The sequence below is a fragment of the Ambystoma mexicanum genome, chromosome 5q (assembly GCF_040938575.1).
Source record: "Ambystoma mexicanum isolate Mex_15411 chromosome 5q, UKY_AmexF1_1, whole genome shotgun sequence".
Taxonomy (NCBI): Eukaryota; Metazoa; Chordata; class Amphibia; order Caudata; family Ambystomatidae; genus Ambystoma; species Ambystoma mexicanum.
In genome coordinates, this window is record NC_090933.1 from 1,008,052,880 (window position 1) to 1,008,124,968 (window position 72,089).

Consider the following 72,089-nt stretch of genomic DNA (forward strand, 5'->3'; position numbering starts at 1 on the left):
ATGTCAAATGACCAAAATGCAAGATATAGTGAAGCAAGCCCCTACCATGCGCCCACATGAGTGGCAGGCATCAAGCGCAAAAAAGGGCTCACTTGACTGCCATCATGTGAAACCATATATTATGAAGAAGCCTGGTTAGAAATCCATGACTCATTTTGTGATTAGTTATCCATTATCCACATATTATGTAGCCATTTGCATTTGCTATAGAAAGAGGCCTGTTATATTAAGTGCCTTACTAGAGACATGTAAAGACATGTAGAGGCATGTAGAGATAGACTGACTGTTATATGTATTATGTATGCATTGTAGAGACATGCATGAGTGTGCACTTTAGGAGTATGCATTGAGCTTTGAGTATAGCTCGTGGGGTGAGTGAATGCGTTAGGCACTACATTTGAGAATAGAAAGCATGTAGCTGGCTCCTAAGGCATTTTGAAGCCATCCTGAATGAAGAGACAGGAGAGAAAAACCACGGACTGTAAAAGTTGTTTTGAATTACTGGAATGAGGAATGCGTAAACAGTTTCTTGTTCAGACAGCGATTAGACAGGACTCTTGCCTTAGAAGTGAAGGGCTGACTTTATTATCAGGACCTGGGTTGTGCTCGCAGACAAGAAAAGGTGGGGGCATGCAGCAGGAAGTAAGTGCTTTGCACAGAGAAACAGAAGAGAGGGATTTCAGTGGAGTGAATAGAGGAATATGAAGGGAGATGGGATTATGGTATGGTTTTGTAACACAGATAACATGTACAAGATAGACTGAAATGTCACAATGACAGAACATGCAGTGACTGGACAAGAACAAGACATGCATAACAGACTTTGAGGCACTGCTTGGATTTACAAATGCTGACAGAGAAAAAGAGAGTGCATTGTAGCTTAGAAAGACATGTAACCATAGAGATTTATGTACGTCATTGAATAGTATAACCAGAGGTGAGGCTTTGGGAGTTTTTAGATGGAGATCGAGAGACATTTGGTTGGCATGAGATTGAGAGGTGAATTAATCTGGAATTTGAATTGGAATTGATCCAGAACAGTGTTTCATGACTGGAAATTTTTGGGAATTAATGTACATCCATTTGGCCAAACTAAAGAAATGATGTTTTTTTCTTGACAACGCTTGTGGTATTTTGTTTGGAAATCCACGGAGACTGACATTTTTTGGGGACATCTGACCTTTGTTTGGATTTCTGTTGGTTGGAATTTGTGCAAATTTTTGGAAAGTTGACAACTGTATCTGCATGTTTAGAGAAGTCTTGAAGCTTGTTTTTTGAAACTCACATAAGTGTTGTGAGGTTTGGTTGAAAAAAATCCCAGGTGTGAATTAATACTGCAGAATAAGCTCATTTTTTAGTGACTGAAAGCAATAAAAAATCTGCTTAGACATAAGCTTGATGCCTGGGAAATTTCGTCGGCACCAACCATAATGATGGGAGGGTTGAGAGTGAATAGTGAAGAAGCAGGAACAGAAATGACACCATAAGTTGCTGACTTGCGAGCAATAATACATTGTCTCAGACATGTAATTTATAACTGGTAAAATGCCCCAGCAGCACCTGCAGATCCATTGAAAGACCCATTGAAACCATTGACAATATCACTGATGAGGGGGAACAGAGTTCCTAGAGAAAACCGGCAGGGGTGAAGCAAGAAGTAGTGCATGGAGAAGATTTGAATATTGTTCATGAGGAGAAAGAGTTACCTCAGAATAATGATAGAGATAGTGTGACCCAGACAGTTTGTACCACTGATAGTGCGGCAATAACTGAAGAGATTGCAGCAACAGCAGAGCAGCAAATTGAACAAGATGTTTGCTATGAAGAGAAAATGGAGAGTGCATTTTTGACACACATGTGCAGTTTGCCTTGAGAAATGCCTAGAGGAATGCATAGAGGGGTTGCCTTTGCTGATTTGCATTATGAAACTGTATCATTGGAGACACCTTTGCATGGAGGCAGTTATGTGAAATATTTGCAAACTAGGTTTGTGAGAAGAGATGAGATGGTACAAATCTTTGATTTGAATGGTAATCGAATTTGTAATGGCATTTCTGGCAGAATTTGTAACAGCAGTGCTTTGCCTATGTTAGAAAGGGAAAATCTTGTTTTGTCTTACAACTTTGAAACATGGATAGAAAGCGAGAATTGAATCGACTGAATCGTGCTAAAGTTGGATGTTCAGAGATATTGCATTCTTACAATATTTTGAGTTTTCTGAGTAGACGCATGGTGTTTATGTTATGCAGAAACATTGCACGGCATTAGCAGACTGTTGTTTTGAAGAAGGAGTAGGCCGAGAAGGGAAGGAATGTTTATTGAATATGAATTGTATCACACATGCGGGAAACAGTCTCCATTTGAATGAAATCGATTTGTTTTGTCAACATTTAGTGACTCAGCGTTGTGAATGCATCATGCTGAAAGGTGAATCTGTGGCTAGAACACATGAAAAAGACAGAGAGAGTGACACACAGAGGAATGCAATTTTGCATTTGAATTTGCATTTTCTGAACTATGTGAAATGGGCTGTCCTGTTTTGTTTTGAGAAAGACAGGGATGGAGTAATGCATTATTCAGCGTGGAGAGACAGGCATAGTTAGGCAGATGCACTGGCACACTGAATTAGACACTGACTGACATTGGGGAGACACTGAGAAGCTAGCATTGATGTCTTTTGAGAGACAATGGGGAGTTTAGAACTAGCTATGTGCACTGAAGCACAATGAAATCTTAGCTGTTTTGTTTTAGGCTTTGAATACTTCTGAATCTGATGAAAATTGATACTTGCACTTTTGTTTACCTTGCATGAGATCTGGAGAGACACCTTGACCAGACCGAGATTTTCAGACCGTGAGACCTTGATTGACCTGATCGCATTGATGACTGACAAGATATGCATTGCATGAATTGACCAGACCATGAATGAAATGGCAGCAGCATGACGACTGCAAAGATTGGCCAGACCTTGATGCAAGATCCATGATGATGTGACACCATTTGACTTTGCATCCTGGCTGTTTTGAAGCAGCACTGAAAGACATTGGCAATTTAAACCTATGCTTTGCAGCAGCACTTCTGGGGAATGCCGACCGACGATTTGAGGCGTTGGGATGTAGCTTTGTCAATGGCTGTGCTCTGAGAAGGGACTCAGAAGACTGTTTGCTATCTGATTTCCTGGCATGGCAACTGAAGCCATGGGAAGTGCAGATCCTGACTGACTGTTTTGAAAATTGACACCTTGCAGCATTCTGTGCAGAGAAAGAGAGTGAAAGATGTTCAGCAAAGGAGAGAAACTGTTTTGTGGGATGTTTTGCAATCAGCATGGTCGAGGCTGGATAGCATTGTGGAGGAGGAGGAGGAGCAGTTGACGGTATACATATTTCATCACACTTTGTAACAGTACAATCATCTTTGCAGTCCCTCCTCTTCCTCAAAGATCTTCCACAGTGTGGGCATGCTTAATATATTTTTTAGCTTCTTCCCTTTATATGTGGCAGTCAGGTATGTGGATCAACATGCCCTTAACAAACTTGACCAAGCCTACAACTCATTCCATATCGAAGGTAATACCATCCCAGTATCCAAATCTGTCAAGACCCTACGGGTTCATATTGACGACACCTTGTCCCTTACCAGAAAAGTGAACCCCATTGCCTCTTCTGCAGCACACACATCCAAGTTGATCAACAGCTGCAGACCATTCCTCTCCCTAGACAGCTGTATGATACTAGCCTGAACACTGATATGCTCTAGGCTTGACTACTGTAATGTTCTATTTGCTGGTTCCCCTTCACTAATCATCAAGAAATTACAGGTCATCCAAAATAATGCCCTCAGAGCAGTTTTAAATATCCCCAAGAGGGATCACGTCTCTGGTGCTAGAAAGAAAACACACTGGCTACCTAGCCGAGAATGAATTATCTTCAAACCCCTAGATACCCTTCTCAAAAAATAAAAAAGTTCAATCAGTGAAACCTACTCACTCTCTTTACACCCACCAGCTCACAATCCTCTGATTCAGGAGGCATAAATCTGGTGGTCAGAGCTTCCCTGTTAACACTGACAAAAATTACAATTCCTTACCACTTGTTCTATGATCAGATCAGTCATACTGGTCCTTCAGGTAGCAATTGAGTTCTCTGCTTTTCGCACAGAGTGCTGCTAGACCAACAACCACTTACACATGAAAACAGCCTGGACTCACCTCTAACTATGTTACTCATGGATGTTGAATCTCATGCATAAGTGTAAATGTGTTGAAGTGTAACTGTCTTTTGCTCTGTATACAGCACATTGATGTCCTTGGGTTTACTGTGATCAACAAATGAAAACATAAATGTAAATAAGTAAATAAATGTGTTGCAAAATGTCCTTCATGTGTGTTCCATCTGTGGGACATGGCCTAAGCATTGTACCTCTTTACCGATGTTCTCCTTGTGATTTGAACATGTGGGCCAGTGAACTATCCATCAAACAAAAGAATGTATTTTACTCACCAATGAATGCTGTTCCAGCAGCATTAATCACTTTATTCCCTTTTCCCCACTTAATCAAATCACCCACCCACCTTTTATTATATGCCCCAAAAGCACTTTAACCACAATTTCAATTCAACTCTTCTACACCCATCAATATATCACAACAAACCTCAACTCTCCTCAACATCTAAATCCTTTCCTGTCACAATACAACAAACAACTACACAACATTAAAACACCAATGCTATACAACCAGGTTTTCTCTATAGGAGCATCCTACATAACACAGCTATCTTCCCTCAATACAAACAGGGGTATGCTCTTCTCAAAATCTCTTCATCATTTCTATTTCTACAACCACGTGGTCTCACCTGATAACAATAGGTCATCATAAATATATATTTTTTTCCTTTTCTTCTTGGCCACACTTAAGCACAAAATAATTCATAGATTCATACACAGCTCTTGTTCTTCATGCATGGGCATACTCACATTCTAGGATTTCCACGGTCCTCCAACGCCAAATCTCCTTCAACTGCCTGCACTCCCGTGACTCCAGCGTGTTTGTCTGCAAGATCAGTTAGGAATCTTGCTGAATTCGCCGGTCTGCCAACCTCATTTGTGTGCCCAGATACCATTCTTGTTGGGCCAACACCATAGTCCAATCGGTGAGGTTAGGAGCCTTCAACCCTTACGAGGACTGTGAAAATCTTGCTCTGGCTTCCAAGCGTAAACTCACACTCAATAATTCATACTAAACAAAATAAGGGAGCAAACCATGGTGCACTATGAAACCAGCTTTTTTGATCCATTGGGCCAGAAGAAGGGCCACAGACGTTCTCTATTAATTTCCTGCCAACTCGGGGTTTATAAACTAAGACAAATTGCATTATCATAATCAAAATTCACCAGCTACCATTGGCTGCTACTCGAGATTACATATATTACCCTATACATTTCTACTCTTGATTGGGTAGTCGTTATCTTTTACAATGCTCAGGGATTGGTTGGCACCACAACCTGCTGCTATTATGACAACTCTAGTGTCTGTTACTGCTGTGTCTTGGATGTTGCACTTATCCACAATGGCCCAATTAACTTCTAGTGGGAAAAGAGGTATTAAAACACTGCTTCAACCAAATACTATTAAACTCACTCCCATCTCATATTTTCATGCCAAGCCCCAACTTCCAAGACAGTTTGCTTAGCTTTGGACAACTCGTCCTGTACTGCCTTTTGATACATCCTACTGACTGCAGGTGCTTGATCTAATTGGATCATGACATGCATACCCTGTTTATTATAGTGTGAGGCCAGTGTGTGAGACATTTTGCCTTCAATTTATGCAACCTATTTGTGTGTTCTTCATGTGTGCATTGAACTTCTTTTACCGTTGGGGGTACTACAAATACATCTTCCTAATGTGCCTTTGGCAATGTTACTGCGTGCACCAGGCAATTAAACCTATGCATGTTTCTGTCTGCTAACAACAACAATAACTTGCTGTTTATCTAAACTAAAACCAAGAGAAAGGCCTGTCCCTATTAAACTATATAAACTAACATGTTGTGCTTTCTTAACCGTGTACAGTACAGGGCCTTTCCATGGGGAAAAGTGTGTTTCTCTTGTTCATTTATAATGCTGTTATACATATACGCCTACCAAACTGTGCGTGCCACCATTTGCTACATTCCCTCTCAGCAACCTAACCCTCCCTTCAATATAACAAACTAGCTCCCTACAGTGTAACAAACTAACTCTATGATGCTTGTGTTATGGTCTATATGGTGGTACCATACACAAAATGTCACTTTATTTCAATGTCCTTATTCTATATATTTGATCTCATTTGGGGAAAGGTGGGGGAGGGCCCTTGCCCCTCAATGTCTTTATCTCCACAATCACATGGATGTGCTCACACTTTATGTATGGGTATTGTTTATTGGTATTTGGGACGAGGGGGAGGGTAGTGGAATCACTCTGATTCACTTAGCTACACACCTCATGTGTGGACTATGCCACCTGATAAGAGTAGCTGCTGTGATGTTTTGATTGGCTGTTGTTGTGCAGCTAAGTGTGATCTAAGGGGAAGCCATGGGCAGGCTGACTGTCCTGGATTTACCAGCACTGCTTGCTAGAGATCTTATTGGTGGAGGATGTCTCCAGGTGTTGTTCATGGAAGACACAGGCCAGAAGAGTTGAGGAAGGGAAGTGCTCCACAGTGAACTGGGCCGTGGGTGTTCATAATGCAGAGCTGCCAAGTGTTGATTGTGTTAAAATGATTATAAGGCTGGCACCACCATTGTACTGTACAGGGCCTGCAAACCTGTTTGTCAACTTGTAGCAACAGTGTTGCTGTTGGAGATGTGACTGTACCCTTTTCCCAACAGTTCAGCAGGCAACACGATTAGTGCATCTGTGGGAGTGTGATCGTTGTGTCCCAACTTGCAAAGGGTATGGGGGATATCCAGTGAGCTGCTGTCAAGCTAGTGTTGTGGACAAATTACATGGGTGTCTATGTAATGTTATTCAGGCGCTCTGGTGGATCTGAAAAGGAAAGGGGTTGGGAGGGGTTAGTTAATGGAATGTAGAGGGAAAAGCACAAGAGAGCTTTTTTGTACTCTTGATAGCTTCAGTTCAGAAGAAACAATCACAGTGTACTGGTTTGTTTTTAGTTGGTCGATGTTGTATGGTGTTTGATGCACGGTTGTATATGTGTGGTTTATGTACATTTGGTTTATTGTCCTCTTCGGTGTTGTGGAGTATCAGTGGAATATCTGTAGTCTATGGTATTTTTTTTTTTTTTTTTTGGCAGAGTTATGTGTCTGGTTTGGTCAGTGTTGGAGGATGGATATGCAGAGTATTAGAGAGTTTTTAGTAGGGTTAGTCTACTATAGCCAGATATTAAGCTAAATTCAAACTAAAGTTATACTTAAATGAACAGATATATTCAGTACTGTGGGGATACTCAGAGGTGCAGCTAAAAGGCAACACACTGGCTATACTTAGGTGTGCACTTGAATTTAATATGGTGGCTATATTCCAATAAATTGCTTGATTTATTCCAGTGGCTGTGCTCTTATATGCACCTGGATTCAGTACTCTCACCATACTCTAATATGCAGCTAAATAAAACAAACTCTGTCTATACTCTAATATGCACCTTGATTGAGTACACAACTGTGTACTCTAAAATGAAGCTCCATAAAATACAGTTGTTATACTCTGATACACTGGCTATACTCTAATATGCAGCTCATTATGGTACAGTTGCTATACTTTGATAAGCTGCTAAATATATACAGTGGCTATACTCTAGTGTGCACCTAAATTTAACACAGCAGCTATATACTAGTATGCACCTAGATTCAATGCAGTGGCTATACTCTAATATGTGGTCAATTTATATGGTTTGGGTATTCATCAGGGACCTTTGTAAGCAGAATGGTTCAGTGAATGTTCTGTCAGACAGGTCACATTTCATACAACTACTGGTGTCAGTACTGTGCACTGTATGAGTAAGTATGGTATGGGTGTTGGGGTGATGTGTGTGTGGCATGCTCGATTGCGATGAGGAACCTTGTTGGGGCAAGTGTTGTGTGGGTAAGGAGTGGGTGTAGAGTGATTTTGATTAGGATCTTGGTTTAGTGAGGGTACTGGGATGAGGTTGGACTTGTGGGTGCTGCTTAGGTTAGGGAGTTGGGGCACAAATCAGTTGGAGTACTGGGATGATGGCAGACCTGTGTGTGCTGCCTTAGGTCAGGGGGTTGGGGCTACATCAGTGGGGATGGCACAAGGGCAGAGACTTGTGACTGCTGCCTTAGGTTAGGGGGTTGGACCACAGATCAGTGGGGTACTGGGATGAGGGTGGGCAATAGCCTACAGAACAAACTGAATATGAAGCGATACAAAGATAAACTAAGCTAAACCTTAAGAAAATAAATATAACTTTTGTATTTTATAAGCTATCAAAAAAGGAAAGCGCTTGCTGTCTGGAGTGGTGTGGGATAGTGCAGATGGTGCAGTATTGGGGAGGGTTGGAAGGGTTCTGGGGTTTGTAGCCCCCACGCAGATCACTGATGTAAGGACACAACGCAAAGCAATGCGTGTCAGATTGCGCTGAACGGACGTTCAAATATAGAATTAAAATAATAAAAAAGTAAAATAATATAACAGGATGATTATTTACTACATTAACATGATTTAAATTATACTCATTCTAGTAGTTATTGTATTTCTTAATTGGTAGCACTTCATTTTTGGCATAGTTTTAACTGCTGGAACATTGTAACATAGAACTATTCTAAGGATGCCTGCAAGCATGCCAATATGGCAATTACACTTGATTTTTGCCGCATAGGCAATACTTTAGACACGCCTGTGCTTCCAAACATGCACTATTGTAACGATGAAAAACAAACATAATAAGCCAGACTAAAGAAGAGTAGATATGCCGTTTCCCCAAACTGCAAAATACTTCGAATATATAGCATTGCAATTAAAGCAAAATCAAGCCTTCTTCTTTAGTTCTCCTACTTTCATTCCTTGATTAATATTGTAAACGCCATGCTGTGCACACTGACTTTTTGATCTCAGAGCGTTGACAGGTTCTATAAGGAAACCTGATGATATAATGCTGTTTTTCAACCATATAACAGAGAATACAGAGATGAGAAATAACGGCCCACTGGAACATTTGGGATCATTATTTTCTACTTCTTATTTTTAGACTGGAAATTCGAGACACAAGCCAAAGTTCATCGCCCAAAAGAAAAACTAACACAGAGATCACCATTCATCTTTGACAGTGGCGCTCTTTCCTCTAGTTGTCTGAATTTCTAACTAACTAAGCTTGAGTTTAGAAAATCTGTTGCCCTAGCAATTTCAAATGTTCATTTAAATTATATAATATGGCCGAGTATATTCATTGAATTAAAAACACACCTTTCGCTGAAATATTATTTATTACAGATCTATGGACATAAAATCTATCCACAAAATTATTGGGCTCCCAACATATTGCATGGTGATTTTGTTAATAGAACTCGGTTGTGAGTAATGCCATCTTATTCACAGAGTGTTTTCCAGTGGGGTTGTGCGATTGTAAAACGCTTCTGTGAATTAGGCACCCTTGGGATTGCTTGCTATATGATCTAGCTATGTGTGGACAGCCTAAGGTTTATGTCTTCATTAAAGAAAATACTTTTGAATTCCATTCTGTCAGGGCAACTAAAAAATAGTGGCATGGATTAATAAGTACGTTGAGCAGAAAACAGGCTAATACAGATTCAATAAGCACATCTTCCTGTAGTTTAATATAGGAAAGATGCATCGAAACACACATTTTCCTTTAATTGAATACTTCAATTGCTTGCTTTAATCAAGAAAACGACGTGTGTCAACTGGGGAGTCGTCATCCATCTCTTATTTTTGTAATATGCGTGCATCAAGCTTGCAGGCGTGTCCTACTGATTTGAGGTTTGACTGCTTATCAGCATTTTTGCAGGTTCCAAGGTCAGTGCAATGTTAACAATTGTTTTATGTTATAGGTCATCAAACCGTGCACAGAGCATCAACAATACCATTATTTTGTAAGTTCATGTTGCATTATTCTTATTCGAGCTGTATTCATTTCCAGAGTATACAAATGACCACACACAATCTATACATGTTAATAATAAAATCCATTTATTTTATAAAAAAAAAATAATAAAAAAAACGATATATTGATCTAAATGCAGTTTCCCTATGGAGCACACAATGTGTAAAGATATGGACTACCTTCTCTTTTTTGCTAACTCACTGAGTGGCTTTAGCAAAATCTGCATTTAATCTACTAAGAAGCATATCCAATGGCGTTTTCTGTTGAAAAATCTACTAACACGTGTTAATTCACGAAAACAGCACACTCATTGCCATCACTCATCACATGTGTCCAGTCGTATTCGTATTTATGTAAACTGTGTGTAATGTAAACGAAGGTCGATTACATAAGTAGAGTATGAGAATAAGGGAAAAAGGTTCCCATGGCTCCTTCAAGGACTTCCTAATGATTGCCTCACCTTCATTAGAAGTGCATCTGAGCGTTGAAGGGAGGCAATGTCACACATTTAGCAGACACCGCCAGGGATTTTATTTCACAAAAATACCAGAGGTAACGGAAGTGGCATCACACAACCCTTGACCTCCGATGACATCACCGGAAGTGATACCATTTGGTCTCACCCCAAAGTGACATCACAGGAAGCGATGGAACACACGTGTGCACCCTTTAATAAGTCTAGAAATGATTGTATAAAATTCCAGCAAGCCAAGCTATTTGTTATCCCTTTTCTTTCTTATTTAGTTTCACTGCTGAACGTGTTACACTTGTGGAACCTTCTGTTTTCTATTTGAGATCTCATCAAAAAAGTCCGCCACTCCAGAAACAATAGACAAATGGCTTTGGCAACAGCCCAAGAGCTTCAATGTAAAACATTTTTTTTAGAGGTAGCAAGAGAGACCACAGGGGTAGAAAGGGAGAAATCAGGAGTCGCAGGTGCGACCCTTGGCAAACCTGAAATTACGTCCCTGGACACCGCTAATCCCACTGCTAACATCTATACCTTATTCGATAACCTCAGATACACCCTTACAGACAACAATGCTAATATGAACGCCTCACTGATGATGTTAACCACCAGAGCACAACACTCTGATCCAGAGAAAAAGGAGGTACTCGCCACCATTCTCTCTTCCCTTAAGGAAACAACCCATGAACAATACATCATCCCATCCTCCATCAAGAGTATTATCTCTGGCTATGCACTCTGCACACTGCTCCACATCATAAATTACACTCTCACTTTGGCATCCCTCCGATGCATTAAAGGCTGGCCACATTTCTGCCCTTAACAGCATACGCTCAACAGAGTGATCTAAATACCTAATTAGTGCCTCTATATGAGGTTGTCTCTCAAATTGCATCAGGTTCCTTTTGTGTAATATAAGAGCTGTCGTTATGTATCTAGCTTTCCTAATTAAATCACTATCAGAAATAAGGGATGCAATATGACGAAAGGCTCCCACGTGGGTTGACATATTTCCCTGGGGTGGCACCCATAGTCAAATGTTATACCCATGCTCGTCTCCATTTTGGAAAAACAGCCCCTTTCCTTGTTTTCAACATTCATTTTAAACACCGTTATTCCCGAAAGCAAGGAGTCTGTAAAACAATTACGAAACCATGATCCTTTTAAGTTTCCTTCATGAACAAGGCAACCAGACATCTGCGTATTGCCCTATTTATCTACGAAATTGTTTCATACAAGTATCTTCTGAATAAAATGTGCATGCATTATTACCACACTGTTTTCATGTCAACAAATTAGCCACATCACAGACCAGCTAAAAAATCAGTTTATGTGGTGCAGACATTTACTGTGCAGTATACATAGAAAGAGGGCTTTGGAATGCTAATGGCACCATCCCACTGAGATGTAACTTGTCAGAGAAAGGGGCCATTAGCACTCTCCATTTCACGCTTGTGTCTGCCACAGCGTAGTAATACAAGATAAGGCTTCAAAGAAATAGACTTGGAGATTGTCCTTGAGCCTCTAAAGTCCAGCTATGAATTCAGCATCAATGTGTAAAAGCCTTTCGTAGGTGCTAGCTTGCATATAGAAAAAAGCAACCCTTTCGGTTGTATTTCACTGTGGCTAATCTCCGTGTTTTACACTTCAAAAAAGCACCCTTTCCTTGTTTTCGGGGACGAGGATGCGTACCACACACAGCAATTTAAGTGCCACCATTGGGACATATTTCGACCCATAGATATTGCCAAGCTGCACTTAATAGCAATTCTGGCTCCACAGCTAGCCGAAACATTGTGGTAGACTGAATTGTAGCCCAGCTAGTAACAAATGTATGTGGCATTTGTGGATGTATGATAAAATAAGCGAATAACAAGCTTGTTTTGAAATGTGCTAACAATTACAGATAATATGAAACTGGAACAGAGATTTTGGGAAATTCTTGTTTTTTGATGTTGGAATTTTAGTTATGTGAACTGTATAGCAAGACGTTTGCCGAGGATAGGGTAGCACTCTGGGGTATTCCCCTTGGTCCTGGATTATTGTAACCACAATATACTACCAGATTAGGGTAGTTCAATGTTTCCCACGAGGTTCTTGATTCATTATTATCATCCCTCAATTGTTTTACTAATACTGCTGCAGATCATTGTTCTATACCTCCATTGACCACATACCCTAACATCAGCCTCTCAGAGTATCTTTAAGAGCTATGGTACCTACCCTACTTCTCAAGAAGACCTAATAATACCCATATATAGTCTTCAATGTTATACCTCACTCTTTTCTCCAAGCTCTTGTTAAACTACTGACATTCTCAGTAGCACCTCCTTTATTCATGATTATATTCTAGAATCTTTGTTTACACTGTATCCTTATCAGGCTGGTTTCCTCTCCGTAAGAGTTTCAGAGTTGGTGATAACTGCAACCCTCTGTACCCTACACCTTGCCTCTGATGTTGACATTGTTACTGCCCTCATTATGCCAGATCTTGCTGGTGTATTTTGCACAGTCAACCATACTATTTTGTTGGGAACTCTCACAAGAAGAGGCATGAGAAGTGCTGTGCTGCCTTTGTTCTCATCTTTTCACTTTGAACAATCTCAAATTGTCCTTCTCTCAATGTCTCTCACCACCAGTGCCCATTTGATGCAGGTTGCCCCAGTACGTGGCCCGCTCACTCCAACTGTTTATCATCAAACTCCATATACAAAGAAGGGCTATGCCCATCAATCATGGGAATTGGAAAAAACCTAGAACAAACACAGGTTTTTCTTTTTTTCCATGCAGAATTATTTTCAGCTAATGCAGCAAATGTATTTAAGTGGACCGAAGCCTCATAAATCCTAGTTAAGGCAAGGGCCCCTTGATGTGCCCCCCCTCTTAGAATAGTTAGAGAATAGGTGGTCACTGCCCTTTGATTTTCTTCAAGGGTCATAATTGTCGAGAAGGGGAATGATTGAAGCCTAATGTGGTTTCTAGACATCCCTAAGGTGTGAGTGGATGTCTGTCTATCTCTTGTTTAATAATTCTTTGTTTGGTATGGTGATTTGTAAGGTTATTTATCGTGTTACAACACAGGGTACAGCACAGAGTACAGCACCACTGCACAGGATCATGGTATAGCATGCTTTTTGAAGTGCAGCGCCACTGCATGGGTTTGATGCATTGATATAATGTAGTACAGCAAGACATGTGTTATTGAGCATTTTTTTATGCAGCGCCACTACATGGGTTTAATGCAATTGCTTCAAGCTATGTGTTGCCAGTGCAACATATGGAGATGTAAATGAAGACGGGCTACACAGGTTAAAAACAAACCATTTTCTCATTTAAAAGCACATTTTATTTTTCATATTCAAAATGCACACAATTTTTTCTTTTTACCTGTAATTCCTCTGTTGCAGGAGACACATTTGAGGATTAATGAACTAACCTCATTAACAAAAAGCTAACACGCTAACTCATTAATAACATAATGTGTTCTCCAGTGCAAAATGAATGGAAAATGACAGGCTCTGAAAGTCATTTTAAATGCACATTCAGTTTTGTTTTCTTTTTGCTCTGCTTCTCTGTCCACAGTAACTACAGGAAGCAAAGACCTCGAATAAGCAGGAAATCAGTTTGGTTACAGTTGCAACTGTATAAGCCAAGCCATTGTGTGCAGAGGGTGGTTAGGGCATGATAGAATTTTATTGGTTAGGATCCTTTGGTAGGAGGTAACCAGAGTTTTCTTGTATAATCTCGAAGAAGAAGCTAGGGAGAGACATCTTCTTGTCACAGCTCGAAGAAGGACTGGGTTGATAGCTGGGGATGCCTGATTCCTAAAGCAGATTCAACTTGGTTGCAGAGACTGGGATTTCCAGTCAACAAGTCCCAGTTTGAGTGACAGCAAATGCTTGTCCTTGCTGGGTGAACCCCTCCAGAAGGCGACCAGCCAAAGAAGTTACATGCTGAATAAGCCTGGTAATTATCTCGCTGAAGTATGGGGGCTGAGTGTGTGCGAAAATATTCAGTCAGTGTAAGAAAGGAGATTCCTGTGCTTTACCCACGTGTTTAATGTTGCAAATTGAATTCTTGTTCCCCGCCACTCTCTTCTCAGTGTATCACAAATAATGCTGTTACTGTGCTATTTCATTTATTTCTGTAAAAGGGTGAGATCGTGTTCAAATGCAACTTTTATAATACACAAAAATATCTGAAAGCAGACGGGTGGTGTGTTTTATTTTCTCTTTCCTGTGTGCATTTACCAATACAGTGCCGATGATGTGGGGAGATGTTTAGACAGTGCAATTGTCATTTTTAAGGTAGCTAAAAATAAGATTTGGCTGCAGCTGTGCGCACAATGTCATTCAGTATGAGCAATTATAACTAACTGTGTGTGTTGTAGTCTGCCGGAGGTCTATGAGTCGGCAGAAAGGGAGGCCCGGGACATTGTTCACTACCGTATATAAGTTAGTGAAAAATACCACATGTAGCTCATTGTTGTTGATAATTCAGTGAGAATTGCCCATGGTGGCACACTAAACATGAAAATGTAGTGTTCCTGAAATGCAAGCCTGAGGTCTCTCTAGTGATTACATGAAAAATCTAAACAAAAATAAGGGGTTCTGGATATTGGGGCCACAAATAAAACAAAGGAATTATGCTCACCGAAAACACCACCAACCACGCATACCAACCACGTATGTCTGTGTACTGAAATAATGCATATCCACTGTATTATTATTATACACAACCTAATCTGAATACAAGGAGTGATTGTTGCTAAATGTTTTTTCAGCGGTAAGAAAATACTGCTAGGCCCCAAATCTACACAAAATACCCAACAGATTGTAAATATGTACATTCATTATGTTTTCCTTAACCTTGTTTGTTCAATTCTTTCTTATGAACATGTGTTGATTTATATCTGTTTGTGGGCATCATAGTTTTAGGACATTTGTATATTTGTATAAATATACTTCAAATCAAGCACTAGGGTGCTTCATCTCTATATGCATGGGGATGTATTCATTATTTATTTCAAGCAGAGTTGGCTTAACTAGGATGTATGAGGCTTTGGCCCAATTAATTTCATTTCCTGTGTCCTCAGCCTATGCTTTTCTCATCAACGATCATTACTTTTATTTCTACTAACATGGCAATGACAGTCGGTTCCTGTGATATCTTGATCAGGAAATGTGGTCTAGAAAATCTTTATTTTAAAACTGCAGGGCGGGGCATTGATCTGTGTGTTGCACTTCATTGGTTGAAATTGAATTCTGATGTATGGATAGTGGTGGACGGACCTGACATGTGTTTCCTCCCATAGGGGGCCCACTGAAATGGATCCAGCAGAGTGCCCTGATCATTGTGCATGCAGTTTTAGCTTTATATTTAATTCTGATCTCACTATTGAACCTCACATCAATGTGGTGGCATGTAGAGGCCTTTTCTAAATTAAATCGTTGCCTAAACCATTCGCTTTTGCCCATCACACTGTACCCCATCAGGGTTTCTACACTGTCGTCCTCAGGCATCAAGTATGGTACCTCTGTGTACCTTAGACAACATGCCTGCTTGACATTCTTCAGGTGTCCTGCAATGGGGCTGCTAGGATGTCAGCAGTACCACCGGTTTAATCTCTCTACAATATTTCCATCTTGCCTACACTGTCTGACTATTTGAAACCCAATGTTCCCTCTAAACTTTGCGCACGTGCGCTTACCCAGCTTCCTTGTGGGTGCTGCTCAAAGAAATGTGGCTGTGCACACACACAATTCCCACCTATTCAAAAAGATTTAAAAAGGCACAAGCCACTCCAGGTACCTAACATTTGCTTTCTCTCAAAATAAAGCTACATTATACTAATGAGTCTTGATATTCTGGTCTAGCCTGTTTACATTGCCCTACTACGCAAGCTTGACCTTAAAAATACAAAACCCTTAAAAGTACAATTCACCCACATATAAGGTATGTGTTAGGCATGATAGTTTAGACAACTATTGTTAAGTAAATGCATGGGATACATAAAATATTACATCATCCGCAACGGGGATCATTTTAATTGTCAGCTTTTTTAGTAGAAGTCCATATCACTTTATATGTTGTGTCTTTTTCATTGACATGCACAGATATATTGTGCTGTTATCTGTGGTCATTTTGGTGTTTCTCTGGGGATGATGCAGACCTGCTCTTCTCCTGTTTTACCTGAAACAACCTCCTTGTTCTTGCAAACTGTTGGGAAATAAGTATCCAGAATGTCTTTGAATGCCAGACAGTGCGAGAGAATGTGATTATCCCATCCGACGTTGAGAAATAATCAGATTGTACTTTGAGATTTAATTAAATCACTAACTTTTTTTTTCATTTCTCCAAAATTACCAGGAGATTCTGGTGATTGCATCGTTTGTCTGTAGCGGATTACATCTAACCAATTCAATGTTGCAAAATCCTTTCCAAAACATGCTTTCAGTTGATCATTGTGAAAGAGAGGTGCGTGAAAGTACCTTGAGAATGTGTGTTGCATTAGAGTCAACTGGACTTTCGGATGTGTTGGCAGAGTGAAGGAGGATTGGTAGAAATTCCTTGGGTTGGGTGGGCAGATGTGAGGCAGATGCGAAAGTGCTGGGACTATGAGAAAAGTGAAGCATAAGGGTGGCCATCGGAGAGATAGAAGCGAGGATAATGTGTCCATATTTTGGTGATTTCTGCTGAGAAGTATGAGTAACAGTGCGGTGAAGAGACAAAGGAGGAAATGGACCTGCTCTTGGGAGAACAAGTATGGACTGGATGTTTATGGATAGTGTGTAAACCAAGAGAGGAAACAGGACAATCTTAACATGACGATTTGTTTGATTCAAGAACTGATGTCAATTTCAGTAGGGAGTCAGCAAGAAGAGTGGGGAACTAGTCAGTGCTCTAACAGTGTAATCAGTGAGGCATTGTTTTGCTATACAGTGGTTGGCTGGGAAGATTCATGGTTGAGGATGTGGGCAGGAAGGTTAGTGATATTGACGGGGTAGACATTGCAGTAGTAAATCAGGTAAAGGCGAGTTAAATGAAGAGAGAATGTGATGCAGAGAGATAGATTGGAGCTAGATGTTGACATTGACGAAGTAGGAGACAATGGAGTTTGGATTGAATTTACATTTGGTAATCGATGAGGGAGGGAATGGACAGTAATGGAGTGAGACATGAAAGGACAGTCAGAGGGGCAGGAGGTTCTTATGGGAGCATAGGAGATCTGGGAGGAAGATAGGAATATGAAAGTGAGAGAGCCGCCTTGTGGGTTGGCTTGAAGGTTATGAAGGTTGATTAATGTGTTGGCAGAGATAATGGAGTCAAGATTACCCAATATAACAGCAGGACATCATCTTGGAGCATTTCCAGTAATAGGTCTCAATAGAGAAGTTTTTGTTGAGAATGCCACGTTGGTGGAAGATGAGGAGACTAGTAAGAGGGTGTGAGTGAGGAGTTTGAATTAACTATGTTGAAAGGAGATGTGAGTGAAATCAGAGAGGGGTGGAATTCTATTGGTAATGCCTTGCCGATCATGAGAGCACCACCTCTGATCTTTAAGGAAACATGAGGGGATTCCCGAAAGATCAAAGTTGGTGCGTGCGAATGGCTACCATGGTGTTGATGTCATTGATGTTAATGTAGTTTTTGTTGATACTTATTACGGAGAGCTTGTGGTTACGGAATCTAAATCATGTGTGAAAAATTACTTTTTTGCAAACTGTGAGGTCAAAAGGGCAGAGTTAGAGGATATAGATACTGGAGTAGATGAATAGAAGGGGGTAGGATAGGTGGGCTTGCAGTGGGGGGGAGAACAGAGAGAGAGGAGTGGCCTAAGCGGTATTCGGGAGGAGAGCAGGGAATAGGGATGTGGATACAGAGGCAGATGAGATGGGGTGTGACCAAGTTCACAAGAGCAAAAGTGCATCAAGTTGTATTCCACCTTTCCTTTAGAGAATTTGCAATCAGAAATTGAGGAGCAAACACTCTGGAAAAAGGAAGGGACATGGGGCAGATTTACAATAATACAAAAGTGTGCATATCTGAGATACACATCAAATGTCCAAGACATTGATGCAGCAGATTCTTAGACGTGTCCATTTCAAAGATGCACTATTGCACACAATGAGCTCAAAAGATGCACAACGTAGCTGCAAAGCATGTAACCAAATTAGGGAACAAGTAGGAAATATGTCATATAAAAGTGTGCAGAAATGCACTAAAAATGCAAATTCTCCAACATTGGCCAACTGACATGCGACTAAAATGCACATTACCTTTTACTCCTAAAACAAACATGACCAGATGTACGCAAAATGTGAGTACATGCTGTGTCCATCGACATAAAAGGCACTAGCCCTGGAAACAAAGCATGCCACGCACTACATATGGCAAGCACATTGATTGTACCACAATGTGTGCACATGACTGATCCTGGATGTATCCTGCAGCAGCATACACTCATGGATTGGAGGAAGAGTGCAAGTGGTAATCTTAGGAGGTTCACATTATTTTTAACTGATTCACCTTGATCAACCGTTCTCACCATGTACTATTGGTGCTCAGCCAGTGGGAGGGTGACCCTTCATCAATGTGAGGGCTTACCCTACCACCTGAGGGAACAGATGTTTAAGAGATTTATTAAATATCCCAGAATGTCTTGCACCAACTTGCCATGCCAATTGGGCCAGCACAGACATGATGAGAAGTAGTGTTACTTTAAGTTTGAGAATATTCCAGAGATATACATTTCCGTAGTGATGAGCTGTAAAATCCTACTGCCAGTATGGAGCCCTTACCATGTTTTTGGCATGAGCAACAGTGACATAGAACCATGCCAAAATAGGTGGAGAAAACACAAGCAAGAACATTTTCGGGTGACATGTTTAGTCATTAGTGAAGACATACATCACACAATGCAGTCTCCCCACTTTGGCAACCCACTTGAACCCTTTTGCTCCTTTCAAATACGGTAACACATTGTGCGATGGATGTGGTGGAGAATAACTCTCTCACCAAACAAGAAGACCGACTCAGGAAGTTGGCACAATGTCTGTCTTATACTGAATTGTCTGAATCAGAGAGTACAATGGACACCAACAGATGTCGCACAGCACAATCCTCATATATTTCATGAAACAATATACTTTTATAGCAAAAAGTCATCATATGTGACGTTATACTACGTGGCAAACTAACAAAAACCTATGTGGGATTGTGATAGGACTGAGGGTAGTAGCTAAGTATACTTTCTATTTGGGAGAGGATTGTGATTGGGTCTATAAAATCAGGTGGGCAACTCATGCCCTCCGTTAGTGCAAGTCATCTTCAACAGTTACTAGCTACACAGCACATCATTGGCTATCAAATTATAACGCCTTTCGTAATATGGCCTTCTACAATTGGTCAGCATGCCTGTACCCTTCAGGAACATTCGATTCTCTAGCAGCACGTAAACTGGTACCACAGGTGCTGGTGGGTGGACTTGACCGTTCCTCCCCACCCAATTAGCCCATCAACTCTCATCACTTATGCCATATGCCATTCAGATTGTCTTTGAATGTGTCCTTGTAGTTGCTTCTCATCTCTGGCAATATAATGGAGTGTGAGCACGTTCTTATCAAGGTTCAGGCTTGCATGCCCACATCTATTTCCATTTTGGACTAACGTGATCAGAGACCGTGAATCGGCCCATTTTATAGCATTTAATTGTCTTAAATGAAGAAACTTGGCTCTCATGATGTTCTCTCTTTGACACTTAACAAGGGATGCCTCAGCGTCTCACATTCACTGTTCCTCAAGGACTGATAACCAGGTTTGGCTGCTCTCAGACTTTGACACCTTTGGTCCATCGTCGAGCCTCGGCGTATTGTTTGCTGCAACACACACAGAGCTATCAATCCTCCTTTCTGCACAGGTTGAGCTTACTAAAATTATAGTATTGAATGTCCAGATTCTCTCTCTCTCTCTCTATATAGTTATGGTTAAGTTGCTGTTTCCATAGGAAGAGCACTTTTTGGGTGGCTTATAACTTCGCTCTCCCTGGACGGATCCTCACCAAACTTTGCAAAAAAAGTAGTTGGGTCACTCTGAATTGCAAAGTTTGGTGAGGATTCGTCCAGGGGGGGCAAAGTTATAGGGGGGGGTCCCAAAACTTTTTTTTTTCCCATAGACATAATGGGAAAAACCTTTGCTCACGCCTACAGCCCAAACCGCTGGACGGATTGACACCAAATTAGCGGCAGGAGCGGCGGCTTGGTCCCGAAAGCGTGCTTTGCTTTATTTGGTGTAAATCCGTTTTTAAAAAAATGACAAAAATGTAAGTGAAAAAAATTAGTGATATCTGTGTTCGCTTCCCTGTTCGCTCCGCATACAGGACGGTGATTGGGCCAGCAGCTTGCGTGATGTCCGCGGACATCTGACGTGCTCTCTCATTGGATGCGTGCAAATGGCTACCATGGTGTTGATGTCAATGATGTTAATGTAGTTTTTGTTGATACTTATTACGGAGAGCTTGTGGTTACGGAATCTAAATCATGTGTGAAAAATTACTTTTTTGCAAACTGTGAGGTCAAAAGGGCAGAGTTAGAGGATATAGATACTGGAGTAGATGAATAGAAGGGGGTAGGATAGGTGGGCTTGCAGTGGGGGGGAGAACAGAGAGAGAGGAGTGGCCTAAGCGGTATTCGGGAGGAGAGCAGGGAATAGGGATGTGGATACAGAGGCAGATGAGATGGGGTGTGACCAAGTTCACAAGAGCAAAAGTGCATCAAGTTGTATTCCACCTTTCCTTTAGAGAAGAACTTAGAGATCTGACGTGCTCTCTCATTGGATGCGTGGAAGCGTGCAGTGCGTCTGGCTTCAGAGACGCCCGCCATCTTTGTTCCTCGCAGAGAGGCTTTGTATCCCGCCTGCACAGTAAGTCCCCCACCCCTGCTCATGCCCGTGTCTGTCTCCTGTTCCTCCCACCTCTTGCCCCGTGTGTCTTTCTCCCTTAGGCCCACCCCCCGCTCATGTCCGTGTTGTCTCTCCCCACCCGCCGCCCGCTCATGTCTGTGTTGTCTCTCCCCACCCGCCGCCCGCTCATGTCCGTGTTGTCTCTCCCCACCCGCCGCCCACCCCCGCTCATGTCCGTGTTGTCTCTCCCCACCCGCCGCCCGCTCATGTCCGTGTTGTCTCTCCCCACCCGCCGCCCGGTCATGTCCGTGTTGTCTCTCCCCACCTGCTGCCCGCTCATGTCCGTGTTGTCTCTCCCCACCTGCCGCCCGCTCATGTCCGTGTTGTCTCTCCCCACCCGCCGCCCACCCCCGCTCATGTCCGTGTTGTCTCTCCCCACCCGCCGCCCGCTCATGTCCGTGTTGTCTCTCCCCACCCGCCGCCCGCTCATGTCCGTATGTCTCTCCCCACCCGCCGCCCACCCCCGCTCATGTCCGTATGTCTCTCACCACCCGCCGCCCACCCCCGCTCATGTCCGTGTGTCTCTCCCCCTCCCGCCCACACCTCCCGCTCATGCCCCTTGTGTCTCTCCCCCTCCCGCCCACCCCCTGCTCATGCCTCGTGTGTCTCTCACCCTCCCGCCCACCCCCGCTCATGCCTCGTGTGTCTGTCTCCCTCCCCCCAACCCCCGCTCTTGCCCCGTGTGTCTGTCTCCCTCCCCCCACCCCCGCTCTTGCCCCGTGTGTCTTTCCCTCTCCCGCCCACCCCCGCTCTTGCCCCGTGTGTCTTTCCCCCTCCCGCCCACCCCCGCTCTTGCCCCGTGTGTCTTTCCCCCTCCCGCCCACCCCCGCTCTTGCCCCGTGTGTCTTTCCCCCTCCCGCCCACCCCTGCTCTTGCCCCGTGTGTCTTTCCCCCTCCCACCCACCCCCGCTCTTGCCCCGTGTGTCTTTCCCCCTCCCGCCCACCCCCGCTCTTGCCCCGTGTGTCTTTCCCGCTCTTGCCCCGTGTGTCTTTCCCGCTCTTGCCCCATGTGTCTTTCCCGCTCTTGCCCCGTGTGTCTTTCCCGCTCTTGCCCCGTGTCTTTCCCGCTCTTGCCCCGTGTGTCTTTCCCGCTCTTGCCCCGTGTGTCTTTCCCCCTCCCGCCCACCCCCGCTCTTGCCCCGTGTGTCTTTCCCCCTCCCGCCCAACCCCGCTCTTGCCTCATGTGTCTTTCCCCCTCCCGCCCACCCCCGCTCTTGCCCCGTGTGTCTTTCCCCCTCCCGCCCACCCCCGCTCTTGCCCCGTGTGTCTTTCCCCCTCCCGCCCACCCCCGCTCTTGCCCCGTGTGTCTTTCCCCCTCCCGCCCACCCCCGCTCTTGCCTTGTGTGTCTTTCCCCCTCCCGCCCACCCCCGCTCTTGCCCCGTGTGTCTTTCCCCCTCCCGCCCACCTCCGCTCTTCCCCCGTGTGTCTTTCCCCCTCCCGCCCACCCCCGCTCTTGCCCCGTGTGTCTTTCCCCATCCCGCCCACCCCTGCTCTTGCCCCGTGTGTCTTTCCCCCTACCGCCCACCCACCCCTGCTCTTGCCCCGTGTGTCTTTCCCCCTCCCGCCCACCCCCGCTCTTGCCCCGTGTGTCTTTCCCCCTCCCGCCCACCCCCGCTCTTGCCCCGTGTGTCTTTCCCCCTCCCGCCCACCCCCGCTCTTGCCCCATGTGTCTTTCCCCCTACCGCCCACCCCCGCTCTTGCCCCGTGTGTCTTTCCCCCTCCCGCCCACCCCTGCTCCTGTCCCGTGTCTGTCTCCTGTTGCCCCCCACCCCCCGCTCCTGCCCCGTGTCTCTCTGTTGTTCCCCCCACCACCCGCTCATGCCCTGTGTCTGTCTCCTGTTCCCCACACCCCCTGCTCATGCCCCGTGTCTGTCTCCTGTACCCCCCACCGCCCGCTCATGCCCCGTGTCTGTCTCCTGTTGCCCTCCACCCCCCGCTCCTGCTCCGTGTCTCTCTGTTGTTCCCCCCACCCCCCGCTCCTGCCCCGTGTCTCTCTCCTGTTGCCCCCCACCCCCCGCTCATGCCCCGTGTCTGTCTCCTGTACCCCCCACCGCGCACTCATGCCCCATGTCTGTCTCCTGTTGCCCCCCACCCCCCTCTCATGCCCCGTGTCTGTCTCCTGTTCTCCCCACCCCCCGCTCATGCCCCGTGTCTGTCTCCTGTTGCCCTCACCCCCCGCTCATGCCCCGTGTCTGTCTCCTGTTGCCCCCACCCCCCGCTCCTGCCCCGTGTCTCTCTCCTGTTGCCCCCCACACCCCGCTCATGCCCCGTGTCTGTCTCTTTTGTTCCCCCCCACCCCCTGCTCATGCCCCGTGTCTCTCTCCTGTTGCCCCCCTGCTCATGCTTGTGTCTGTCTCCTGTACCCCCCACCCCCCTGCTCATGCCCCGTGTCTGTCTCCTGTTGCCCCCCCTGCTCATGCCCCGTGTCTGTCTCCTGTACCCCCCACCCCCCGCTCATGCCCCGTGTCTGTCTCCTGTACCCCCCCACCCCTTCGCTCATGCCCCATGTCTGTCTCCTGTTGCCCCCCTGCTCATGCCCCGTGTCTGTCTCCTGTTCCCCCCACCCCCTCATGTCCCGTGTCTCTCTCCTGTTGCCCCCACCCCCCGCTCATGCCCCGTGTCTGTCTCCTGTACCCCCCCACCCCCCCGCTCATGCCCCGTGTCTCTCTTCTGTTGCCCCCACCCCCTGCTCATGCCCCGTGTCTGTCTCCTGTACCCCCTCCCACCCCCCGCTCATGCCCCATGTCTCTCACCTGTTGCCCCCCACTACCCCGCTCATGCCCCGTGTCTGTCTTCTGTACCCCCCGCTCATGCCCCATGTCTGTCTCCTGTTCCCACCACCCCCTGCTCATGCCCCATGTCTGTCTCCTCTTGCTCCCACCCATGCCCCGTGTCTGTCTCCTGTACCCCCCCACTCCGCGCTCATGCCCGTGTCTGTCTCCTGTTGCCCCCCACACCCCCGCTCATGCCCCGTGTCTGTCTCCTGTTGCCCCCCACCCCCTCGCTCATGCCCCGTGTCTGTCTCCTGTTCTCCCCACCCCCTGCTCATGTCCCGTGTCTGTCTCCTGTTCCTCCCACCCCCGCTCATGCCCTGTGTCTGTCTCTTGTTGCCCCCCACCCCCCGCTCATGCCCCGTGTCTGTCTCCTGTTCTCCCCACCCCTCGCTCATGCCCCGTGTCTGTCTCCTGTTGCCCCCCACCCCCCGCTCATGCCCCATGTCTGTCTCCTGTTGCCCGACACCCCCCGCTCATGCCCCGTGTCTGTCTCCTGTTGCCCCCCGCTCATGCCCTGTGTCTGTCTCCTGTTGCCCCCCACCCCCTGCTCATGCCCCGTGTCTGTCTCTGTTGTTCCTCCCACCCCCGCTCATGCCCCGTGTCTGTCTCCTGTTGCCCCCACCCCCCGCTCATGCCCCGTGTCTCTCTCCTGTTGCCCCCCACCCCCCGCTCATGCCCCGTGTCTGTCTCCTGTACCCCCCCACACCTCGCTTATGCCCCGTGTCTGTGTCCTGTTCCCCCCACCCCCCGCTCATGCCCCGTGTGTCTCGCCCCTTCCCCCACCCCCGCTCATGCCCCGTGTCTGTCTCCTGTTCCCCTCCACACCTCGCTTATGCCCCGTGTCTGTGTCCTGTTCCCCCCACCCCCCGCTCATGCCCCGTGTCTATCTCCAGTTGCCCCCAACCCTCCCGCTCATGCCCCGTGTCTGTCTCCTGTTCCCCCCACCCGCTTATGCCCCGTGTCTGTCTCCTGTTCCCCCCACATGCTCATGTCCCGTGTCTCTCTCTTGTTGCCCCCCACCCCCCTGCTCATGCCCCATGTCTGTCTCCTGTTCCCCCACCCCTCGCTCATGCCCCGTGTCTGTCTCCTGTTCCCCCCACCCCCCGCTCATGCCCTGTGTCTGTCTCTGTTGCCCCTCACCCCCTGCTCATGCCCCGTGTCTCTCCTGTTGCCCCACCCCCTGCTCATGCCCCGTGTGTGTCTCCTGCTGCCCCCCACCCCCTGCTCATGCCCCGTGTCTGTCTCCTGTTGCCCCCCACCCCCCGCTCATGCCCCGTGTCTGTCTCCTGTTGCCCCCACCCCCCGCTCATGCCCCGTGTCTGTCTCCTGCTGCCCCCCACCCCCCGCTCATGCCCCATGTCTGTCTCCTGTTGCCCCCCACCCCCCGCTCATGCCCGGTGTCTGTCTCCTGTTGCCCCTCACCCCCCGCTCATGCCCCGTGTCTGTCTCCTGTTGCCCTCCACCCCCCGCTCCTGCCCTGTGTCTGTCTCTGTTGTTCCCCCCACCCCCCGCTCATGCCCCGTGTCTGTCTCCTGTTCCCCCCACCCCCCGCTCATGCCCCGTGTCTGTCTCCTGTTCCCCCAACCCCCCGCTCATGCCCTGTGTCTCTCTCCTGTTGCCCCCACCCCCCGCTCATGCCCCATGTCTGTCTCCTGTACCCCCTACCGCCCGCTCATGCCCCGTGTCTCTCTCCTGTTGCCCCCCACTCCCCGCTCATGCCCCGTGTCTGTCTCCTGTTGCCCCCCACCCCCCTCTCATGCCCCGTGTCTGTCTCCTGTTCTCCCCACCCCCCGCTCATGCTCCGTGTCTGTCTCCTGTTCCCCCCCACCCCCTGCTCATGCCCCGTGTCTGTCTCCTGTTGCCCTCACCCCCCGCTCATGCCCCGTGTCTGTCTCCTGTTGCCCCCACCCCCCGCTCCTGCCCTGTGTCTGTCTCTTGTTGCCCCCCCACCCCCCACTCATGCCCCGTGTCTGTCTCTTTTGTTCCCCCCACCCCCCGCTCATGCCCTGTGTCTGTCTCCTGTTCCCCCCACCCCCCGCTCATGCCCCGTGTCTCTCTCCTGTTGCCCCCCACCCCCTGCTCATGCTCGTGTCTGTCTCCTGTACCCCCCCACCCCCCCACTCATGGCCCATGTCTGTCTCCTGTTGCCCCCCCTGCTCATGCCCCGTGTCTGTCTCCTGTTCCCCCCACCTGCTCATGTCCCGTGTCTCTCTCCTGTTGCCCCCAACCCCCGCTCATGCCCCGTGTCTGTCCCCTGTACCCCCCCACCCCCCCGCTCATGTCCCGTGTCTCTCTCCTGTTGCCCCCCTCCCCCCGCTCATGCCCCGTGTCTGTCTCCTGTACCCCCTCACCCCCGCACATGCCCCATGTCTCTCTCCTGTTGCCCCCCACTACCCCGCTCATGCCCCGTGTCTATCTTCTGTACCCCCCACCCCCCGCTCATGCCCCGTGTCTGTCTCCTGTTCCCCCCACCCCCCGCTCATGCCCTGTGTCTGTCTCCTGTTGCCCCCCACCCCCTGCTCATGCCCCGTGTCTGTCTCCTGTTGCCCCCCACCCCCCGCTCATGCCCCGTGTCTCCCTCGTGTTCCCCCCACCCCCGCTCATGCCCCGTGTTTCCCTCGTGTTACCCCCCGCCCCCTGCTCATGCTCCGTGTCTCCCTCGTGTTCCCCCACCCCCTGCTCATGCCCCTTGTCTCTCTCCTTTCCTCCCCACCCCCGCTCATGTCCCGTATGTGCCCTGTACCCCCCGCTCATGCCCTGTGTCTCCCTCGTGTTCCTCCCCACCCCCTGCTCATACCCTGTGTCTCCCTTATGTTCCTCCCCACCCGCTGCTCATGCCCCGTGTCTCTCTCGTGTTCCCCCCACCACCGCTCATGCCCTGTGTTTCCTTCCTTTTCCCCCCCACCCCCTGCTCATGCCCCGTTTGTACCCTGTTCCCTCTCACCCCCCGCTCATGCCCATGTGTCTCCCCTGTGCCCCCCCAACCCCGCTCATGCGCCGTTGTGTTCTTTATACACCCCGCCTTCCCTTTCCATGGTGGCCATCTTGGTAAAAGATTTTCCTTCCTACACCGAGACGCCGCAGGCGTCCCGGCGTAGGAAGGAAAATCTTTTTGTTTTTTTTACCACCCGGCATTCCCACTTTGAGGACATAAGATGTTAGTGGTCTTCATCTATTGAAAAGGATGTTATGGTCACGTTGTACTAATAAAAACCTTTTAAATTTAGTAAAAAAAAAATGTTACAGGGACGTTATGGTTAAGTTGCACTAATAAAAACCCATGAAATTCAATGAAAAAACTTTGTTAAAGGGACGTTATGGTTAAGTTGCGCTACTAAAAACCTATGTAATTCAGGGAAAAAACGTTGTTAAAGGACGTTATGGTAAAGTTGCGCTACTAAAAACCTATGAAATTCAGTGAAAAAACTTTGTCAAAGGAACGTTATGGTTCCAAGTAAAACCAAAAAACCCTTGAAATTCGTCAGTTATGGTAAGCTAAGCAACCATAACTCGCGCCACCACCGTGCACTGCTAAGACTAACACCCAGGACATCAAAGATGACATCACAAATGTCATTGATGACATCACTGATGACATCACATGTCTGGCTCACTCTTTTTTCTTTTGCTGACATATCTAGGCCACATGGTTTTCTTCAGTAACAGTCAGAAACTAAACATTTTATTTTATTTGTAGATGTATCCTTCAAGTAGGTTCTTACAGTTTCTGTTTTCACATATTTCATGAAAAGTACATACACATGTGATGTCATCAGTGATGTCATCAATGACATTTGTGATGTCCTGGGTGTTAGTCTTAGCAGTGCACGGTGGTGGCGCGAGTTATGGTTGCTTAGCTTACCATAACTGGCGAATTTCAAGGGTTTTTCGGTTTTACTTGGAACCATAACGTTCCTTTGACAAAGTTTTTTCACTGAATTTCATAGGTTTTTAGTAGCGCAACTTTACCATAACGTCCCTTTAACAACGTTTTTTCCCTGAATTTCATAGGTTTTTAGTAGCGCAACTTAACCATAACGTCCCTTTAACAAAGTTTTTTTATTGAATATATATATTTATATATATATGTGTGTGTGTGTGTGTGTGTATAGAGGCACCGCCTGCAATCTATTCACTACATATAGCGAGACTTATGATTACTTAGTCTACTTGCATTACGGCATCTGTACAGTTATAAAATGACTTGCATTTACTGCAGTCCTTCTTTGGACACGCAATCTTTATTCCGCACATGAAAGTCTTCATCGATTCTTTACTTCACCATCCAATTCTATATTGTCTGTGCATTTTCTTCCTTTGTCATCCTTCTCAATGCGCAACTCTCATCTCTTGTGATGTCACAAACCTTTCCTTTTCACATCTTCACAATTCTTTAGGGCTCTCCCTCAGGAGACCGTCATCCCTTCTGGTAGACATCATGTAGGGTTTTCTCAGTGGATACTTATTCTCAAAGGTTCTTCGGGTATAGGTACCTTTAGTTGCATTGCACATGTCACATTTTCCGGTTTCCAACATATAGGCAGAATAGGGTCGAGACTTCCTGTAGAGGCATCCAGCTGCTCCTCTACATTCCCCCCTCTGGTTGATTTATCAACCACTCCTTCACCAGACTCCACATCGTAGTATTCTTTCTTGAAAAAGTGCTTCTTTGGAGTCCAGATTTTCACTACTCTCTTCAGGGATCCTGCAGATTTTACATGCTCGTCAAACGCTCCAGGTTATACGACTGCATTGTCCCTTTGGATTACAGTAAATCCATTGTCCCGCATACTTCTTGTGGTATCTTGGATGCAGGAATTTCCATTCCCTTTGGTGCTAAGATGCCGGCCTCTATATATGTTCTGGTTTCTTCATCTGTCAACTCTTTGGGTCCAAACCCTGATTCGACATTGATCGTGATCTTCATTCCTACTGCCTTCTTTGCTGTCTTCTTGCACTGTGTGATTATTATCCTGATCACACAGAATCCAAACATCACCATCACCAATATTGCTCCCAGAATTTGAACATATTTGCCTTCCATTGTGGAACCCATGAGAAGATTGATGTGAACTAGCTGTCATCTGCAATATCTTGTGTCCCAACTTCCTTCTTATTGTGTAGCTTTTTTAGTAACGTTCTTGCCTCTGTCAAGGTCCCATTCTCATCATCGTGAGTAGGTATGAACATGCTGCATGATTCTCCGATTTTGGCGCAAACACCTCCATCCATTGCTGTAATCATATCAAGGAGATATCTGTTCTGGAGGGTTACGAGTCTTATGTCCCTCATTTCCCCCTTGATAGCATTGAATACCGTTATAGTAGTATTGATTGTCTGCACGAGCTCCCATCTGGTAATCTGTAACCATTGTGTATTGGCCATCGTCTGAATCCTTGGCATGAAGATCGTCTTGAATATTGAGGCAGTTTTGCTGAATAGCCTATGCCCATACAGAAAATCATTGAAGGCTTATTTTGATTTAGCAGAGAAATAATTATCCCTCCTTGTTCGATTGAGGAAATCAAGCAATCTCCTCCTCCTCAAATGGGCATCTGCTTTTTGAAACTCTCCAATGTCCAGGTCATTCTGGGGAATCACTAATGCTAGAACATAAATAAGCACAATGGAACACACCTTTCCCCAATCCTTGGGCAGCTTTATGTAGGCTCTGGACCCACGGGCCCAGAAGTGATCCATTATAACTACTGTCCCATCCTTCATGCCTGGTACATCAAAAATGTGTATACCCTGATGATTTACTCCAACTTTCCTCGTGCCATTGTTTCTGAAACACAGAGCCACATTGGCCAGAGGTACTATCTGCAATGGTCCTCCTTTATCATCGACCCATTTCAGCAACTTCATATTGTTGGCCAATGGTGCTTGCATTCATTCTCTGCAGTATCTATAACTGGCTCATAATATCCTGTTAGTCCTGATGCTTTGCACACAATCAGGCCGTCCGCCCATCCTTCCGGAGTAAGCACTGTTCCCTTGATTTGCAATTGACTTCTTTCCTTGCATCTCCATATTTCTTGCCTTGGCAATCTAACATCTTATTTTCTTCTCTTCAGATTCCTGCTACATTTAGCTGTTCATATCTTATCACTAGATTCTGTGTTTCTGACTTCTCTTGACTTTAAATCTTGCACATAATGATCTTCTCTTGCAAATTGTGATATGCTTTAGGCAATGAGCTTTCTGTATTGCTACTTCTGCTACTTTTCGCCCCCAGACCTTTGCATCTGACCATGCCAAGGTGGGGTTTATGATTACCCACATGACCGGGAATGCCCTGGCTTGGGCCACTCCCCTGGTAAACCAGCCCGACCCGGTATTGCAGGACTACAACGCCTTTAAAACCCTGATCCAGCAAACCTTTCTGCGAACCGAAAGTACCTTTCTGGCCTCGGAGGACCTCCTTGATATCCGTCAAGGAAGTCCAGATCTCTTAACCTATATCACCACCTTTAAACAGGTGGCAGCTGAAGCTGGTTGGCAGGAGCAGGCTCAGTATGTCATATTTCGGCGGGGTTTAAGGGAGGACCTAAAGGACGAACTAGCTCGGATTGAAAGACCTGTGTCCTTTGCTGAGCTCCTGACAGCTACCCTCCGAATTGACTTCAGAATGACAGAAAGACGTCAAGAAAGGAAGAGAACTAAGGCAAGTGTACCCCCTCTCTTGGACACTCACCCATCCACGTCAATGCCCTTCCAACGGACCGTTAAGGAAGAACCTATGCAGATCGGCACTACTCAAGCCCCACTCACACCTGAAGAGCGGGACCGGCGCAGGGAGAGCTTCCTGTGTATGTACTGTGGGTCTTCCTCACACTTGCTAAGAGATTGCCCAGATGTACCGCCCAGAAGGTCGGGAAACGCACACCCTCGGTAAATGTTGGGACACACTACAGAGGGGCTGGTCCTAGTCCCTACGCTCATCTTTCTGTGTCCTCGACGGAGATGTCCGAGGACTCCCGGTTGATGGTTCTCACGGTTACTCTCAGAGTAGATACCAAAGAAGTAACCACATTAGCCCTACTCGATTGTGGGGCAGCGGGTAATTTCATGGATACGCATTGGGCAGAAAAGCAGGGAGTGAAGAGAATCGCTAAGCAAGAAGATCAGAAGGTTGAAGGGGTTGATAGCGAACCTTTGAGCTCGGGCATGATCACTCACACCACAGAAGCGCTTATCTTGTCCATACAACAACATACCGAAAGTATCACATTCGATATTATCAGAGCTGCTCACTTCCCCATAATCTTGGGGATATGCTGGCTACGCAGACATAACCCCAGTATTGACTGGTCTAGGAACTTTCTGGGGTTCCAATCCTCTTTTTGCAAGTCAGAATGCTTACCAGAGCCCAAGTTCAAAACTGTCAAAACAACAAACAGCTGTGAAATCAGAACGGTCCACTGTCTGCTACCTTAAGGAGTTCAACGAGGTAGTAACGGAAAAGACAACCATTGAGCTCCCACCGCACCAGCCCGAGGATTGTTGCATTGATCTTACCCCAGGAGCACTGGTTCCTTTCTGTAGAATGTTTTCACTGTCTTTGGAGGAGAAACATTAACTCCGAGAGTATTTGGACAGCAATATGGAAAACGGACTGATAAAACCATCGAAGTCCCCCGCAGGGGCGTCCATGTTCTTCATCTCTAAGAAGGAATCTAAGGAGTTGAGGCTGTGTATTGACTATCGCGGCCTAAATAAAGTCACCATAAAAGATTGGTACCCTATGCCTTTGATCACCGAAATCCTACAAGCAGTTAATGGAGCCACGATCTTCACTAAACTCGATTTAAGAAATGCCTATCACCTTCTCCGGGTGCAGGAAGGAGACGATTGGAAGACGGCATTTTGGACTCCATTCAGACTTTTTGAGTACCAAGTAATGCCTTTTGGGTTGGTTAGCGCCCCGTCGGTGTTCCAACGGTTCATGGATAGATTATTTTCTGACCTACTGTGTCAAACCACGTTGGTGTACCTAGATGACATCCTGATCTTCTCCAGCACTCCTGAAGATCATGAAAAACACATCAAGGAAGTCTTCCGAAGGCTCAGAGACAATCATTTGTCCATCAAGCTTGCCAAATGCGTGTTTGCAGCCTCCTCCATACCCTATCTGGGTTACATCCTGTCGGACCACGGAATATCTATGGATCCACACAAGGTGTCTTCCATCATTGAGTGGCCTTCACCCACTTCGGTTAAAGAGATCCAATAATTATTGGGGTTGGCAAACTTCTATCGGAGGTTTATTCTCAATTTCTCTCAAAAGATATTACCCATCACTTCTCTCTTAAAGAAGTCAGCAACCCCATTCAAATGGTCGGTAGAGGCCGAAGACAGCTTTGGGGACCTCAAGGACGCTTTCTGTTCCGCGCCCATCCTGCAACAACCAAACCAAAACTTGCCCTTCATCTTGGAGACTGACGCTTCATCAGCCGCCATAGGGGCGGTGCTTCTTCAAGAAGTCCAGGGCGTAGAACATCCGGTGGCTTACTTCTCGAAGACTTTAAACATCAGCCAGAGGAACTATTCGGTCATAGAACGAGAACTATTAGCCATGAAGGCTGCTTGTGTGGAATGGCGCCACCTCCTTCAGGGAGACAGGTTCCCGTTCACCATTCGGACAGACCATAAGAACTTACAGGTTCTAAGACAGTTCGAGTGCTACAACACTCGACAGGCCCGATGGGCCCACTTCTTCGCATAATTTGATTTTCATATCACGTACATCCCAGGCAAACTGAACGTCACGGCCGATTCTCTTTCCCGCCGATGTGATTACATGCAAGAGGCTGATACGCCTCCTGAACGGATGTTGCCCCTGGCCAAGACTGTCAGAGTTGTATCAACGTTTCTCAGGCAGGTTCAGGAGGATTCTGGAGGTCGCTTCGAGGTGGAAAGACATCCTAAATACCTGACCTATGAAATTCGGGACGGCCTTTACCTTGTCAAGGGAAGGCTTTATTTACCCACTCCAGCCTTCCGCAAAATGACGTTGACCTGGTGTCATGACTCCAAACTTGCAGGACATCGGGGCGGAACCGGCACTCTCGAATATCTCCAACGGCATTTCTACTGGCCAAAGATGAGAGAGGATGTGGATCGATACGTTCGGTCCTGTGTCGTCTGTCTTCAGAGCAAGTCTTCTCATCAACGACCGATCGGATTACTCGAACCATGTGCGGTACCCAAGGGCCCCTGGAGCACCATTTCAACGGACTTCATTGTGGATTTACCCCCGTCTCAAGGATGCACATGTGTAATGGTGGTTGTGGATTTGTTTACTAAGTTGGTTCACTTCTCCCCGTTGCCCGGGGTTCCCACGGCGGCCAGAATGGCAGAAGTATTTCTCCAGGACATTTTCCGGTTGCAAGGTATGCCTAATAAGATAATCTCGGACAGGGGGAGCCAGTACACCTCCCGGTTCTGGAAGGCGCTCTGTGCCAGACTGGGAATCGAAAGAGCTCTAACTTCTGGATTCCACCCACAATCCAACGGGCAGACCGAATGCCTTAACGGAACCCTGGAGCAGTACCTAAGGTGCTTTATCAACTCCCAGCAGGACAACTGGTGCCTGTTGCTCCCTCTAGCAGAATTCTCCTATAATAATTCTACACATTCCGCTCTTGGGTTTAGTCCTTTTTTCGGTACCTATGGTTACCATCGTCGCTCCATCCTTCCTGTCTCTGACCTTTCTACTAGTTTACCATCTGTCGATTCCTCACTCTCCCTCCTTAGAGAGACACACAGAAGGCAGAGAAAGGCCTTAGGTCGGCTCAAGCGCTGTATCGTATTCAAGCCAACAAACACCGCCAACCTGTCCCGGGGTGGGATGTGGGAACCAGCGTTATGCTCTCCACCAGATACTTACCTCGTTGGGTCCATCCCTCCAAGCTGTCTCCCAAGTTCCTAGGGCCATACGAGATAGTACAGAAGATGAACCCAGTGGCCTTTCACCTAAAACTACCTAACAACCTCAAAAGGATCCACCCTGTTTTTCATGCCTCACAACTTAAGTCCTTTTATGCCGACACCTGGGCACGTCAGGCTAGACAGGCCCCGGTTCCTCTGGGTTCTACGCAGGCGGAATATGATGTTGCCCAACTCTGCGACTCAAGGTATCGTAGAGGCAGATTGGAGTATTTAGTCAAATGGAAAGGCTACCCCTCCTCGGAGAACTCCTGGGAACCCATCACTCATATAAAGGCCCCTTCCTTGCTTCGCAAGTACCATTTCTTTCACCCAGGTAAACCGGGGGGAGGAAACTATCGAAGGGTGCATACTGTCATGCCGCCGAGTTCCTGGCGTTTGTGGAGCCACTGGCGACGCAGACTCTAGTCCTGTCTCGCTCAGCCGCTATCAAGCCACGCCCCTTCCTTGTTTTTCCTTTCTGTTCAGTTTCCATTGGTTGTGACGCTCCGTGACCCGGAGTTATAACCAGCTCTTTCCGGGTCGCAGGTGCGTCGCAACGCTTCCGGTTTCCTTTCTGCTAGCCCTGCATTGCTGTGTTTCTCTGGTTGCTCCCCCTCAGTTTTTTCCAGTGCTCTTTCCTCCAGTTGGGTCCTCGCGCCCAGTCCGGTATCCTTTCTCCTGCCTTCCTTTTTTTTCCACTGCTTCGTTCAGCTCTTTCCTTGCTGCCTGTGCCTTTGCCCTGTTCCCCGCCTTCTTCACCCTCCTTCCAGCCTGTGCTTACCCTCCCTCCTTCCCATCTTCGTTCTGCCCGTTCATCCTTCCTCTCGGCTGCGCTCCGGTTCTCCCAATTCTACCTTCCTGTTTCCTACTTTCTTCTCTCGTCCTGCAGTACCATACTCCTGTGTGCCAGTCCCAAGCCTGTCTACTGGATAGTCTATTTCTTACCGTTTTGGATACCTCCGCTGTGCTGAATTCCGGTGTGCCAGTCCCAAGCCTGTCTACTGGATTGCCTGTTACTCTACGTTTGGATCCCTCTGCTGAGCTTACTTCCCATGTACCAGTCCCCGGCCCGCTCACTGGACTGCCTGTTCTTGCTGTGTACGCTTTCTCGGTGTACCTCCGGACCCACTTGACCAGCCAACAACTCCTCAAGGGTATCTCGGCTCCGCTCCTCCCGAAGAGCATTGTGATAGCTCAGGGGTTTTTTGTGCCTACGCTCTTTTTACCCTTCTGGACAGTCCCGGGGGAGGGGCCCCCCTGTTCTCCCTTTTGGGAGGCACAGTGGCTTCCTTCCGGGGTCGTCCCTATCTACATAAATAAAAGGTGTGATCACGAAGAAAGGAAAAGCAGGGTTCTTGGAAAGAAGAAGAAGGTGAGGAGTCAGGGGAGGGGGACATTTCAGAGTCTATGTTGTCTGACAAAGATATCACCGATCCTGGTGACATCTTGACAGTGACATTTAATGCACAGTATGTCATCATAAAACTCCTCATAGATTTGAACTGTCATGCATATGTTTGCCCTCTGCCACTGGCTGAGCCACGACGGTGGATGGATTCACTATTTTATACCTGACAATTTTAATCACTGGATTTAATCACTTCATATACAGAAACTTTCTGAGATGTTAATGTACCCTTAGGTTTCTCCAAAATGGCAAACAAAGCATGCTCCACAAAAAGCGCCATAGAACAACCCATCACAATACTTGTAGCCAATGACAGTTTGCAAAGAAAATGCGGATCCCAGATCCCACTATAATATGCCAGATGCGTGTACCCTAATGTAGGCTTTTGTGTAAGGACTGCTGTCATGACTGTCGCATTGGTGTGTGAAAATAAGAAAAACAGGAGCTGTACAAATTGCCTTCTTTAATTCTTCAAATCCTCACTCCATTTCTTCAGTCCATTCTATTTCTTCCTTATTCAACTGTGCTTTCTTTAAAACCTGCAAAAGGGACCTTGTATATGAACTATAATCAAACTGTTGCATCTGCTTCACTGTGTGTGGTTTTGCAGTTTTCATGATTGCTTCAGCTATTCCAGGTGTTACCTTCTTACCCTCATGCAAGATTAACTGGTCTATGTACAGCACCTCTTCTTGACAGTACTGTAACTTTTCTTTGTCTACATTGTATCCCTTGTCTGCTTGAATAGTCATTAATTGTACCGAGTCTTGTCTACACTCATCTTCCGTTGTGCTACAAATCAAAATGTCATCTACGTACTGTATCACAGTGCTTTTTAAATCAATATTGCATAAGTCCATCTGAAGAACTCTATTACACATCGATGTAGACTCACAGTACCCTTGGGGCAGCCTCGTTTGCTTCAGGTGAATACGACAAAATGAAAACGAAGTCAAGTCTTGTGAATCTTTGTGCAACCGGATTGAGAAAAACAAATTTATCAAGTCAATCACCGTGAAATATCACGCTTCTACTGGGATACTGCATAATATCGTTGCTGGATTAGGAATTAAAGGAAACCCTGCCTCTACAATCTGGTTAATCAGTCTGATGTCTTGTATGAATCTCCACAGCCCTTCTTTTCATTTTATTCACAGGGTACAGCGTGGTATTGCACAATGACTCTGACGGTACCAGAGCATCCTGCTCCATCTGCCTCTCAAGACATTGGGTATTGTCTCACTCGAGGTAGAATCGCTCCTGGTTTCAACTTTATTTGAATCTCCCCTACTCCTTTTAGTAAGCCTACATCATAAGGGCCTTTAGTCCATAAAACCCTTGGCACTTTCGCCAAGTCTTCATCAAAACTGCTGGGCATGTCACATTATCACCATGTGCAGTGGGATTTCTTTTTCTCTATTCTGATCCAATACGTAATGCTCATAAAGAACACCACTTCATCATCTGATGAATCATCTTTAAAAATGTTGTCAGTGACGTCAGTCAATCTGCATACTTTGCCAGTGGAGATTACTGTTCTCCATGCCTACCTTCATTATCTGTTCCTTCGAGCATTGCCATTTTCCCCCCTCATATTATGGCTGCATCTAATTCTAGGGGGATTGCCTGTCCCTCCTTTTCGTCCATAGGTATCTATGGTCTAAACAAAAATTCATCAGGTATCCTCATAGACCTTCCCACTAAACCAGGTAGCGATGTTAACAGAATGCTCACCCCATAAAGGAAAACATCGGTCTCTATCGGCACACCTTGCAGAGCCATTTTCTCTGTAAATGCCAATATAAATTCACACACATCACAGGAGTGGAGCACACTATATTTTTGTCAGTAAAAGAAATTGTCATGTTAAGTTTTGTCATTAAGTCTCTTCCCAAAATATTAAATAGTGACTACCGTGAATACAACAATTGAACAGACATATTACACTCTCCTAGAGAGAAACTGGTAATTCATCAGTAAAAGGAACTCGACTTGTAGCTCCAGAGAATCCTTGAGCATTCATGGCTTTGGATATTTTCCCTCTTGTAGGCATGAACGAGTTGCACCAGTGTCTACGAGAAACTAAAATGATTTGCCTTCGATCATCACATCAACCCTTGGTTCATCTTGGGCGTCTGGTGATATGGATAGTACTGAACACATCAAATCGCCCAGTGAGCTGTCCTATTATTGATACATACATACCCCTGTACCTGTGAAAGGATTCCCTCCCACCACAGTGACACCCCAATTCTAGGTGTCATTAATTGTTCTGTCTTTGCATTCTGCTGTATCTGCATGGGGGCGTGCTGCGACTGCCCGTGCAATGTATTCAAAGGTGCTAGTTATGATTGCTGTGGTTGCTGTGCCTGTTGCACTAGCAGCACTTGTGCCTGATACACTGTTTGATCTTGGGTGAATCCTTCCCTAGCTTGTGAGCTATATGCTGGAGGATAAACTGTACTCCCGTCATGTGTTTTCACGCACCTGCCGTTAAACTGGACAGTTTGCACCTTAAATTATCCTTATCCGTCTGTGGCCATGGAATATACTGTGGCCTTGCAACCCCTTTTTCCAATAAGGGAAAGTGCCTAAACCTCGATTTGCAATTGGCTCCTATCGTCTACCTACCCATAGTAGGGCCAATGGTTCTTGATCGCCTCCTTCCTGGCAATGACCTTAACCTGTTCACATATGGCAGTGGATTGCAATTGAATCTGGCGTCCTTTCTTTAGGCTGTTCTAGATCAGACCATATCACTTCCTTGTCTGCCTGCAGGCCTCCCTCGGGGGCACATGCACCTCCTCCCTCTTCCCCACGGAAGAAATCTCTCTCCTCATCTGACATACCTAGTCGCCAACTAGTATGGCTCTCATCTCCTTCACGCTTGTCTAAGGTCACTTTACTTAAAGGCATGGCTCTATGCTCAAGACTGAATGGATTATTCTCTTTGCTTTGTGATTGGAAGACTATGGTTTGCTCTCCCTTCCCATAGCTTTCCGATTTGCCACCTTCTCTTAAGTCCTCGTAGGCTTTATCAATCTTATCTCCGATGCTCCCTATATCAATGTTCTCTTCTAAGGTTACTCTGGATGGCCCTGGCATTGCTCCCTTTTGATAGGAGAGACTCCTCTATATTGCTCCATTGTATTACTGGACTTTAATTCCTTTCGAATACGTTCAATATCGCTTTCCCGCTGTCTCCTCTTTTATTCTAATTCTTCATCTACTTCTCTTCACTTACTTGCTTCCCATCTAACTCTTTCTTCTTCCTTTCTCATATCATCTCTCCTTACCCACTCTCTTTTCTTCTTCTTCTCCTCATCTCAGTATTCTTCTATCTCTTAATTTCTGTGCTTCCTCCTGTTCTCTCTTCATTTCTTGCTTATCCCGTTCTTATATAGAGCTCTGTCTGTTGTCATATTTCCCTTGCTCCTCTGCCCTTTCTTCTTTATTTTGCTTCTCTTCCTGATGCATCTGTTCTCGCTGCTGTCTGCTCTTCCTTTTATGTACATCTTCTTTCAATCTCCTCTCTCGCTCCCTGTCTTTTTTATCCTGTTCGTCATGATCTTATATTTGCCTTACTTTCTCAATGCTTTTCCCATCTAGCTTGAGTAAAATGTCTTCCCATCCATTTGTTCTGTACGAGCGTTAGAGCGTTACTTTGTCAGCTTTATCCTTCTCTCCTTTCCATCTCTTTATCTCTCATTCTATCTCTTCGATACATTGGATCACTCGCTTTTCTCTTCCCTGTTTTATAAGACCTTAAAGATCTTCTCTTTTCTCTTAGTCTCCTCTGGACTATCGTCACTACTATATGCAGGCGGTGTGTGTATCAGATTACTATACCCCGTCGCTGCTTTCAGTTCCTTTAACGGATACAATCTTACGTCTTCCTTGCTATCACTTTTTACCTCAGGCGAGGCAAGGGGAGCAGAAGGCTCAACACCCTCCTCTTTACATTCATTAAGCATCCAGTTCTTAGGTATCAGATAATCTCTCTCTTCCTGGTACATTTTCTAATATAGCTAACCTTTCTCCAATTTCTTTCAAGTGTACACAGCGTGCAAGTATATGGTCATGTGTGGCAATACTGATTTCAACAATGATCCCCCTTGCAGCCATGGCATGAGCATTTTATCTGACATGCCTTTCACCCATTTGCACTGTACCATTTGAGCTTGGGCATATGTTTTGGTAATGTCTTACATAAATGCATCAACGGAGTACAGTCTCCTATCACAACAAGGCTAAAATTGACTGTCAATACTTACCAGTGTTTACGCAAAATACCTTTCTTAAAACAACAAATATGAGCGTGCTCCAACAATTGCTGCTCAAACCTCTATTTTTCAATACTCTCAGTCTTCCTTGCCTACCCCTGCTGCCTCCTCCTTGACTACTTTGCTCTCTACTCCTTCCTCTTCTGCCTGCCCCCTCGGGCTTCTTCTACACCTCTGCAAGGCATACCTCTGATTTGTAGCCCTCCCCGGAAGTCTTTCAAGGACAGCAACCTTCTCCATATTGATTGATTGATAAAAAATGGATAGGTTATTTGTAACGCGCTTATTACACAGAGGTTTCTAAGCGTGGACCCGGGGATCGAACCTGTGTTGCTGTGTTGTCTTGCTTCCAAGGCGAGCATGTTGCCGCTCTGCTATACTCCTGAGAGGATGCCACTCTAAACGCTCGCTCAGCTGTGAAACATTCCTCTGACACCTCTTTGAAGAACTTGACCTTGTTGTCCTCAGTCTCACCGAGACATGGTTCACGGCCAGCTCTGTCACGAGCTTTGACACTCTCCTCCCTGACAACTACAAGATCCTCTCCATGCCCAGGTCCAATCGTTCTGGAGGGGGTGTAGCCCTGATCTTCCTGAGTGGATGCCTGCCTTTGTCATTGCCACACAGGCCTACTCTTGTTTTGAATGCCTCCTCTGCAGGCTCTCACTCTCTCCTCGCCATTCCCTTACTGTGGCTACCATCTATCGGCCACCTGGTCAGATCTCATCCTTCCTCTCTGAGTTGGCAGACCTCTCCTCTTCCCTCCTGGTCCCGACCATTCAACTCCTTCTTCTTGGAGACTTTAACATCCACCTGGATGCGTCCTGTCCTTCCTCCAGACTCTTTTGCAACCTCTGTGACTCTCTCTCACTCTGTATCCACCCCTCTGGCTGGACTCACTCTGCAGGGCACAATATGGATGTTCTGATCTCTACAGACCTTCCCATTTCTATCCCTCTCACCACTCATCTCTCCTGGAGTGATCACTCTCTCCTTTCCTCCTAGCTCACTCTCTCCACCCTTCAGGCCAAGCCAACTCTTGCACTGCCACCTACCTTCTCAGTTATCTGACCCATGAAGCTTGTGTCAGTTGTGGCTTTCCCCACCACTTCCTCACTCCATCCCTCCCCCTTTGGCTGACTCCCAACCTGACACAGCTCTCTCCATGCTCCACTCTGCTATCTTTCATACTCTTGATGTTCTTGCCCTGTCATGAGGATCCATTTGAAGCACAAAGCCAAGTGCAACTCCTGGTATGACTCAGACTTAGCCACCCTTAAACGCAAGTGCAGGGTGGCTGAGAGAAAATGGCGTGCTTCCGGTACATCCTCTAAAACTGCCCTGCCGCCTGCTCCAAAGGCAATACTGACTCTCTGTCCGCATCAAGAAGAAAGCCCACATCCAAGTCTGCGTCTCTGCAGCATCTAACAATTCGGCCGAATCTTTAAAATTTGCAAGGAGCTGGCCAATCTTGCTGTAGTCTCTACCTCTCCTGTCCTCTCCCAGGCCCTCTTCACGGCCCTGGCCTCTCATTTCATCTCTAAAACTGAGGACATTCTGTCCTCTCTCTCTTCCTCTCCCTTTGCCCCCTCTTCTCCCTTTGCCACCTCTCATCCCTCCTTCTCTTCCTTTGCCCTGTTCTCCCCTGACAAGGTTTCTAGACATGTCCAATCTATGAAAGTCTGGTCAAAACAGGTGCACCTTGTTCTTCCAAAACAATCAAGAACCACATTGACACCTTGGCCCCAGCCCTGGCTGACTTCTGCAAACACTCCTTTGCCACTGGCATCTTCGCTTACCCTCCGAAGCACTCCCTTGTGCACTCTCTTCTTATGAAACCCTCTGCTGACCTGTCCTGCCCGGCTAACTATCGCCCACACTTTATGACTCCTTTCCTGGGCAAACTCTGGGAAAAAATGGCCATCTCCCAGCTTAATCTTCACACTGAATCTGTTGGTTGTCTCCATGACCACCAGTCTGGCTTCAGAGCTGCCAGAAGCACAGAAACCGTTCTCCTGAACATCGGTGAAGACCTGCTCTCCAACCTTAATTTCAACACCCTCTGTGTCCTCATATTACTTGATCTTTCTTCTGCCATTGACACAGTCAACCATGCCATCCTGCTCATTCATCTCCCAATAACCTGGGTATCACCGATCAGGCCATGGCTTGGCTGACCTTTTTCTTCTCCTATCGACCCTCCCAGGTCGATAGGTCCAACTTGGGTCCTTCCTCTCCTCTATCGCTATCTCTACCTGTGGTGTTCCCTAGGGGTCTAACCTCTCTCCCTGGCTTTTCAACCAATACCTGGCACTTCTTGCCCACCGCATTGCCGCTCTCTGCCCTAACTTTCAGTGCTATGCGGCTGACACTCAACTTCTTTTCAGGCTCCCTTCCACACTTCTTCTCCTTCTCTCATCTCTGACTGCTGTGTGCTATCCAGGAGTGGCGTGCCACCAATGATCTGTGCCTTAATGCCAGTAAGACAGAGATTCTCATCATTGGCACACTTGCCAATGGAGGGATCCTTTCCTGTCACTCTCTGGCCGGCCTCTCTTGGCCCTCTTCCTGTGCACACCTGTGAGGCTAAAAACCTTGAGATCATCTTTGACTCAACACTCTCCTTCTCTCCTCATATTGCTGACATCTCTATGAAGTCACACTACAAGCTACACCTCCTCATATGTATTCTTCCCCCAGAAGCTCACTGTCTCCAGAGCTCTGGTTCTCTCTAGGCTGGACTACTGCAACAGTCTCTTTCTAAATCTGCCTGCTTCTACTCTCCGCCCTCCGCTTTCTCTCTTTCTCTCCCCAGCTGAATTCCTGGCAGACACTAAAACGACACTGGTCATCTGGCCACCCTCTGATCTCGGTCCCAGGTCCCCTCCCCCGCCAGTTGTACATCTATACTGCATCCCTGGAAACCCCTGCACTTGGGGACTGTTTTCTGTATCCCTACAGTCCCCTACCAGCACATTATGTCAGCTCTTACCCATGCACTTGTCACCAGCTGGCTGCACTTTTTACTTATTGCTTTTATTCATTTTTTTACTGCTAATCCCATGTACTGCATTGCCCCTCCCCCCTGCACTTTTATTGTTCCCCCTTCCCCTGCGCTTACACGTTCTCCATATCAAGTGGCCTAGTAAGATTGTTGTCCCTGTCTTCTCTCTGTTCCCCCTCCTTTGCCTCGTCGCGCCTTGAAACACTTGTGTATAGGCGCAATATAAATGCCATATCATATACCCTTGAGTGGGTAACACCTGTAGTCCTAAATCTTTTGCAGTGGTTCCAGAGGGAACTGCACAGGTTTCCGCCTAACACTGGTGTACAGCAGTGGGATTTGTATTGAGTATACAGTTTAGAGTGCTTTTCAACACTTTAGGATACCTAACCACAAAGCTTAGCACTAAAAGCAACTTTCAAAAACATGTCTACTATGGAGGTTTACAGTCAAGAATCCTTGTCAGGTGAAAATACTGAGAGTTTACGAGCCCTCTGTAGACAAGAGAATCTTTATGTAAGAGGCAAGAAAGTAGAACTGATAGCGAGATTGCTGAAAAAACCAAAGTCTGGGTATTGGTTCCAAGGAACCAACTTCTCCAGCAAATGTAGATAACAGTAATGGTGTTGATCTAAATCAAAATTCTGATGATAGTGATGAAGAGGCTGAAGAGGAAGAAGAGGTTAATTAAACTGTCTCCCCTGCCCCTCTGTCTGCCTTACAAGCTGTACATACAGGGCCTATAACAGTTCCCACACTAAGTCCTCAAATCCTTGAACTAGAAAAAATGAAAATCGACTTGGAATTCAGAAGGATTACTGCTCAGACTGAACAGAAACACCAAGAAATGCAACAAATTCTTAGGCTCCGAGAAATGGAGCTCAAGCATGAGTTAGAAATGAAAAAGTTGTCTGTCGAAACTGCTTCTGTCTCTGGCTCCTCTAGAAGTTCCAGTCCCAAAAGACCCCGGATGCCGAAGGAATTAATTGGTATGTATGAACCAAAGTTGGATGTGTTGGATTGGCTGAGTTTGTTTGAGTACAATCATGGGCTCCAGAACATCACAGGGAACGAGTTGCTTACCTGGTTGTTCTCTAGGCTCCCCCCTGTTGCAACTGATGTGGTAATGGAGTTGGGAGAGGAGGATAAGAAAGAGTACGAAAGTGTGAAACTAGCTTTGATAGCTAGATTTGGGAAGACCCCTTCCCAGTATCTTAAGAGGTTTAGAACCCTCAAAAAGCATGATGGTACCCCTTGGGCTACCTGGGTGAGTGAAGGGTTGAAAAACTTAGAGGGATGGATTAAGGGTTACAAAGTGAACATTTATGAGGGTATGAAGAATCTTTTTATGTTGGATTCTATTTATGATGCCTGTTCTCCTGAGCTCAGACAGCACTTGGCTGATTCGAAGGAATTGGATTCCAGGAAGCTAGCTAAGGCTGCTGACTTGTGGCTTGCCAACAGGGCTACTCATAAGGATTCTGGGGCAACTCAGAAAAAGGATGAGGGAAAACAGCCTAAGAAAGACTCAAAAGAGAATTTGAATAACTCAAATTCCAAAGAGGGCCCCAAACAAAACCAGAAGGGTAAGCCACAAGGAAAACCGCAGCAGAATAGTGTGTCTTCTAGTGCCAAACCGGAAGGAGGCCAGAACAAGCCACCATTCCAGAAAGCATTCGGAAAATGCTTTGTTTGTGGCTCGACTGACCACGTGAAAGGAGATCCAAGATGTAAGGGTAAACCTTCAGGGGTCTAGCTTGTCTCCTTAGCCTTCGCTCCAGAGGAGGAAGTCCAAATGGCAAGTGGAAACTTTCTACTGCTGGCTGATGAACCCATTGGAGTCTCAGCCAGTGTTTCTTTAAAATCTCTGGGGTTGTGGGAACAACAGAATTTAGATCTCTATAATTCTATCCCCGATAATACTAAAGAGTATTATAAGGACAGTGTCCAGGTGAATGGTCAGGAGACTCCTGCCATTAGGGACACTGGGGCCAGCATAACTGTGGTGGATAAATCGTTTTTTCAGGCTGAGGACGTTGCTAAGGCACCCAAACGCCTCACCAAGTTGGCTGGAGGGCCTGTGCAGATGCTTCCCCAATTACCAGTTCTCATCCAGTGTAACGACATGACTGTGAAGATACCTATCAGCATACAGAGTGAGGTGCCAGGACGCATTCTGTTGGGTAACGATTTGAAAACTCTCGGAGTTGTGTCGCATACCCCCAGACCTCCTAGTAAACGGTTACAGGAGCTAACCAGACCTGCAAGGGAGAGAACCATGCGAGGTACTCTCCAGGAGATGAAGAAAGAAATCACTCCTGCTCGACGGGAATTGTCAGCGGCTGTCTCCAAGAAATCAGAAGCGAAAGGGAAACCTAAGACTTCTATACCGAAAGCAGCAGCCAGCATTTCAGTGCAGCCAACAAGGATTTCCCCGCAGTTGTCCAAAGTTACACCCGTAACTCCACCTCCAGCTGAGGCTGAGATGGAGGTACAACCCTGTGTGGTAGAATTAGACTCTGAAAAGGAACTAATGGAAGGCCAGGAACTCATTGGAGATCTGGATCCTGTTGACCATCCTGAGCTGCAGTCTTTACTGGCAGAAGGTGGACCCAGCAGGGCAGACTTCAGTAAGGGACAGAGAGAATGTCCAACTCTGGAAGGTCTTCGCCACCAGGCAGAAGCTCAAGCTGAGGGGCAAGAGCCTGGGAAATACAGGTTGCACTGGGAAGATGGCCTCTTCTACAGTGAACCAACCTAGTCTGCACCTGGAGACTACAAACGACTTGTAGTACGCCAAGAGAACAGACCACAGTTCTTGCAGTTAGCCCACGAGATTCCTTTGGCTGGTCACTTGAGTTTCAAGAAGACTAAGGAAAGGCTCTCTCTCTACTTCTATTGGCCAAAGATGGGGGCCGAAGTAGAAAAACACTGCAGGAGCTGCCACACCTGCCAGACCTCTGGTAAGGTTGGCTCCAAGAATGTGGCACCTTTAGTGCCTCTCCCAGTTGTGGGAGTCCCGTTTGAGAAAGTAGGGATTGACATTGTTGGTCCCCTTGATCCTCCAACCTCCTCAGGCAACAGGTTTATACTTGTTGTAGTAGACCATGCTACTAGGTATCCTGAGGCAATTCCTATGAGGACTGTTACAGCTCCGGCTGTGGCTAAGGCCCTCCTTGGTATTTTTACTAGGGTTGGGTTTCCTAAGGAAGTAATCTCTGACAGGGGGTCAAACTTTATGTCCCACTACATGAAAGCCATGTGGAAAACCTGTGGAGTTACTTACAAGTTCTCAACAGCTTACCACCCACAAACCAATGGGTTGGTAGAACGGTTCAACAGAACCATGAAGAGCATGATAGGTGCTTTAGAGGAACCCCTTAAGCGTAAGTGGGACCTTCTACTGCCATGCCTTCTCTTTGCTTATAGAGAAGTCCCTCAGGAGGGAGTAGGTTACTCTCCCTTCGAACTTCTCTATGGTCATCCCGTCAGAGGTCCATTGGCCCTGATTAAGGAGGGTTTTGAGAGTGCTCCTTCCCCCAAGCCAGTCAGAGTGACTGACTATGTGATAGGTCTCCGGAGGAGAATGTAGCACATGATGACGGAAGCAAGCGATAACTTGAAAGCTGGACAAGCATTGGTCAAGCACTGGCACAATCAAAAGGCTAACATGGTTGAGTTTGCTGAAGACCAGCTCATTCTCGTTATGATCCCAACAAGGCAGAGGGCCTTTCAAGATAAGTGGATGGGACCCTTCAGAGTTGTGGGTAAACTCGGAGAGGTTAACTATCTGGTGGACTTGGGTAATCCCAAGGAGGCTCCGACAATCTTCCACACCAACCGCCTCAAAGCGTATGTCTCCCGACCTGATGTAGGAGCGTTGCTTCTAGCATCATCCGAGGAAGAAGAAGAGAGTGAAGCTCTTCCGGATCTCCTCAGAGGCTTACCTTTAGAAGAACAAATTGAAGGAGTAAATCTCTCCTCCAATCTGACACCCGAGCAACAAGAAGAGTGCAAATCCATGTTGAATCAGTTTGCCTCTCTGTTCTCGCTTTCACCAGGCTTGACCCCTTGGGGCCAGCATGACATACTCACTGGTGACTGTCTGCCAGTCAAAAGCAGAGGATACAGAATGTCAGAAAACGTACGAACCCACATCAAAGGTGTGGTCAGCAAGATGGTTTATCTCGGGGTAACAGAGCCCTCTACTAGTCCATGGTCTAGCCCAGTTGTGTTAGTACCAAAGGCCGGATCTAAAGAGCTTAGATTCTGCGTGGATTATAGAGCTCTTAATGCAGTCACCAAGACTGATGCCCACCCTTTGCCAAGAACAGATGAGCTGGTGGATAAACTTGGCGCCGCCAAGTTCCTCAGCACATTTGACTTGACGTCAGGCTATTGGTCAGGCTATATGGCCCTGACAGACCATGCCCCCCTTGGCCTATACCAGTTAAAGGTAATGCCTTTCGGATTGAAGAATGCACCTGCTACGTTTCAACGGGTGGTAAACCAGGTTCTGAATGGGATGGAGGACTTCTGCATGGCATGCTTGGATGACATCGCAGTGTTCAGCAATTCCTGGGAAGAACATATAACCCACCTGAGAGATGTTTTGCAGGCTCTTGGACGAGCCAATCTGACCATAAAGGCGAGTAAATGCCAAATTGGACAGAGTAAGGTACTCTATCTTGGACATGAGGTAGGAGGTAGGAGGTGGAGAAATAAGGCCTTTGCTCAGTAAGATTGAAGCTGTGCAAAATTGGACAACACCTACTACTCAAACCCAAGTGAGAGCCTTCCTAGGCCTCACTGGGTATTACAAGAATTTCATAGAGAACTATGGGACCATAGCTTCTCCACTGAATGTCATCTCCTCGCCCAAATTTCCTAAAAAGGTTAAATGGAACGAGGAGTGCAATCAGGCTTTTGAAAACCTGAAAAAGGCTCTTTGCCAAGCCCCAGTACTCAGAGCTCCTGATTACCGCCAACACTTCATTGTGCAGACAGATGCTTCAAATGTAGGGATAGGTGCCGTACTCAGTCAACTGTATGGGAAAGGTAGGGAGCACCCCGTTTGCTTCATCAGCCGCAAGCTGAAGGATCCTGAAACAAGGTGGGCAACTATCGAAAGAGAGTGCTTTGCTATCGTGTGGGCTCTGAAGAAGTTTAGGCCGTACTTGTATGGTTCTACTTTTGTCATTCAGACTGACCACCAACCCTTGAGATGGTTACTGCAAATGAAAGGGGAAAACCCAAAACTATTGAGATGGTCGATCTGCCTGCAAGGGTTTGATTTCACCATTGAGCGCAGGTCAGGATGTCACCACCAAAATGCTGATGGTCTCTCTAGGATGTATGTCATCGACTAGAGGTATGAGATTCATCCAGGAGTGGATTAACTCCTCCTGTCCCTTAGTCTGTTATGGAGAATTCTCTGTTTAGGCTGAATTTCCTAACCTAGGGAGTCCCCCAGCAGCTTTGCTGGATTTCTGGAGTTTGTTTTTTCCATCCTGCCAAGAGTGAGACTCTTTTCCTCCCACTCTTGGACATGAATGTGTGTAATTCCTTTGAATGTCAATGTGTTCTATGGGCTATGGGGTCTTTTACTCCATAGGGTCTCATATGTTTTTCTATGTGTGTTACACCGCACCCTACGTGCCGTAACACTGGGGCGTCCTAGCGGACCTCCACCATAGACTCCATCCCCGGGGACCGACTACTGTCTCCCCGGGCATGTAAAGTCACCATTGGCTTTACTAGACCTAAATTTACTAACAGAACTAGTACAAACCATCTTATTGTGGACGTGCTAGTAGGGGTAATTCGATTACTCCTAGGTCTGTTACTCGAGAGGGCACTGTCCCGTCCCCCCTCGTCGAGTTTTGGCTGGTGGCAGTGAAAACTACTTGTTATGTTCGACCCCGAACATAACCCTATAGGATTCATCCCATTGTTGGAGATTGATACTTTTCCTCGTTAATCTCTAACGTACCACCGGTCTACTTATCTTAAATAAGTTTATCGGATGGTATTTTCTGCCAGAACTCGGTTTTTAAAAATGGCGTCTGTGTTCGTCTCTGTGACTCCTAAACCAAAGGTTGAGCCCTTTGTTCCACTTTTGGCGGGCCTCTGTACAGAGACCCTCCAAAGTGGAGCCATTCTGTCTGGGTTACCACAGGGGTGTGGGAGGGAGTTTAGGCACCCTGGACCGAGTTGCCTTGCCAACTCCGGTCGCACTCTGGTGTGATTGGCCCAAGTGGTGAGCCTCCCCGCTCACCACTTAGCGTGTGTTGATTGACAGCTAGGATGAATGAATGGGGGTTTTCTGCATAAAAGCAGGGCTTTTGGGACTGGATCTTCAGAAGTCGCCACAGGACCTAAGGATCCAACGAGGGTAACGCTGAGCCGACCTGCACGACGACACCTCCGGTGGAGCCCTGCGGAACCGACTCACCACTTCCCGACGACAGAGGAGATCTCCCTGCCGGAGAGTCTCTTCCCCTGACTGGTGGGAACAACCAGTCCCCTTTGCTTTTTCTTCGCCTCAGGACACAGTGGTCGAATTGCCCGTGCAGAGCACCTCGGCAACCGGATAGCCACTACCCCTGTACCACGACCAAAAGGTGGTGCCTTGTGACGGAGCACTCCGCGGCTGGTCTCTTCCCTGGTGGTGCACCGGACTTCACTTTTCATTGACGACGAGATCATCTCTACTCTTGGCAAAGACCCGACGTGCATCCACCACCAGGAACAACTGCCCCGCAGGAGCTGTCTCTCCACAAACAAGGTACCGTGTCCGCCTGGCTTCCCTTTCTGCCGGATAGAGTGAGGTGTCCCCTAGCACCCCCACCCTCAGCAGTGAGGGGCACCTGCCAGCAGGCTCCGACACATGTCCCCCTGCACCCCCACCCCCCAAAGCATTGACAGGCACCTGCCAGCAGGCCCTGACACATGTACCCCAGCAACCCCCCACCCCCCCAGCATTGACAGGCACCTGCCAGCAGGCCCCGACACATGTCCCCCACCCCCCATCATTGACAGGCACCTGCCAGCAGGCCCCGACACATGTTCCCCTACACCCCCACCCCCCAGCATTGACAGGCACCTGCCAGCAGGCCCCGACACATGTCCCCCAGCCCCCCCATGCCCCCAGCATTGACAGGCACCTGCCAGCAGGCCATGACACATGTCCCCCACTCCCCCCCACTCCCCCAGCAGTGAGGGGCAGCTGACAGCAGGCCCCGGCACATGTCCCCCAGCCTCCCCACCCCCTCATCATTGACAGGCACCTGCCAGCAGGCCCCGACACATGTCCCCCAGCCAACACGTCATCAGAATCTAGATCCCTGGCTCTCATGGCCACCCAAATCCCACCCCACGCCACCCCAGTCCAAATCCCCATTACATGATAGATCACAAATAAGCAGTATGCGCATGAGTACAAGTCTGTTAGACCCACACAATGGCAACACATGACTGAGAAAACCCACATTGTGACATGCATGAAACCAATGAGAGAAAACCACACATTGAAGTAAGAAACAAAAATGTATTCAAGTCAAAATGAAGGGAATGAAATCAAAACACACAATAATGCCAATAATAATCAAAATGCAGCATGTCCCAAAAAATGATAAATAAATATAATGAGAATCCAAATGAATCCAAATGAAAATGTGTCCAAAGTCACAGTCCAACAAAGCAAATCCAAAGGGAAAGAAAAGTGTAATATCCATTGATCCATGGTGAAGAAAAAAAAAAGACGAAGGAGAAATATCCACTGTAAAACTATGTACAAATAGAAAATCCAGGGTCCATGAGCCCAGCGTCATAAATGAAACCTAAAATGAAACCTACCTAATTACTAACTATATACAAAAATGTGGGACATAGTCCATGCACCCCAAATGAAAGAAAAAAGAAATGAAACTTAACACTAATGAACTATATACAATGGCGGCAGGCAAGTCCAACGGCTCACTTATTGATGTCTTGGAGGCGGGCCTGTTCTCTGTCCCCGAGGTCTCACAGGGATAATGCCATGTCCACCTCCAACTCCCTGTGAATTCCCTCGAGGCACTCAGCCTGCCTCAGTGCCCTGCGCATGGAGTTCTCTGCCCTGACCATTGTGAGCCGTGCCTCCTCCGCCCGCCGCCGCTCCGCACCTATCTGCTGGCCCAACCGCTGCCACAGGGAAGACACTCCCATTCCATAGTCCTCCTGCCCTCTGGCCGATGCCTGCCCCTCTGATGTAGATGGCCCGAGCCATGATGCCTCCCACATTGAGCATGCCGCTGCCTCCGACGCAACTGCCTCTGCTAGCACGATGGCATCCAGGCTGATGGAATCCACCGACGCCATCGTGCACATGCCCTGCCCGATGATGCCGGCACATCCTCCATCTGCTGGGGTCCAGTTGCTCTGGTGTCCACCCCTGCTGGACCTCCGACTCCCGACTGTGGCAAGGATGGGATCCCCACCGAGCTGGCTGTGTTGGTCAGGGCAGGTCCACAGGGGGCCCTGGTGGCACCTGGGCTGGAAGACGGCATGGAGAACGACTGGCGCATAGTCTCCACAGAGGAGGAGAGGGCCGCCAGAGTGGCCGACACATGTACAAAACCGCCGACCATTGACACTCCCAACTGGGCCACGTTGGCACGCTGCTCTTCGTGATGATGTGTGTGCTCCCCCCGGGAAGCACGCACGTCATCACGAATGTCACGCGTGCACAACGGGACACCAATCAGGATCTTCTACATACGGCCAGGGATCCCCTCATCTGCAGGTAGAGGAGTGTCAGATGACATGGACATCCCCCCTACCAGCGGACGGGCCTGGAATGGGGCATCCCTGCTGCTGCATGGTGGTGCAGTCACAGTGTCAGGCACAGTGACATGCACAGGCCCCTCCACGACGACCTGTGTTGTCTCCTGCCCCTGCCCCTGGACTGCACCACTTGCACCAGTGGTACCACCCCCACCAGGCCCCATGTGCGGCTCAGTAGTGGCCTCCTCCTCCTCCTCTGTGGAAACCACCAACCTGGATTGCTCCACACCGTCTTCCGCCATTGCAAGCCCCTTTGGGGGCTCACTCACCCCTTCCGCTGCAGCCGTAGTGGCAGAAGCAGCACCAGTCCTCTCACTTCCGGACGATGGTAAATTCTGGGAGGGTGACTGGGCCTTGCATCACCGACAGGTGGGGGCATCCCTGCTGCTTTGCTCCACAGCGCCGTCTCCGCCCTCTTCATCACTTGCCGCTGTGTAGAGGGAGACATAGAACACAAGCATCAGGGTACTGTACAATGGTCCCCTAGACAGGAAGCAATAGCAGATGAGTGGCACTGTCAAACATCACTTCCATCAAGTCCCTCCACAACACATGGGTCAGTGCAGGCAAAACACATGCAGTAACAGGCATGGCACATGCAATGAACATTAGCATACATGTCCAAGGGAGTCTTGAAACATACAATGCTGGTTTGAAACTCACATGCATCATGGGTCATGCCTATCACATGCACACACTTCACCGTAGTTTCATCCATCTGGCCTCGTACACCCCAGACACAGTGGATACAAGGATGAGTAGGCTGCATCAGTGAATCTGAACATTGTCACAGACATGTGTCATGCATCCATGGCATTTACAAGTCACAGACACGCAAGTCAGACACACAGACATGGACACCATACATGTCCATGACCACAGCACCCATCTCTCACACCCCATCCATGTCCAATAACAGAGACAGGCATGCATTAATGTGTGCATTCCGCATGCTGCTCCACATGTTGCATTGTAACACATGCACCTACCATGTGGTTCACACATTACTGGTCTCACATGCATGACCATGATGTCCCTGCACACACACATACGTACATGGCCTATGTCACACATACAGGCAAGTATCAGACAACCAGCACCCTGCAACATGCCCTGTCTCACATAGCAATGCTTGGCCACTTACCGCTCAACTCCAGACGGATCTGCCTCTGAAGGATCTGGGCATGGAGCGCTCGGCCTACGCGTTCCAGGACCCTCATCTGGATGGTACTCATGGTGCCCCGGCCCCCCTCCATGAGGTGCCGGGCCTTTATGAGGGTCCTGGACCTCAAGTCCTCCAAGCGCTTCTTGACTTGCTTGATGTTGCGGGTTGCCACCCCCTCCGCGTTGATGGCAACCACAAAGTCGTCCCAGATCCTATCCCGTCCTTGTTGGCGCGTGATGTTCCGAAGAGGGCATCATAATGCCCCAGGACATGCTCCACCAGGACACCAACTTCCTTCTGACTGAAGCTGGTGGCCCTCGGGCCCTCTGGCTGGGAGTCACCAGTGGTCTCAGATGGTGTTTGCCCCGACATGGCGACCCCCGAGGCAGGCGTGGGTGGGCAACTGGGTCCTGGGAGCTGGGCTGTGGAGCGATGGTATCCCAGTCGGGAGTCTTCTGTTCCAGCAGGTGTGGACACAGCAACTGGACCCCTGCAGATGGCTGATGTGCAGGCACCAAATAGCAGGGCACGTGGGCAGCAGGCAGTCAGGCAGCAGAAGATGGCAGGTGGGAGCATGCTCAGGGCTCTGGGGGGCAGGAAAATGGCCTTCAGGGCAGGAGCGTGCTCTTCTGTGTGTTTTCGCGTGGCACGGAGTGATTTGGCATGTGAAAAAATTGCACGTCAGCGTGTAATTCGAGGAAAGGCCCTTAGCGCGTCAGCGATTTCATTGGACCAAAGGCCCTTCGCGCGTAAGCGCTTCCGTGACGTGACGCGCGCGGGCGTGCGCGGGCATTTCCTCCGTGACGTGGGCATAATGGATTTGCGCGCGCGTGAAAAAAATGCACGTCCCTGTGTGAATGCGTGTAATCCGAGGAAAGGGCCTACGTGCGTAAGTGACGTGACACGCACAGGCGTTTCCCTCAGCATGGGTTAAAGGTGAACGGGCCAGCAGTTCTCGGTACGTGCCTTTCGTGGAGACCGTGTGTTGCTGCTTCGTGTTGTTTCGCGTGCCATCACAACTTCACAGCTATCAAGGACGTATCTCTTATTTTGGCGGGGGTATTGGCTACATGTGTTTTACTGCATCGCGCTAGTCAGACGGTGAGTCGCGCACGCTATTTTTCCCACTGCGGGTGCCCCTGTGTATCGCACCGTTTTTTGTGTCATAGTAGCCTGCGTGTCCCACGTGTACGCGTTTTTTGTGTTACTAGGTGCCACCGCATACTGCGGGAGGTTGATTCCACGCATGTAGGCTGCAGGGTTGCGTGCACGGTTTTCCAGCAGTTTTGGGGTGCCTGAGCATAGCGTGACCCGTCACTACATCACCGGGGTCACATACAGCCTTGCAGGTGCAGGGGGGCTGTTAACATCTTGCTTACCAACCCCTTCACCCCAAATGCCCAGGTCAATTGTGGCATACACCTCCCATTGGCACTACTCCATCTGTGCCGGCACTACTACATCTGTGCCATGGTTGGGAGGACAACAAAGGTGAGGGGCGCCTCAGCTGGGCCTACTCCTTGTGGACGGCGTGGTCAGGGACATGGCCGGGGTGACCAGGGAGTAGGGGGACTCCAGGGTGTCCGGGGCAGCCGCAGAGGAGGAAGAGGCAACGCTGCGCCACTAGAGCACGATGTCGTGCCATGTGTCGGTGCAGTCATGCAGCTTCTGCATCTGGCACTGGCGCCTGTGTGACCCGGCAGTGCGTTCCATCGACTGCCACAGGCCCAAGGTTTGTTGTAGCTGCAGGTGCCGCTTTGGACACCGCCACCCAGGCTTAGGGTCTGCCAGCGCAACCTGCGTTGGCACTTGAGGAGCCCTTGGACGATTTCCAACAGGCCAGGAGGGAAACCGTACGGGCATGCAGGGCTGTCCTGACCAAGACACGTGTCCCTGGGGCAGTTATGTCATCTGCTGCCCCAAACAGCCGGATGTTGGCAAGTGCAGGGGCAGATGCACCCAACAACACCCCGGTTGTGAGTCTGCCAACCAGGACAGTTGCGGTCAATGACCCTGCCACAGAGGATGTTGCTGCGCAGGGTCCATTAGAGGGCACCCAGCTGCAACTGACAGAAGTCAGGCCTTTAGTCGTCCCTCCACCTGCCACTCCCTTGGCTCAATACACCGAACCCACTGGCCATACTGGTCAGGGCGGCAGTAGCCAGCCAGGGTCTGAGCCACAATAAAAGAGGAGGAATGTTGCACCTGCAGCACAGGCTGGGACCCCACACACAGCCACGACCTCCTGCACGTCGAGGAAGAAGCCTTTCTGCAACCAGGAACTGGACTTCCTCGTGGGCTATGTGCGGGGCCACAGCCGTGACATGCTAGTGGGTGCCAATAGTCAGACTACGGCTGTCCAACGTGATACCCACTTGAAGCATGTTGCAGAACATGTCAGTGCATTCGGCCATGAGGTGCGCATAGCGCAAGAGTGCAAAAAGCATTGGAATGACATCAAACGCAGCGCTAAGGCTAAGCGTGCCTCAAATTACAACTTGACTCTGGTGACTGGCGGTGGGCCTGCACCAGAGGAGGAAGTCCTCACTCCGCATGAGTCACTCGTTGCAGAGTTCATACCATCTGAATCGGTCGAAGGAGTGGGAGAGATGCCGGACTTTGATGCCCAGTCCAGTGAGTGTTGATGCGTGTTTGTTCAGGACGTGTGTGTTTTACTTGTGAGATGTGTTGTGCATGATTGCCACTACATGTGACGTGTACATGGTTCTCATGTGCAAGTAATGCAATGCTTCCTTGATGCATGTCTGCTCTGCTGGATGGCGGACATGTGGAGCAGACGGGGACTGTCTGCATCAACACTATTGCACCCTACTCACATGCTGGTTACCAGTATGCCCCTTCGGTCCATGTTCCAGCTCACTGGCCCTTCTGCATGTAGCGTGGGGTAGCCTTCCTCTCAGCCCAGGCACGATGTCATAGCATGACTGACATCCATGTGTCCTCTGCCTGCATGCGGGTACTCCATGTAGGCATGCTCCCTTGCCCCTCCACCCCCGCTCTGCACCCCAATTCCACCTTTGCACTGGTCTGCTTCAATGTTGCCATTGGGTACTTCCCTGTAAAAACGTCCTGTGTACATGCTAACTTCCCGCAGCCCATCTGCCAGACATATGCTGTGTGGTACAGCATTAGTACTTGATGCAGGGTATCTCACTTGTACTGTGCAGAGGTCAGATGCCCCTATGTGTCCTTGACTGGATGATCACTGTAATTCAAGTCCTGGGTGACATACATTGCATGGCATTTCATCAGCCTTCCCATGTCAACTGTGGCTCAGTACTGCATTGCACACATGTTTAGGGTCTGACAATCTGGGTGGGTCACAGGCCTCAGCCTCTTTAATGGCCAATGACTCTGTCCAACTGGTGTAGTGTCTTTCTCACACGTGGGTGGCCTCCAGACGTTTCATCATGTGTCCTGCTTACTGTCCCATCATCATTTGCAGTGTTGTCACTTGACTCACATGAAGCTGTTGATGCTAGTCAACACTGCCTGTCAATACCCAGGTCTATGGTCAGCCTTTTGATACCATGCTAGGCATCCATGCTTTTGCACTTGGGTGGAGGGGTGCTTTGCTTGTAGATATGCTACCCATTGAATGCACATTGCACGTGATGCCTGAAGTTGACCTTGCACTGCCTTCCCATTTTCTGCCACACACCATGAAGTACTTGTACATGTAGGTAGTGAGTAACATACACATTGGCTGCACTGCATAGACCCACTTCAATGCAAACTGCCACCTTTCAACAGGTCTGATCACAGAAGCAATTCCAAGTTGACCCAGCATGCATGTCAGGTTCTATTGTGTGTGTCACATGTCTGCCTGATGTTGTCGGTGTGTGTGTGTGTTGTGTGCTTCTGACATGTGTAGTGACCTTTTTTCTCTCTATTTTTCAGATGATGACGCAATGGAGCCCGAGGATGGTGTTGTCATGCCAGGCACAGGGTTGGTATCATGGACCTGATGCTCATCCAACTCGACATGGACATCAGAGTCGTCATCAGGTCTGGACTCATAGGCAGCCAGAGACAAGATGGCCTGTAGCTCTTGCGGGATTTCGTGGCCTGCCACCCCACGACCCCCACTTGTGCCTGGGGATGATTGGGGTGTTATTGATCACTGTTCTGCTTTTGCCAGATGGGTGTTTCATGATTCATGTGTACATTCATTACTATGCGTTGTGTAGTATGTTTCTTATCTTTACTGTACATGTGCTTGTTGCAATTCATGCCGTAGATAGTGTGACCCACACTTTGGCTGTGAAAGACGGACTGATGGTGTGATTTATGATGTCTCTGACATGGTCCAGTGATGTGATGCCTGTAGAGACACACACAGATGAATCTAATACATTAATCATGTGTTTCATGCCCTTTCTGCAGGGGGATGAGCCTCCAGACCACCTTTGCCAGCACACATGGGCCATTGGACGTCTGCAATCTGGACACGTTTGGTGGTGCCCACATGCACATGTGTGCGCAAGCAGAGGCACAGGGATTGCAATCCTACATCCTAAAACTGCTGACGTGTTTCAAGGGACTCCAGGCAAGGTGAGCAGCACAGGGGGGCCACAACACAGCAAACCTTCCACCAGGCCAGTTGCACATGCATGCTTAGTAGCAGCACTGAGGGTGAGCTTGGACGAATATTGGTGTTGAAGCGCACAATACATATCAGATGTGTTGGTGGACTCATGGCTAGTTGATTGTAAGATTGTCTGGGGCACCTGCAGGGGCAGTGGCACATACCCTCCGGTCCACCATGGTCCATTGAGGAACTTGTATCACCCATGTAGCGTTCCGAGACATGGAAAGAAGCAGCTCACAGGGACAGACAGCAAGGAACAGACTCGGGTGCAGTGCATTTCATTTCCATGTAGAATTTGAAACATGCACTGCCTACTTTATTTCGGTCATGGTGGAACACGACTTGTTCTGAAGTCATACCTTGCTATACGCGTCTGTCTGCTTACCCAGGGAACATTGCATGTTGTGTGAATCGTGACACATTGGTGTTCCATTTGCCACGCACCCACCGGCGCATGACTTACTGGATTGACTGTGTATGAACCATCACAGGGGTAATGTTACGTATGGGTACGAAGCATCCACACCAGATTGTCTGTTTGTAGAGTAGTTTGTTACTTTGGGGCATGTTTCGTGGTGTGTTTGTGTGTTATGGGCACGCACAGATTTTTAACTGTGGCTCTCTTTGCAGCATTGAAGTGCTCCTGTTACCGGACCTGAGAGTGCGCAGGGCAGGAGGCCAGCACTCACCCCAGAGATAAGTTTCTCTTTGACTTCCATTTCATTGAATTGCTGCTATGAGCATGATGAACACGTTTGGTATGATTGTGTATGTGTTAATGTGAGTACTACATTTTTGGGCATTCCCTACTTTCTCCTGTCAATCCTACTCCCCTCTGCTGCCCCTCATTCCGGTTATCCAGTATGCCAACACCTGTCCCGACCGCATATACCTGACCCTCCTTCCCCACCAGGGTCTCAGAGGCATGTGTGAGTTTGACCTTGCAGCCACCCAGACCACGGTGGGGGTGGTTGGTTCGTGCCACTCCTGCGCCTGTACACGGGAGCAGTGACAGTACACATCCGTTTGTGGTGCATCATTCTATGTTATGTACCACATATGGTACACATCCTGTTGTGACATTGTTTTACTGTGCTACCTTGGTTGTTACGTCATTGTGGTAGTACTTGGCCTTTGTGAGGTACTGCTACTTCAAGTCATCTACTGGAGGCTGTTCTGGTTAGTTTTTCTGCCTGCAGGCTTTTTGCTTGGCTCATGTGTTGGCCTGCTTTGAGTTCTCTTGGATGTAGTGTTTTTGCAAATCAAGGTGGACTCTGAGGGTGCAGGCAACTTTTTACACACAAGGTGGGAGATGGTGACAAAGGGGAAGGGTGATCCTGTGGCCAGGTGAAATTCAAGGATGAAGGCTCCATAACCCCGGTGCAGTTGTTCAGTGGGTCATGGTGATTTGTGTGGGAGAGGGGGGGTGCTTTGTCGGTGATAGTTGCTTTGCCCTGCAGTGTGATGGGCACCCTGATATTGTAATTGTGGTATCCTATGTACATGATGTGTTCTGATGATCAATGCCTGTTCATGTGTTGTGTTTACCTTTCAGGTGTGAGGGGATAGTTGTGGTTTGACATGCTGGGGTGTACACATGGTGAATGTTCACATGTGATGTGTAGAGGACACTGATGGTAACTTGATTGCACATGCATATGTTGAGTGCATGTCCCTACTGACCCACACACTCACATAATAATGCACTACATGTACAACAACACTTCCATGTCCACGTGTACACTCTGTTTTCCTTCTGGTGCCCACTGTGTCCCTGCAGCACATGTCCTATGACCAATTGTGGATCCTGTACATGCCTAATTTGCTTTTTGATGTGGTTTGTCGCTTAGATGTGATGCTCAGGTTGTGAATCACACGCAATGGCTGTTAACTGTGCTGTGCACTGAGCAGTGTGTTGCAGGAGGTGGACACGGCACACAGAAGCTGCAGTGTTGATTTTGCAATGCACAATGTACATGTAGACAGGCATTCATTGTTATGTTACAACTACGACTTTTGGAATGCATTTGGGTATGACTTATTGTGGGTGGGAGGTTGTTGGTCAGTCATTTCATCTGATTCCATGTCAGGCATCATTGTCTAATGCCAATTTACATTTTTCACATGGCAATGTGTACCTTATTGGTACTGTGTTGGTGTATGGCTATTGCTTGCCATGTCATGTTGTGGTTTGGGAGGGTTTGAGTGACATACAAGTGATAGTCATGGCCTGTTTTGCAGGTGTGTGTGTCTAAACCTTCCAGCCATCACCTCTTTGTTTTTGTTTTGGTGTGTGATTCACACCTTGCATGTGTGCCTTTTGGTCACACAGGATTGCTTGTGTTTAAGTAGCTAGGGATGCACACAATGTGGCACTTCCATGGCAACAATCTCAGGGTGGTAAGGTTGTGACAGTTGACTGTCTCTTTGTCATCATCGATTGTCACGTTGTATGTGCCAGGCCTCTGTGCACTCTGCAGGGGTGGGAGTTTAGGTGAAAAATGTGTCCACAAGCTGGGTCCGGGCTTCCTCGCCAGGTGCCCTATCCCCACCCATGGGCAGCGCCTGTGCCTGTGGTTGGGGACGTGGGGGCACCACCATGTCCACCGGTACGCCCTGCCGTGTTGCAACATTGTGCAGGACACATGCTGCCACAATGATCCTGCACACTACTGGGGGTGCATAGAGTAGCTGCCCACCAGAGCGGTCAAGGGAGAGGAAGCGTGACTTGAGCACTCTGAATGTGCATTCCACTATGGCCCTGGTTGCAATATGGGCCCTATTGTATCTTACCTGGGGTGGTGTGGTGGGGTTCTGGATTGGTGTCATCATGTGGTTGCTCAGAGGGTAGGCACTGTCCCCTGGAGAGGTGATAATGGTTGTGATTATTGGGGTTTGTGTATTTGTGTGTGTGTGTGACATGCATGCATGTTCAAGGGCATTTGTACTCACCTAGGAGCCATGTGTTGCCATGCTGCCCAGCTTCCATCGCCCGGCTCAGGGCGGACATTCTGCATATGAAACTGTCATGGGTGGAGCCAGGGTAGTTTGCATAGACAGAGGTGATGATTCCCTTTGCATCGCATACCACCTGTACATTGATGGAAAGCCAGTGCTTGCGGTTTTGGTAGATGTGCTCAGTGGCCCTTGGTGGACGTAGGGCCACATGGGTGCAATCTATGGCACCAAGCACTTTGGGGAAGTGTGCCACCCTTTAAAAGTCCAGGACAACGGCCTGCCTTTCTGCGTGTGTTCTGGGCATGTATATGTGCCTGCGAACTGAGGGGCGCGCTGTCATGATTGCCAAGACCTGGCCTGTGAGACCCCCCCACTATGGCAGTAGTCCGCTGAAATGACCCAGTGGCCAAAAAATGCAGGACATTGAGCACCTTCTCCAAGGGGCTCAATGCTTGGGAGCAAAGGGTGGGGGATGTAATTGTTGTTTGCCTGCACTTTTATACTGTGCGCGGTGACGCTTCCGCCTGCCTTCGTGTGGTGGACGCATTCATGCCTGCGTGCGTCTTTTGCCGTGCGCGGGTTTCCCTTATTCGACTCCATGAATACGGGTTGTTCGCGTGCGTGTGGGCGTTCCGTGTAGTTCCCTGCAGTACTTCCCCAGTTACGCCTTCTTTTTCATGCGTTATTCCCAATTCCGTGTGTTACGCCCACTGTTCCGCCTACTTTTGTTGTGTGCACTGCGCTATGTGTGCTTTTGCTGTGCACCTAGCACACGCCGTTTGATGATGTGTGTGCCCGCGTGTGACATGCACCGATTTGGCGCACAACCAGTGGGAAACAAGCGCAGCGCCTTCCTTGAATCGCACGCATGCACGTGCGCCTGCTTTCTCACGCTTGCGCCTGCTTGCGCTGGGATTTTCTCTGCACGTTTGTTCCACGAATTGGCCACTTAGTATTCTAGGAATAAGACAAGAATTGGACTACTGTGCTGGAATGGTGAAATTCATTATAAACTCACAAGAAGATCCACAAGAATTTCTAATGTACTTACTACAAGTACTGGAAAACAAAAATATATCTATAAATGAAATCTTCTAGGTTTCATACATGTGGAAACATACATTCGCTCTCTGCAACAATGTGGCACAGGAACAAATCCATAATGAACGCTTTGTGTATGTATCCATACCTAACTGTGAACCCGTTACATTTCAGCAACATGTACAAAATGCAAACCATGGCAGATTATGTACTACCTGCAATTCAGATAATCGCTCCACCTTAAAAATACAAACATATAGTAAATACTTAATACTAATGCTTCTACGTTACAATGCAGATGGTACCAAAAACAACTGCAAGCTGACTGAATTCACACATGGTAAATTATCACTTGGTAAGAAAACCTTCACAACAGTAGGTATAATCTACTATGCAGGAGCCACAACCAATGCAGATCACTACACTGCATATATAAAAAAGAATTGTGGATGGTTTGAATGTAATGATAATACCATTACTCTGAAGCAAAGATTACCAGAAAATCTTATAAACGCTTATTTAATATTCTTAAAACCAAAATTTAATAACTAACCTGTGCATAAACATTAATAAAACTTCAATTAGAAGACTATAAATAGTTACAATACACCAACAGGAATCTAACTGCCTGAAAATTCTACAACAACCAAACAGATAAATCAACACCACTAAATTATAAAAAGAAATACACAGTTAGAATACGCCAACATGTATCTAACTGACCCATAATTTTGCAACAAATGAACAGATAAATCAATACCACTAAAATATAACAAAGAATAAACAGTTAGAATACGCCAACAGGTATCTAACTGCCCCAAAATGCAGCAACAACCAAACAGATAAATCAACACCACTAAATTATAAAAAGAAATAAACAGTTAGAATATGCCAACAGGTATCTAAATGCCCCAAGAATCTGCAACAAACCAAAGGGTACATTAGCAAAGTTAATAATATAAATAAAAAACTATAATCAGTTACAATTCGACATCACATATCTAACAATCTGCAACAACCAACAGATAGAGCATTAGCCAGAAACAACAAGTAAACACTAAAAACAAACAAAAAAATGTACCATACCATAACAAGAAAAGGTTTTTTTAATCCAACATGGATTTTTTTCCCACAGACCCAATGATTTAAGCAACAAACACAGAAACTGAGCAATTTGCACAGCACACTGATTTGTAAACTACTAAATATGATGGTCGAAATAAAGTAGAAATGTCTATTATACAATGTAATAAGACTTTATAAACTACCTACACTAACATGATCTTTTCTTTTATCATAGAAATTGAAAAAGAATATCTGCTCCAATTACCCACGTCATGAAAAAATATATCCAATCACAAAAAATCAAGCAGTAAGTATATTATAATAAATACAACTCATAAATACTGCTCCATAACAAAACCATTGAAGCAAACATCTAACCATACAGCACAACACAAATTTTTTACTTCCATGGATAGGTTATACTGCAGTGCTTGTTACCAAACTCTACAATCTTAATGACATGACGTAGCCAAAACATCACATACAAACTATGCAAATCAAACACAACAAAAACTGTATATTTGCAAATATTTGATAGATGTTTGATTCTATGGGTGTGATATACTGCGGTTGTTGTGGCCAGGGCCTAGAGTCTTGGGTGGTCGTAGGCCATGCACCAAAAACTCTAGGCCCTGGCCACAACCACCGCAGCATATCACACCCATAGATCACACCCATAGAAATAAACATTTCAACTCTGCTATATGGACTACTTATACAGAATCAAACATTTTAACTGAGCTATATGGGCTACTTATACAGGATATTAATTACAATCAACACTGAACTAACAACCCAAAACCAATATCATACTAAAGTAAAATAGCCAGAAGCACATTTTTTATGTCTGCGGACAGTCAGTCGCACTGTCCGCGGACATGGCGAACACACCAGGGGTGCCTGCCACCTAAACAAATACAACATTTCACCCATCTCTTACTCCCCCACCCTCCCCAAGCACTCCTTTACACCGACACACTTGCCAAAGATGTATTTCTCCCCAGTTTGTTGCAGATCCAAGATGGCGGATGCATCAAAGCAATACAACTCACCTCACGCTTCATTCCAGCCAATCAGCGAACACATTGCATGCTCGCGGACATGATGCAAGCCGATTAACCAATCTGTGTACTGTCCGCGGAGTGAACAGGGAAGTGTGTCTGCGGAGCGGACATAGATATCACTATTTGTTGTGACCTACTTTTTGGTTCTTTTAAAAAAAACTACTGGATGGATTTTAACCAAATTTACAAAAGCACACTTTCAGGACCAAGCCGCTGCTCCTGCTGCACATTTGGTGAAAATCCATCCAGCGGTTTGGGCTGTAGGTGTGAGCAAAGTATTTTCCCTATTCAGTCTATGGGAAAAAAAGACATATTGGGACCTCCTATAACTTTGCCCCCCCTGGACCAAACCTCACCAAACTTTGCATTCAGAGTGGGCCATATACTCTATTTGCAAAAGTTGGTGAGGATTTGTACAGGGAGAGCAAAGTTATAAGCCGTCCAAAAAGTGTTCTTCCTATGGGATTAGCAACTTAACCATAACTACAGAGCCACTACCGTGGCCGTTTAATATATATATATTGGCAGCACCGCCTGCAATCTATTCACTACATATAGCCAGCCTTATGATTTCTTTGTCTACTTGTGTTATGGCATCTGTACAGTTATAAAACAACTTGCATTTTCTGCAGTGGTCCTTCGCACATGCAATCTTTATTTGCAATTAAATCCTTGAATGTCTTAACCTAGAGCACACTATGTACAGAAATGAATGAATATGGCACCTAGGCCACCATGTTCCAAGAATTATGAAAATGTAAACATAAAGTAAATAACTGAGTGCAGTACATTGACTGCTGCAGAGTAAATTTGCAGATGGTGTTTCAGGCAGGACACAATGATGTTGTCCTTTGTGATAAGTAGAGATAGAACTCCCGCTGACGGTGGTCATCATTTATGCTACAAATGCCACCAGGGCATACCCTAACCAGTTAGTGTCAGCAATGTTGTCAGCATGCCGCCACATTTGCAGATGGACCTGACAGTGGTCCTAAACTCCAGAATATCTTTCACCTGGACTTCCTGGGCACCGACTTCTAGGGTAGTCATTCCTTGCATGCGTTCCCCCACTACTATTATTAGTACGACTATTGCTGTGCGCCAAGAATCTGTCACTTTCATAGTAGAGCCTAAGGCATTTACAAACTTATGAAAGGACCCAAGTTCGAGAATTTGAAATCTTAGAAGGTGTTCTACTCATCACTCCAATTCACAGTATTGCTCATTGATATAGCAGATGCTCTGAAGCATGTAGATCTGAATAATGGCCAAACCCTTCATACTTACTGATGTTTTCTGAGTGGATTGACATAGATGCTTTTCCCCCCAGACACCAAAAGCTGAACATTTCCAAAAGTCTGTTTTGTCTATTACCTTGTTCTACTGTTTAAGATCAGTCCATTTCTTATAAATATTCTTTTTTTTTTATTATCAGATATTTGTATTGCTTACTGTTTCATTCATTAATCATCTGCAATGAATGGTTGAGTATCGGCATTATGGAAATTATTTTAAATCCAAGAATCTGAGTGCATATTTGGTTCCTCCTATTTTGGCATTCACTTTTCAACAAACGTAATAAGTTGTAATAAGGAATGATGATCAAGTGTGTGAGCCAAGATTTTTCCACCTTAATCAGGAGCCCTTCTAATATGTTGGACACTGTGTTGCTCTACTGGAGTGAGCACAATGCAATCCTCATCAGTTTTGCAACGCAGGCTGCACTGACCTAGGACTTTGGTTTACTCAAACCAATACAGCAAATACCAGATCTCCATAGTCAGGCTGCTGTCACTCTCAAGTCCACCAACAAACCCCAGTTGGCCAGATCAACTAGTAAATATTCATTCAGCGATCTGGTGTTCCTTATTTTGAAGATGAACTCAGCATGTTGATCAGCAATAGTTCTTCCATTTAATTAGTGCAAAGCCTGGATAGCTTAACATTGTGCCAGATTTGTACCACTATTTTTACACATATTAGTCAAAGCAGGATGTAATGCAATTTCCCAAATGGTTGGTTTATCGGAAGGATCAGTATAGCTGTCAATATTCAAGCATCTCCAGTTGGCTAAAAATATGTGTTGTAAGCATTACAATCTTGAAATGTAAAGAGGCCTATGGCTTCTGAGAATTAGCCACTTCATGTTGCCGTCTTAATGCTATGTCCCTTAGTTATCCCTGTGAAATTACCTTGAATCCAGATTATTAGACCACACATATTTCTGCCTTTCTTCAATTTAATTGCAGAGAGCAATTAGGAACATAGGCAGAATTGCAAATAGTGTGACGCAACAGGAATTCCTTTAAGAAACTCATCATTTGTTACCCCTTTGAAGGTTTTACACCTAAGATTCTAGATTTGATTTATTTATTTATGTTTGCATTTCTTTCAGGGCACTGAACCCTTGGGTATCTAGGCACTAGTTACATTGTGAGAAGTAGAAATACAGAGAAATACAGAGCACAGAGAAAAAAAACAGAATACACAGTACAAGATACAGGAAGTATATGCAAGCACAGAGGGGTAGAATGAGTGATGTAGGGTTTTAGAGTCTTGGTTCGAGGAAAAGGTGGGAGGATGGGGAGACAGGTATCTGAATGTCTTAGTGTGTTAGCTCGTGTAACTTTCTGGCAAAGAGCAAGGTTTTTAGTTTTTTTCTGAATATTCAGTAGGAGGGTTCCTTTCTCAGGGTGATGGGGAGATTGTTCCAGAGCTTAGTGGCCATGACAGGAAATCTCTGTTCTCCTGCTGTCTTTCTGGAGAAGGTAAGTACTCTGAGGAGATGACAGTTTGTGAATTGTAGAAGGTGCAGGGGGTGTATTCCTGCACCTGGTGTGAGATGTAGGCTGGGCGGTGGTCGTGATGCACTTTTGTGCAATTGAGAGAGTCTTAAATGTAATCATTTCCCGGATCGGGAGTCAACGGGAGGCTTTCCTGGCTTTTGTGACATGGACGTGCTTGGACAAACCTAGGGCTGATCAGAGAGCATTGTTTTGGATGGTTTACAGCTTGCACAAGTTACATTCAGAGGTTCCTGCAAAGAGAGCATTATAGTAATCCATTTTCGCACTGGAGATGGCTCTGGCTATAATGAGGTGGTTGGTTGTGGTGAGCAATTGCATTCAGTAGTTTTGCGGTGTGGGCAGCAGAGGAGGCAATGGCGTTGAACTGGTGAGAGAGGTTAAGGGTGGTTTCTAGGTAGATGCCCAGGGTTTTGGCTGTAGAAGATGTTTTGATGTTTTGATCCGGCTGCCATCAATATCGAATGCTTTGTAAACCGGGTTTTAGCTGCAGAGGGTAGAATGAGAGCCTAGAATGAGGATCTCAGTTTTCTTGTCCTTGAGCCACACAGAGGGGGGAGGATTTGGTTGTCATCGGCATAATTCATGTATGATATACCGAGGGCATACAGATGATCAAAAAGGGGTTTAGTGTAAATGGTATAGAGGGTTGTGGCGATGCAGGTTCCTTGTGGGGCTCCACAGGTTACTGGTGTTGGTGGGGCATCATGGTCGCCCATGAAGAAACGGGAGGATCTGTCTGCCAAAAAGGATCTGATCCAGTCTGTTGATGCAGGTGAGCAGTTTGCTGTTGTGGTGAGGTGGTTGCAGAGTGTCTGGTGGTCAACGAGGTTAGATGCTGCTGATAGGTCCAGTATTAGGAGCAGGGCACGTTTGCCTGAGTCTTTCATGTTGTCTAACTGTTTTTTTTATATCCAGTAGGGCAATTTCGGTTCTGTGCCTTGGTCGGAATCCTGATTGGCAGGAGCCAAGAATGTGGTTGTCCTTGAGGTATTGTTGGACCAGCGTATATGCTGCACTGTCAAAGATTTTAAGGATGATGGGTACAGTGGGGATGGGGCAGTAGGTGGTAGGTTCAAGGGTGGTTTCTTTTAGAAGTGGGAGGATACAGGCTTCTTTCAGGGGGCAGCTGCCACAGTATTTGTTTGTGAAGGAGGAGTTGATGATGGCTGTTATGAAGGGAGTCAGCGTCTTAGTGCATTCTTTGATGATAGGGGCCGGACAAGCATGTCCTTTGCAAGATGAGGGCCTGAGGCCTTTGATTATATTTGTGACGGGTGGAAGTCAAATTGGGAGATGGGTCAGCTGATTTTCCCTGTGAGGGCTTCTTGTACCTTGGTGCACCAGTTGTCATCTATGATGAAGTCTGAGGGAGCGGGATACTGGCGAATCAAGTTTGTGTAAGATCATGAAGTGTGGCTGAGTCTGGTAATAGTCCAGAAATCCAACGTATGTGTTAGGGAAGGGCGTGGCATTACCACCATGGGAAAACACTTCCCCTGGGAGACTTTTCATACTCTGGTCAGTATCTAAATTAATCATACATGTCTCATCCCTAGAATTCAATAATAATGACAGGTTAGGGTATCCAGTCATTTTAATGCAAACAAAACAGAGTGGTAAATTTCAGAGTGGAGCATAACACCGAAAAACAGTGCAAACATTAATTAAATAAATAAAGGGTAGTTGGGTAAGGGGTTAAAATGGTCAGGATGGGGTTCAGGGGCATTAAAAGGTTAAAACAAATGGAGCTTGGGGAAAGGACCCCCCCCAAATATTTTTTTCTGTGCCGAAATTGACCACTTTTTAATTGTAGTTGGTAATATCCCATATAACCCAAGTTAGCGTATTTAGATTTAAGAACTTGTACTGACATTTTAGGAGTTTTATGTTGAGCTGGCATTGGCAGCGGCTGGGTAATGAATAACTCAGTCAATTCTCAGCATCAAAGTTAATCTAAAATGTGACTGGAGCTTACATAACATACATAAACCATGTCAAACGCAAAATAAGTTGGCTTTGCCAATGTTTGTTAATGTTATAATTGTCATTTGTGGCAACTTTTTATATTTTGTTAAAACCTTGCTATTTCGAGATAGGCATTTTCAAATTGCTGTTTGGTCACTAATAAATAATACAACCACCCACCTGTATCTGTTAATGGATTCTGGATCACAGCTTTGATGTGCTGTTGTAGAATTGGGGAATACCATTCAATCATTTTATCTGCATCCAGCCATAACATTATACTTGCCAGGCATTTGAATTATTGTTTATTTTCCTATCTGTGTGTTTGCAGTTGAGACTTTGAAGGTTGGAAATGCCACAGGAATTAATGTTATTTCTATGTAATGAATTACATTTTAATAGTCAATATGCACAGTCCCTATTAATTCTATTTTGATGCCTAATTACCATGTATTACTGTATAGCATTTAAACTTAATCACGAAATGCAGACTGTGATAAAGCTGTCCTTTGATGATGAATTTCGTTTTTGATTGCACCAGATGGTCGCTCACAGGCTTTGAGCCATGAGTCCTCAAAACTCACGATTGGTCTTTGTATGAAAATAAATCCATTTTGTACCTGCTCGCATTTTGTGCTGCACTGTGTGTTCTGCATTCATTTTTGGTGGAAATTCATATTGTTTGTAGACCCTATCTCTGGATATTACTATTAATACATATTAGATCTAGAGCCTTTTTAGCCGTAATTAAGTAGACTCATGATCCTTTAGTAGCTCCTCTACAGATTGAATTATGTTTGAAATACTTGGATGAGTTGTATACTTTATTCTTGTGGAATAAACGTATTGCCATATAAAGGGTTTCTCTATAGGAACAAACGTGATTATTTGCGTTTCTGAACTAGTTCTTTGTTTCCTTTTTTTCTTCCTTATTGTTGTGACAGATTGAAGACGTGTCCCTAAACCACACCAGTAAAATCAGGCTTCAATATACAAGATATGTGGCTGCTTGTCTCAATTATTATGTACGTGTAAAGAGCACACACAAGGTTTGCATATTAATAGCGAGTGAAATCAGTTGTATTTAGCAGGGTCCAGATTCAGGTTCCTAATTCAGAGCTCTCACGTACGTAAAGCAGTGTCGTTGTTCAAAAAGGTGAGGGTATAAATAACAAAGGAATTTAATTGTAATTGTAATGGGTTATTCATAATACGCTTAATACCGAGAGATTTCAAAGCACGGACCCAGGGATCGAACCTTTGTTGCTCAGAGTCTCCTTGCTTCCAAGACGAGTGCTTTGCCCCTAAGCAATTCCTCCAACGTCGTTTTGATGGGTGTGGCTATGGTGACATAATTCCCCAATGTGGTATTCTGGTGACATAGCAATTGTGATGGAAGAACTATTGCACTGCAGGGGAAACAGTGATGAGTGGTGGTTTATAAACTCCTTCTGAGCCCCACACTAGTACTAAACCAGCAGTGATCTCAATGTTGAAGGCGAAATATGCACCACATTGTTGGTATGCCTCCTCTTTAAGGTGGCATAGGTGGAGGTCAAGCTATAAACGTTAGAAGGGTGTGACCCAGCAAGTATCCAAACAACAATAGCATGGAAAAAATACAAAATAAGAAATATCCAATCACGGTCCTACAGAAAGTAAGGCTTTTGATAAAGTAAAAGAGCAAACTATTACAAACATTAACAACACATTCCTGTAAGGAAATATAGATCCCCTTGATGTGTCCAGCTCCGACCCAACCCCCGACGGTGTGTCCTCTCCCCCTGGGACAGTGCCAACCCTTCTTACCAGAATACAAAGTGGTATCTATGGATGGGCCCAAAAGCTTGTGTGAGTGAACCTTACAGCCCCATAGAGCAATACACAAAGGGCTCTGATAGCCACATGAGTCGCAGAAAACAAGTTTACAATAAAATACAATCATACGGATATTGGCAGTTATAATTGTACTTTCTTAAATGCCACTATATCAAACTGGATACTGTTTTAAACATTTAACCAAAGTTCTGCCACTGTACCATGTGGATACACGATTATATATAGTATGAAACATTCATGCACATCTGTTAAAGGCACCCCATGGAATGGAGTTGATATTTCCAGTAGGCTATTTCAGGAAGGCATGTCACCACGTCGATGTTGTTTTCCTAAATAACATTACATCTGCTGGCATGTCAAAAGACAGGGGCCAGCAAAAGTACACATGTGCACAATCATCTTTTAGCATGTAGGATTGACAATGCATTATAAAACATTCAGGTGGATGGGAATCTTTCACAATATACATGGGATTAGCTCTTACTTACCTCTGACCCAGGATATAAAATACCTGACCTACCTCAGAATAGTTGTCATGAGAGACATGTTGTAAGGAATATTCATGTTGGGTAGGTGATAAGAACCAGACACAACTGCATTGAGGATGTTGTTTTTGAACAGGAATTGGATGTGGTTAAAAACAGATTAAAATGGAGGGGCTATGTTGGCACATGTATCGGACAAGTTACACAGAAACGATATAACAAATCGAGAGATAAGTTATTGCTGGACAATAAGAACAGGAAATCTTGTGATGAGCCTCCCTCACCATTTGTGAGATTTATCACACAGTATAGTAGTGATGGCAGTCAACTATTCAACATTTTGAATATGCATTGGAAACTTTTAACTATGGATGACACTTTGAAAGAGAATGATTTGGAGAAAACAACATAACGTTAGTCTAGGCACCAACCATTATGAACAGATTATACCCTAGCTTTTTGCAGCCCCTTAAGCCACCCAACAACTGGCTTACTGATGCACGCGATATCACATGGGGATTTTGTTCGATGTGTGCATTCGCTATAGACAATAATTTCAGATTTACTACCAAATGTTTGGACATGCATATTAACACATTCTTGAATTGTTGAAGTAAATATGTAGCGTACATCAATGTGTGCATATATCAAAAATTATATGTAGGTAGCACAATCTGTGAACTCACGTTTCAAATGTGGGAGCATCTAAACTCCATTAGCAGTCAGGATGTGAGAGCTTCACTTGCCCAACACTGGGACAAGACTGATAGAATGGACTACAAGCAACTATTGAAATTATTGCCGATTGATCAAGTTAAACTACAACTTAGAGTGACTGACAGAGATAATGATCTTCAGAGACTGGAAGCCAACTGAGAGCAACTGTTCATCAACTCAACACAGAAAACAACATTTGAAGTATTTATGTAAATTAATTGCAGATATCACCTCATACATGCTATTGTATTAATATATACTACTCTGGCCACCTTCCATCGGCCACCCATTCCTCTGAATGGGCAAACCTGGCCTCTGCTCTCCTTTCCTCCTCTCCCAACTCCTCTTGCTGGGAGATCTTAACATCCATCTTGACTCTTCGGACTGTTCAGGACCTTTCCGCAACCTATGCGACTCTCTTTCTCTCACCATTCTACCTTTGAGTCGATGCACACCACAGGCCACATCTTGGATCCTCTCATCTCCACAGATATCCATCTACCCCTCTCATTACCTCACTCTCCTGGACTAATCACTCTCTTCTCTCTTCACGCTTGAAGCTGTTTTTTTCTTTAGCACCAGCACACTTTGCACCGCCAACCTCCTTCAAGGTCTTCCGACCCATGAAAAG